This window comes from Colias eurytheme, chromosome 27, assembly GCF_061535395.1.
Source record: "Colias eurytheme isolate Ceu_HAF_F1 chromosome 27, ilColEury1 Martin Lab GWU primary, whole genome shotgun sequence".
Lineage (NCBI taxonomy): Eukaryota > Metazoa > Arthropoda > Insecta > Lepidoptera > Pieridae > Colias > Colias eurytheme.
Window position 1 is genome coordinate 3,299,999 of NC_143006.1, and position 72,089 is coordinate 3,372,087.

Genomic DNA, 72,089 nt, shown 5'->3' on the forward strand with positions numbered 1-72,089 from the left:
TTTAAGATTACTCTATGTATGCTTAGCTCTTAAAAACTACGCAACGGATTTTGATGCGATTTTTTAATAGATAGAGTGATCAAGAGGAAAGTTTATATTATGCATTACCAGATCGAAGCCGGGGCGGGTTACTAGTAATATTCTAAACCTGAAAGTTTGCATGCTTTGTTTACTCTTTCAGATATAATTATTTTACTTATTATTTTTTTTGAAAAAACTGATCTAAAATATGATATTTGGTATATCATTTATAGTCTGTATTAGTACATATAGGCTTTCTTTCTATATCACGCAAGCGAAGCCGGAGCATCAAGCTTGTTTATTCTAAAGAGGTAAACGAATAGATGTTTTATGACGTCACAAACAGTTTCCAGCTAATGATGGTATTTAAATGTTATTAAAAATAAACTTACAAATTATCATTGCATAAAAATTCTTTATTAAATAACAAATAACATTAAATAATAACCACAACGTCATACAATTATTAAATCGTTACCACAAAAGTGCACAATAAATTTAAAATAGTCAAAAGGTAAAATGTCATTCTTTATAATAATTTTAACGAAATAACGTTGAAATATGCTCAAAAATGTTGCAAAATTACTGCGTGTAATGTTCCCTAGGATAATTAATTGCGAAAGATTTTTAACCGCATTTTACCGGAACACTTAACTTAATTTTTATCATAATTAAGTGTTTGATAAATTGAGTTTGGGCTATTTAATTTTAACTTGTATATGTGCTGAAAATATGGAGGAACTTATTAAGATAGTCTTGAGTTTTTTCGGTGGGGTTTTAGTCGGTAGGAATCCGACATAACCCACGGCTCCTTCCCCGGGAGCCGTGGGTATCTTAGGCAAGATTTCCCCACTTGAAAAAAAAAAAAAATCTTTAGTTTGAATGGTGCCTAGAAGTAATTTGAAGATTATCCAAAAAAATCACTCCATGAAAAATTAATTATTATAAGCCCTGAACTAAGGCCCTGAATAGTTTATTCAGATATTATCTCGAAATCATTCGTTACCTTACAATTGCCAAGAAAACACATCAACAAATATTCGCCATAATTATTATAACATATTAAATGTGAGGGTTAACACACATTAAAACGTATAAAACGAATCCTCTCTATGTAATACTGAATGTGTCGAAGAAAAATAAGCTGAAATTTTATAAAATTATATGTATTTCATTTTCTTTAATACTCAATTGTAAACGGGTGAGCAATTCCTGAGTGACATAAGAGTCTCCGTTCATAATTCTTATAACTATACTTACCCGTTAAATCTATACGTCTATAATATTATAAAGCTGAAGAGTTTGTTTGTTTGTTTGAACGAGCTAATCTCAGGAACTACTGGTCCGATTCGAAAAAATATTTCGGTGTTCGATAGCCCATTTATCAAGGAAGTTTATAGGATATATACCTATCATTGCCCTTAGACCAACAGGAGCGGAGCAATGTGGGTGAAACCGCGGGGCACAGCTAATCAATCAATAAAACAGGTACCAAGCAACATTTCTATATATTATCTATGATGTATGTTTCACGAGGGACAGTACTTATTCTAGTATCCTTCATTTTCTATTTTTATTACCATTAACCAAAGCACAGTTCAAACTAATCTTACTTAACTCAAGTCTCAAAGTATACCTTTGCTTACTATAAAACATAAAGTTAATCTTGGTCTAATCTTATCATGTATGTTACTTATAAAATTAGCGCTAGACACGCTAACGGTCTAATAAGCTAAAGGGGGTTATTTTTAGTTGAAAACTGCATTATTTTCTGTTATGTTTGAAAATGTTATATGCAGCGAATCCGAGTACCTAATTCAAAAGAAATCTCGACTGTTTGTTTTTGTTTATATACCTATAACTTGTTTGTAATGTAAATCCTTATAGACTACAGGCCCATGTTGAAAAATTTATGGGTCATTTGAACCACCACCTGGACCTATCTAGAACGATATAAGAGCATAAAATAATAAGATTTAGCACTATGACGTCACTTGTAAGCTTGTAACTGAGTGCAGATGAGAATTCGAAAGTACAGGTAGAGATTTTTTCCCCTTGTCTCCATTATTTTTGTACGGCGTTGCGGAATAATGAATTAAAAGCAGTATTGAAATAGTATGACACAGATGCCGTACAAAAATGGTGGTCCACAAAGTCGGAATTTATTTTTATTTTCCGACAATTGCCGGGGTAAATTTGGTCATTTGATTTTGAAGATTGTTTTGGCAACATAATATCCACGTCATTCCACAACGAAATGGCTGTATTCTTTTTATTCATGGGTGGGACGAATATGTACATAAACTCAACTTAAATAAATATAAATTCTCTCGAATTAGAAATGTTTGTACAGCATAATATCAAAGCAACTTATATTGAATACCGTAGTTTATACTGCAACGAACTGTGCACGGAGTTTCTAATCCACAATTTCATTTCCTACTTAGTGGGCGCCTGTCACACCGTCGCGAGTGATCGACGAGTGCGATAATAGGTGTTTGTTCGTGTTAAATAATATTCTGTGTGAAGTTGGGAATTTTTAAAGGATTCTGTTTTGATTTTTAGTCGTCGTACTTTATCATAAGTAAGAGTTGAGTGAATACAATAACCTAATAATTTATTATGTAACTGTTAATTTATTAAAGCAAAAATCAAACAATACAGCGATAAATGATCGTAAATGAATAATGATAAGCAAACTGTACTGTTTATGGAATAGGTAAAATATTAAATATTCCGTTCAGTATAATTTGTGAGAATAAGAACAAACATCAATTTCCAGCCTTTCTTATAATGGTGGTCATAAGTGTAAAACAAAATCCTCCCTACTCACACGATCTGTCTGTGGTGCGTTTGCGATAACCTCAAAAAAAAATAAGGATTTTCTCTCCGTTTGAAAACCAATGAATAGCATGGTTTTCGAAGAAGATTTTATATAATTTGTTAAGTTTTATACTAGCCGGCGAATCGGCGGGCGGAAAGCTAGTCATTATCATCACTACATAGTATAAAATATCCTTATATCCCTATATGCTTAAATCTTTAAAACTACTCAACGGATTTTGATGCGGTTTTTTTTAATAAATTGAGTAATTTTAGAGGAAGGTTTTAGTATATTATAACTTATTAGGTTTTAGACAAAGCGAGCGAATCGGCGAGTGGAAAGATAAGTATAAATTAGTACCAAAATTCGTCACTGAACTTCGGTGTCAACACATACACTGTCAACTGTATCAGATATCATAGGGGAATGTATAGAGCACTCTCAACCTTTCGAATGAGTGCTAATACTCTGAAACCTGGAAGTGTTTGCTTTGTGAAGGTGTAAATTATATTTATTCCGCTGCTTTTAGTAGTACTTTTCATGCATTTGCTGGTTAAAAATTAATGGTTTAAATAACGTCCTTGATTATGGCCAGTTGATTCTGTGTTTTTCTTATTTATAATGACGTGTGAATAGTAAAAGTGAACTTGTTTATAATGTGTGAATATTAAAACTAGGGATGTAACGATACCGATACCGATACCGATATATCGGCCGATATATCGGCAAGCCGATATATCGGTATCGCCGATAATAAATCAACCGATACCGATATTTTTTTATTAAATTCTTTCTTTTCTTTTATGTTTTTGCATTGTATTCATTCATATTGTTTAAAACTACTTTCTGGCCACAGTGATCTGAAGTGAGTGTATTGAGAATATTTTTCTCTAAACAGTTGCAGTCGCAGTATATATTATCAATACAGGTTGCAGAAGTAGGTGTGATTCGTGTGGGTTCATTAAAAAGTTTATACAGATTAAATGACTGAAACAAATTAACAATTCGTGTTGCCGTTTGTGTTTGTAAAAGTATATCAATATTAAAATCACCACATACTATAACTTTTTTTTTACTCCTACTTAAACGCTTTAATATTTCTTCCATGACTGTCTCAAACATATTATAGTCACTGGAAGGGGGTCTATAAACGCAAACAATAACATAACGCTCCAGCTCCACACAGGACAGTTCAATGGTCCGTTCTACAGAAAGACTAACAATGTCAGTTCGTTCTTTACATTTTACACTATCATGTACAAAAATAACAGAACCTCCGTGAATAGCCTGTGTCCTAAAGTAATATTTCTGTTTATATATTAGTTATTTATATATTCTGTTTCTGTAATAGTGTTAAGGAAGAGCGGAACCTCCTGACACAAGCATTTTATTTGCTTACTAGGAGTGTTCCAATCACAAATTTGTTTATGTAAAGGAAAGAAATAAATAATTTTGAATTTTTTTAATTTTTAACGTGATAACGTTTTTAAAATCGTTTTAGTCGGGTGACATGTTCATAAACTTGTGTCACACCAAAACCTCACGAGCGCGATCGCAGGTATAACGAGAGAGAGACGGACCGATCTCCCGTTTCATCTCGAGCGCTGCCACTGCATTATGTTATCACGTAAACATCTCGATCGTAAACCTACTTTACAAACAACCAATTTTTTTGATATCAAATAATTCAAAAATCCGCGCCCAATGAACGATGCGGGAGGCCGCCCGCGCGTGCGCACTTTGTTTTCTGAAAAAACTCTACCAATATAGTAAACTTTTATTAGGTACTGATTGTATGTGTATTACTTAAAGTTTAACTGACTTCGTAAAATAATAATACTAAAATAAATGGTTTTGTTGTTTTTTGATTTGGCATTTTTATTTGAAAGAATACGATTAACAGTCGTCTCTGTTAAATGTTGGTAACTTTTTATGCATAATTCACTATTTATTTTCTACCAAGCCATCGATATCGGTATCGGTATCGGTATCGCCGATACATTACTACAAATATCGGTATCGGTATCGTATCGGCAAAATCATGTATCGTTACATCCCTAATTAAAACTAATTCGAAACATGTTAAAAATAAAGATTAACGGTCTTACTAATAAAATGTTACCCATTCGCTATGCAATGGATTAGTTATTGCAAGCTGTCTTGTTTTTATGATTGACGTTTCATGTGAGCAGGACACAGCTATGGTAGAAATTAGTAGAAATTTATCCATTGTTTAACTTTTTATTAGTAAGGCTGTATATTTCTATAGAATTGTTTGTTTTTTATACGTTTGTATTAGACAATAAAATAATAATTAAGTTAACTCAAATTATTAATTTAACCAACTTGCTTTAAATTGAATACTTGTATGATAAGTATACATTCATTATTCCTACCAAGAATCGTTTCTTGAATAGTATCTTAAGGTTTAAGAAACATAATTACTTATCGAAAACAGTCTAAATATACAAATAATTAATTTACTTAATTCAGAAGATGTCATAAAACGACATTCCAAACACAATTAACCCTTCAAAGGACAATCAAAACAAATTGAATATTGTTACCCTACTTGATATTTTATAAGCTAAAAGGTCGAATGCATAATTAAAGTACAAAGTAACAGACCAATATTAATTACAACAAAGAAATAAAACAACCATATCCCGGATACACACGCAATAATTAAATATTCATATACACCTAAGTACTTTTAATTGGTCCAAGAGATGCTGACGGAAAAATATATTGTTTGATTGACGTAGCATACAACTCTTACATATTATTTTAAATCCTACATATTATATTATAATTCTGTCAAATAAACATATTTAGACTAGTAGGAGTAGATTATTATTACCACGTCATTAAATAATCTGCTCCGTTTTAAAACGTATCAATTTAATGAGAGCTTTTTCTGAAAGAAACGTTACCACATACCCTTTCTTTAGTAATTATAGATACAGTTAGGCTTGTAAAAGCATGATTGGCATACTAAATGAGAAAAAAGATAAAACGGTTAACGGATAATCTTCATTTTCGCCACGGTAGGGACTCTGGGCCTTTATTACCTTAAGATCACGACTTGAGTTAATCTTATAAACCCTACTTATCCTAATAATAGATATTATTGTAAAATCTCTCTTTTATGGTTTAACCAATCAAAGATTGAATTTGTCAAAATAGATAGGTCACTTTTATCACACTATATTTTAGTAATAATTCGTTGTATTCATTTTAATACGTAAATTAAAACGTTATACATTACTAGTTCGATATCAATTGTACACTTTTTTTTTCTATTTTAATAGACGAATCGGGCTATGAATTGCTTCACCATAGTACAATATTTTCACTATAGGTAATAATAATTATTATGTAAAACTTATTTTAGTTTAAATTATTTATCAGCTCTTACACTATAAAGTTATAAAGCGTAATAAATGTATATGATATTAATCATTTCGGTTTCATTAAACGAATCATTAGCTCATGAACAACGACAAATTGCTTCAGATTAACAGCAATTAAAGTTAAAGGCGTGATCATAACGATCATTATTCAAATACGTTTGGTATCGCCATAATCTTGAGATGTGGTTTTATTCTGTTTATATGAGGAACGAGATTTACAAAAATGATGATTTATGTTGAATCTGTAAAAGTAATGTCTATAGCAAAAAGTTTTACTTTTTCTTGTGTATTATCTGATAGATGTGATTGTTAATGCATGGGGGCCTGGTGACCCGTAACGTAACACAAGTATTTTATACTTATCGCGGGCACCAGTCTCTCACAAATGTTAGTGTTAAGATATTATATAGATTAACAATGTATGTGTTAATTGTGCATTTATGATGAGAAAATAAATTAATTTAATTTAATTTAATTATAACAAAAATCATCTATAATATACGGTGAAGGAATTTTTGAAATTGGTCCAGAAGCTTACAGATGTAGTTACTGAGATTGAGCGTGGTTATATAAACAAATAAGCTCTTCATGTATATATTATTATTATCTATAGAAATACAGATAATAAAAGAACAAAATGTAGCTTTCTAATGGTAAAAGTATTATAATAGGTCAAGTAGTTCATTAATCAAATCGTAATAAACAAAAAAAAAACACATGTTAGATATCTAAGGTAAGACATTTTGTTTCAAACAATTCTGCCTCTTGTTAACATAACAAATCAAATATCTTTATTTGGTCGTATTTGGCTAGGAACAATATTTTTTATCACATCATATACTTACAAAAAGCATACAAAATATATTCAAACTCAACTTATCCATTTAACTAGGAAAATCAAACCTTTGCATACAACAATCAACAACTTTACCTCTGATTTCAGCCCATACAAAAACGTCAATTGTATGAACACGTAATCATACAATTAAGTCGCTGGAAACTCCCTTAAACGGGACAAAAACTCATTAATTACGAACGGCCATACAATTGAAACCAATATAGGTTAAAATACGATATATATGCAAATAAGTGCTATTGGGGAACAGCTCTCAATAATTATATTTCACCACACTCATTAAGCCGCCTATTTACCTAATTTTGTGACTACATTATGCTTAATAGGTTTGATATTCATGTTATTGGTCGATTATTATTTATGGTATATTATTGCATTCGTTTTTGTATGTGAAATTCGGTTTGAATTATGGTATCAGAACGGTCTAGCCAACTTTTGACCGCAGTGGCCAATGAAAGTGGTAAAAAGTGTAAAAATATAAAGAAGTGTGAAGTCCCGTGTCCCCTAGTGGAGTAAGTGGCAGATGCATTATGCATTTATCTGTTTCACTGATCGATTTTCTTTAGAGACAAGTAGTTGATCAACCTTCTGTGTCCTGCAACACCAAGACAGTTTTTAATCATCACACAAAGCAACACTTCGACTTTCCTCGCGCAGGCGTTAAAATAAATTAAACATGACAAACAAAAACGCCCAGAATTAGCATATACAAAGCGAATTCTAAAGGATAACAAGAGGAAACAAAATTAAATCACTGAAAAACTCCCAGCAAGTTGTCATCTCGCTAATGATATAATTAGGAGAAGAATTTTCCCGGGTTAAGGCATTATAAGAATAAATAATGAGGGATCAGAGGTATGGTCTCAATTAAAGGGTTTAATTTATGTGGGGCTCTGTTTATAACTCTGCTGACGATCAATATTTTTAAATGGTACATTATGTTGGAAACACGTTCGACATTCGTTTATTTATTAAATAAGATACATGTGCAGTGCTTTAAATGAGAAAATTTTAAAGAACATAAAAAATGGATCTCGAGACCGGATTCAAAACCACGTCTTTTGCTTTTTTTATTCTTTGAATTTTCTCATATTTTATAAAGCATTGAATGCTTTTGAAATATCACTCGATAAATGGGCTAACACCGAAATTTTTCAAATCGGACCAGTAGTTCCCGTGATTAGCGCGTTCAAACAAATAAAGTATTCTTAAGTCTTTCAGAAAAAGTCTTCTGCATTATAATAATATTTATTAAGAATAGATATCAACTATATGTAAAGTTAAAACAAAAACAACATCCAATTTGTCCGTAAAATCATTCATAACACCTGATGTGATCCATCCATCTTGCTTTTGACATAATATTACATGAATTATTTATTATTTAAGCCTTCTGGATTAACATGTCATTGTTTTTTCAATTTGTAATACTATTTTATAGGCAAATAGGGTGGAATAATGAGTAGACTTATTTTTAGGTTATAATATTTCTAAGAACCTATACTTATACTTATATTATAAAGCTTAAGAGTTTGTTTGTTTGAACGCGCTAATCTCAGGAACTACTGGTGCGATTTGAAAAATTCTTTCGGTTTTAGATAGCCCATTTATCGAGGAAGGCTAAGACCAATAGGAGCTGAGCAATACGAGTAAAACCGCGTGGCACAGCGAGTGGATTATAAAACTATCAAAACTGTTCCTTTAATATAGGTTTTGGCATTTTATTAACATTAATTAATTCATATTCTCTTTTTTGTGTGAGGTATTTGTTTTTAACTAAAAGCCTTGTTTATTTCATTAAATGGTTGTCAATTCAGTTTTTCATGTTTAGAGTTTAGTAAGTACATTATTATTCTCGAAAATAATGTTGATTTAGTGAAATACCTAAATACAAGCAATATTTTCTTCGGCTACCCTTTTCGTGTTTTGTTATAATTTCATATTTCGCCTTAAGCCCAAAATATTCAGACGGAATTCCATAAAAATGTGTCATTTTGCAAAAACACAGCGTCTGTCAGCGCTTGATCCAGTATTATGTTCGGAATAATTCATGATAAGATGTTAATATTTATTACTTTTCACATTTCCGCGTACAGAATATTGAGTTGTTTTGTTTTCAGGTTTCGCACGATGCGTTAAATAATTGATTTATTCATGGAAACGGTATGTAAAAAAGATTACACAATTGGAGCGTGAAACATATACGATTATATATTATTATATTTACTAGTTGCTTTAATAAAAGGAATTTTTCAAGGTAAAGTAGATACACAAACGCATTTGTATAAAAACATAATTTGGAGTACCACAGGGTAACGTGCTCAGACCACAACTCTTTATTATATAAGTACACAAATGCAATCATGAACGTTGCATGATCATTTAAAATGTAGATACATTCAAAATTTGGTGTCATTTCTAATAATCTTACTGGCGCGTTGAACCAGGGGAGATTCATGTGTATTAATGAAATGTATTCTATTTGAAACTGAATATTCCAAACAGAAATCGTAAAATAACTTTGTTTGGGGTTTAAATTGTTCATAAGATGAATGTGAATAAAGTGAACATGAGGCGAATCGTAAACAAAATACACGGACGAAAGGTTAAACGCTTGTTCATACTCAAGGGCCTTATTCTGAAAACCGATTTTAAACGTCTACAATAGATTCTTATATTTTTCAATGAATAGTTTACAAACGAACGTCTGATCCTTCAATAATATCATTTCATTTTGCAAGAATACTTCAATAATATACTATGTACTACAATAATACTTAGAGGTATGCTACAGCATATAAAAAATTAGACATAGGTTTTTAAAATTGTTATCTTTAATCTTTTGTGAAGTTCTAAATTTTAATAACAAAAAACAATTTTCTACGAAATGAGCTGATACAACTCCCAATAGAATATCGTAACTAAAACGATTTTATCCTATCAAACATCTACAATAGTGGGTTAAAATAAATGAAATGGTTCTATTAAATACCTCATCATGAAGTATGTATTAGTTTAGTTACCAACCAGCAGATAAAATTTACCATACCGTTCTACGAACTCATAACGATGACGTAACGTTCTTAGAACTGTTGCAATATCGTACATCAGAATAACCTCGTCAGGTGAATAAGATGTTTGTTCAGTAATCGTGAAAATACTACGATCCGTTGAAAGTTAAATAAATAGGAACCAGAGCTTCAACGTTCGAACTTTGTTGTTTGGAAATTCTGTCTGAATAGAAGTTTAGATTTTGTTCGATGATTCCTTTTTTTGTCTCTAGTTCAGTCTATATTGTCTATATTTAGACGGCAATGAAATAGCTTTATTTAAAAACTAACTTCGATTTTAACAAATACACATACCTACTGCTTATAATATTATGTGCATATGTATTTTCGTCAATGTCGAATTACCAATTTGTTTTGATTTTAATTATGGAAGTTAACAAAATTAAATATTCACTTTATTCATATACTGCATAACTAGTTTAAACTGTATATCAGTCAGTACCAACTTCTTAGATATGTAATTGTTATAATATAATGCTGTTATTGTAAATAAGAAAACTTGTAAGTTTCATCCTACCATAAAATTATTTCTTAACAAGAAATTGTTTCCCTTGTGTTGAAATAGACTTATAGTTTCGTTTTCAAATTGAAGTGCTTACTCTGTCTAGTGGCACACACAACAAACAGTTATCTTCATGCAGTAAACTTGAAGCCATAGATCATGGTTTACTAGATGGAGCAAGTCTGTCAGTTTGTATGAAAACCATGTCACCTATTAGGAAACATTCATCTGATGAAGAAATTTTTATTAATAGGATGGGGAATTCCTTAAGCAGCTAGATTTTGTACTATCGATAGGATCCAAACGCTTGGCTTCATGATACTACTTACCTAGTTAAAAAGGAAAAATGTAAAAAATGTAAAAGGGGAATTACTAGTAGCATGAAAGTTCTGTAAAAATATACAGCCATAATGCTCATCTTTTGTCAGATTGTATTTTGCTTTGTTTAACATCCTTGATAGTACGAATTATAATTGTTTCATATCGAAAAGTGGTAAGTGCATTGCACTCAATCTGTGACACGGTGATCCAATAAAATTACCCCATCCAGTCCAATCTATCATCTACGCTTCCACCGCTGACTAAATACTTTTTAATTTAAACACTAATGCAATGCGGCATACCTAACTCTGAAATAAATGCGTCTTGTTTGTTAGTGCCGTGTTAAATGATCCTTTACATTGTGGGAGGTTCGCTTTTAATGTTTTCAAGTTTACAGTAAAAATACGTTTTAAATAAATTGAGAGAGATATTTAATGAAGTTCTTTGAACGTTTACAAATTATTATAAGCGGAACGCTGGATCTATTGTTGATGTTTTCCTTGAATTGCATTTATGAGTGCTTTTTAATAAGTGTTTTAAATGTATTTTTACATTTTTATTTATCTAGCAGACGCAGATTTAATCTCTTTATATTTTATCTAAACTAAATATATTTTGTTCAGTTATTTTCTTTGATCATTGTCCATTCGAATTTTTGACTAATATTCATATTTAATTTCAGAAATTACTGAACCATGATCAAAATTTTTCCTGTTAATGCTATATTATCTTGATATATATATTTTATTGAATATCGTTTTATAATACATAATATCTGCATGATAATCTTTACATCATTCAAATCGTTCATTTCATTCACTCCCTTTCACAGTCACTATCAAAGACCTTCAAACGAAAAGCATTTTCACCGTTCCAAAAACAGAAAACTATCAGTATCAGGCTGTAAAAAGCTTAACCAATCGATAATGTCACTTTTCAAGCGTCTAAACCATTCTGGCGTTTGGCGTAGTGCCACCGCACACAATGATCTGAATAGCTCACTATAAGTCATTGCTTTCGATTCAATTCGTTCGTTCGGTCTCAAAATGTATTACAGAGACTAATGTTAATGATTCGGGTGCATATGATGTATGATTATTAGGTTATTTTGATTGCATAACTTCCATAAAGAAAAGGTTGAATTTTTAGGAAGATATGATAGCAATAATAAGTCTCTCTCGCTTTTTGGTCTCTAAGTCGGCACTTAAACTCAATCATTTATTTAATCAATTAGAATTCTAGAAGCACTTTTGAATCGTCATAACATAGTTATACCATTTACCAGTGATACGGAAAGCAGTATGTATGGAGAAGAACCAGCAAGAATGTACTGAACTCGATTATAATAATATATTGTAATAATAACAACTTCTGAGTATAAATAAAGATTATAAGCGTAATACATGTTGGTAAAGAAGACAATTTTATCAGTGTTGAGCAGATAACCACAAAGAAAAAGTGAAACAGCTGTATAGTGTGGTTTTTGTGGTAAAGACAAAGCTTGAAAGAGAAAGAAAGGACCCTACGTGTAGGGGTCTGTATGGACACAGTTGTTTTGTGAAGAAGAACACGCAGGCAAAGCCGCGGGCTGTGGAATAGTAAATTAGACTTCTGATGAGTGAGCATTTCTGAAAAAAATATGTTTAACGAATCAATAAGTATCGAAAGGAATCGATTAAAATTTTGTCGTATAATAATGTACCGTAATATTACGAGCATGTAAAAATTCTAAAATCTTAATGAAATTTTATGATATGACTTTAAATTCCAAAAGAATGTAGTTTTAAAAAGTTACGTAGGTAGTTAATTCAGAAAACTATGCATAAAAAATATAATCTGTCATGAATTAATATCACAAAACTTCCAAATCCTTTGATGAATAATGGACTGAAGCTTACGTAATCGCCAGTTTTACAAACCGAAACTATTTCGTCAAAATCCTCAATTTTATACGTCCCGAACTATCGTTTCAGCAAAATTTGGTCACCCTATTAATGACGAGAGCTATTCATTAGCGTTTGATTAAATATCCTTATACCGATTTCTATACGCGATTTTGAACTGTATTTCCTCTGCATAGAGTTGAAAATCGCTGTTGCTATTGAACAGCATCTCAACGTAATCTACACTAATGAATGGTAACGTGCGATAACTTCTAGTTAAAACTAAGCCACCGATTTGGATAGACGGCATTATGTATCAGAAATCGGTGACGCCTATATTGAATGTGGATCTTATTTATAGGCCAATAAAGCTTATATTCAATGGACCAAATCGTGATTTAGTGCTCTTAAATTTATAACTGCAATTGAAGGTTCATAGCTTAATATCTGTATTATGTAAGTGCTATTCGTTCGAACATTCTAAATATAGTTTATTAAGCTTTTAATATACCTAGAGATTAATCTTAAGGACATTGATTATCTTGTTAACACGACATCAAAAATTGAAAATTATGAATTACTAGCGGTCCGCCCCGGCTTCGCCCGTGGTACATGTTGACGTTTTCTCTCCATAAGAACCATCCTCGTACTTCATGAAATATTATAAAAAAAGAATTAACGAAATCGGATCAACCGTTCTCGAGTTATGCGCTTACCAACACATTTTGCGATTCATTTTTATAGTATAGACTAGCGGTCCGCCCCGGCTTCGCCCGTGGTACATATTTACGTTTTCTCTACATAAAAACCATCCTCGTACTTCAAGGAACATAATAAAAAAAGAATTATCGAAATCGGTTCAGCCGTTCTCGAGTTATGCGCTTACCAACACATTTTGCGATTCATTTTTATATACAGAGTGTCCCACTATTGGTATACTAAGCGCGAAGGAACTTGTAGTTTTGCATACACTGATCACGTAAAAAATACTTAAAAAAAAAATTACGTCCAAAATTTTTTGCTAAATTTTTCCTGAAAATCCATGTTTTCTTCTCTAGCTTCGCGTAGCCGGCATATACCTACCGCTTCTCTAATATGAGCATTTTATCTATGAAAACATAATCTTAAACGATAGCTCACGTGCTAGTGGCAAAGTTGGGCGGCTCGCTTGTTATGGGTGTACACATAGAGTTTTAAGAATTCATCTATTTGAAAAAAAATGCGTCTGGAATTTTTTAATTATTTTTTACGTACTCAGCGTATGCAAAACTATAACCTCCTTTGAGCTTAGTATACCAACAGTGGGACACCCTGTATAAAGATAAGATTATAAATTATTATACTTAATTTAAATTCATTACAATTATTTTTTGTCAATTTATGATTTTGAATAATATTTTCTTTTCACACAAAAATTCAATGAAACTTTGATACACAATCATGTGTTTATGAGTTTGTGCGTTTATTAGTCTGTATTATAAACTATCGCATTCAAGGAATTAAATGCTTAAGTATATCAAATTCATACTGAAATTTTAATTCCTGATAATATCACCCGTACCACAGACTAATAATAATATACTACGTATAGGTACAACCCGTACGTAATTATAATCACAATAGCATAAAAACCTTTAACCGTTTTATTATAAAAGGGATGAAGATAATTCTGCGGTCACATATCTAACAATAAAACCTGTTGCCGTTAAATGGAATGACGCAAATTAACTGAAATTTTCATACAAAGCCTTTCGAAGATATCGAGTTAAGGGATTTACGTAGGAATAGGGGAATAATTTTACTATATTTATCGTCGGCTGCCTGGATACGGCCTATTTTTACAAAACCACGTACTGTAAATAACAATATATTTTGTAAATTTATGAAAATGTATTATTTTGTATGGAAAAAATATTATTGAATTAATTTTACGCGTTCAAGCTAAAGTATTTTTTGTGTTTTTTTTTTAGTCTGAAAGTCAGAGGAAATTATCAACACAGACATCTCTCATTTCGGCGATTCTGTTTGTTATCTCAAATAAGACAAAATAAAAACTGCGTTCTGTTTTTTTTTTTTTTTAAATTTCAAAATACCTAATGTCAGTCTTATTATTTAAGAACATACTTATATACATACTTCATCAAAAACAAGGGTACAATAGATCTAAAACTTACCATTATAATTTTCAATACGAAAGAAATATTCATACCTTACATCTACCAGGAAACCATAAACCATAACCGTTCAAGTCTCACTAAATCTAATATAAATTTTAATCCTTTTCAATTGGATGTTCACACCAATTACATAAAAGGTCTGCCAACATTATCTATTAGGATCTTTTTACGGTAGAACCTGGCTTTGCTCCAATTTCAAGCTAGTATGTTACTATATTCAGTCGTTCCTCTAAGAGATTACTAGGTAATTCTTTTAGCTTCCAATTTGGTTAAGTATAGGACATTTTTGCTGGGATGAATTTATTTTTGATTGTTTTGGCTTGAGCATGAGGCTTGAGCTTGAGGCATGAGCATTAGGCTTGAGCATGAGGCTTGAGCATGAGGCATGAGAATGAGGCATGAGCAAAAGGCATGAGCATGAGGCATGATGGTATAATATTCCGAAGTCAGCACTATACGCACGCAAAAACAAAATAAATGAATATCCTACTAATACATATCATAAAGTGTGTGAGGATGTATGGATGGATGGATGTTTGTTATTCTTTCATGTAAAAACTACTGAACCGATTATGTGCAACTAAATTTGGTATGTAGGTCTAGAATAAGACATGGCTACTTTTTATCCCGGAAATCCCACAGGAACGGAAACTATGCGGGTTTTAAAACGCGGGCGAAGCCGCGGTTAGTATTTAATCTGTGGCCGCGGGCGGAAATCTAGTAGTAAATAAATGAAACCAAACGTTTCCCAAAGGCCAAGAACAACAAAAAATAAAAGAAAAAAAATTGGTTGTCTGTAAAGTCGGTTTTCTGAGTACATTCTATCTCGATGGTTTTCTGACGATAGTTGAACGTGACAACGTCCGATTGTGCTTCTTTGTCGCTCGTTCCGCGCTCTCGCTTGCACTTCAAGCCTTACATGGAACGCCTCAGATGAGTCAGAGCGAGGTAACGCCGCATGAGTCATGTTTTTTCGTGCGTGCAGCCGGCTTTATCGAATTATAAGACGTTGTCACGTCAATAAAAGCAAAAATCATTTACGATTTCAGGCATTATTATTATCGAGATCGGAAAAAACAAATTTAATAATTGCTTGAACAATAGCTGTGTTTGCAAACAAAAATTAAATTTGCTGCCAAATTTCATCTTTTAGTTGAATTATGTATCGGGAAACGGGGTTCACAATTAATTTAGACCGTTTTGTTTGTCCTGAAATAAAAATGTCTTTGAAAAGGGTATCCTGATTTATTATTGAAAACAGGTTGAAATTAAAAAACTGTATTATTCGCATTGATTTATAAATTCCGTATCCTTTGTGTTATATTTATGCATATGGAACAAAAACTTTTGTTCTCTATAAAGAAGCCGGTAATAATGTGGCTTCTATTTTTATTCCAATTTATTGTGAAAACGTAATAAACAGACAAACAGTCATTGACATATTATTATTTACAATACTAGCTGTGCCCCGCGGTTTTACCGGCATTGTTCCGCTCCTATTAGTCTTAGCGAGATTATTATATAGCCTTCCTCGATTAATGGACTATCTAACAGTGAAACAATATTTCAAATCGGGCAAGCTGTTCCTGACATTAGCGCGTTAAAACAAACAAACAAACAAACTCTTCAGCTTTATAATATTAGTAAAGATTAATATGGATGTCGAAATAGCTTTTTTGATTTGCTCTAAGGATTTAAAACTGAATAACGTAATTTCACAGGAAAATATTCAAGTTATAGTTACTACTCCCGGCTTCGCATAGTTCCCGTTCCCGTTAGATTTTCGGTTTTATTTTTATCGGATTAACTTTCCTATGTGTTTATCCAATTTATCTTCTATGTGAGTGTCTTTCGTGAAAATCGGTTAAGCAGTTTTCTCATGAAAGAGTAACAAACAAACATACAAACTTTCGCATTAATTATAACATTAGTAGGATTATTCTTAAACACTGTCTTATTTTAAGAGCTTATTTTTCAGAAATAAGTGTACCTACTGTCCAATTCAATACCTAGAATTTATTTTCGTCATATCTCATATTGGATGATATCTGTTCGCGAAGGGCACAATTCGAAAATACCCACATTTTTACAGGTTCAGAAATTCGTGCAAAAACCAGTAAATTGTGCTATGCTCGTATTCATGATCGGAAGCCTATCGACATGACCTACATGGTTGGTAAAATGCTGCTGCGAAGTTTACAATGTTTTCGAGATATCCCTAATATTCCACAGAAGATAATTCTCCTATAGCCTTATGTTGCCTTTTGATTCTATCTAAGATAATTTTCAATTTACAATGGAACAGTATTATTTTTTACCGGTTAGTGCTGATTAAAAGGCCGGTGGTATTGATTAAAAATAAGAAAAACATCCTGAAATGAATCTGTTGTAAATGGACGCGTTTATATTTAATAGAATACCTAAAGAAGTTATTAGTTATGTAGGTAACTTCTTTCGTTTATAATAAACGCAATTAATATTCCTATATACGATAAAAGAAATACATTGGTATCGAAATCAGTTCCAGGAATTTTATTAATATTGCCGTGAGTTAATTTTTTTTCGCCTCTAAATAAATCCATGAGCTTAAATTTATTAACATAACACAATTATTGTTTCAGTATTATCCTTATTTATTCCGAATAAAAAATCCAGCAAAAGCGCCATTTTAGCGCCACCGTTCGTACTACAGTAATAAATGCGCATACATTTGTAAGAGATGTCGTAGGCTTCGCATTGGGATCTATAATAACGTGCGGTAACCGCTAAATATTTTTATAATGTCGTAAACAAACGATTTTATTTAATTCTGTATGTGGTTTGTGTTTTTTCGTGTTTTTACAGCGCTGTGTAAGCGAATTAAAAAAAGCTATTGCATAGCACGCCTTCAAGCCACACCTCCGAGCCGGACGGAGTGGGGAGCGTGAGGTTTTTTCGTTACGGAATTTCTCGATTCGGTCCCCGCGCTCAAGGCCCGCGATAGAAGCTATGCAATAGCTTAATATAATTATTTTAGGTAAGGAACATAATATTCTTAATATTTATTTGTTAGCATTGTATAGTAATCCCTATTAATATAAAGTAACTCTGTCAGTCGGCTACGCTTTTATGTTTAAACCACTGATCTAATTTTGATGAATTTTTAAACAGAGATAGGCTAATCCTTGGATAACTACAAGCACTTTTTGTGAAAACTAAGCTTGATGTAGATAAAATTAGAGATAGTGAAAGTACATTACTGAAATTGTTACAACGTGATTTGTTGATATACCGTTTTTAAGCTAAATAAAACTATTACAAAGAATTAAACTTGCAAAAACCACAGGCGAAGCCGCAGCGCAAGCTAGTGTTAAATAAACTTTAGTCATAAAGCATCGTCAACACACGCCGCTATATTTGTCATGCATATTGCACATGCATTTGTTTAACTCCACTACTTGGGATTACATAAATTCGCATAAACATCGCATAATGTTGATATTGCGAGCGCTGTTATTTAGTTTAGTTTATAGTAAGTATTATCTTTATGATTATATAGACTAGGCACAGTGGTTAACATGTGAGCATAGAAGGGTCTTGGGTTCGATTCCCGGTGGAGAAGAAAAATGTGTCTATCTGACAGGTCACAGAAGGCTGATCACCTACTTGTCCCTAAAGAAAATCTATCAGTGAAAAATATTGACAAAAACACATTTAAACCTTAAACTATGATAACGATAAATAAATAAAAATTTATGTACTTAAATCCTGCACAAAACATTTGACCTCAAGTATATCGATTAACAATTTATTGGTACATAGAACCAACTCGAAATACTAAAAATATTAAAACATCTAATTAATGATACAAAAATAACCAAGTACACCCAACTCCAAAACAATGTCCCGAACAATAAACATTAATTATTTGCTCCAGTGACGTCACACTTCGCATCGTTATCGCAAGTCTGGACCGCTAGCTAGTGTTCTACTTGAAAATTCCATTTCCGCATCTCTTTGTCTGTAGACTGTACTCTTAGCTATCCGATTGAGGGTACGTTTTAAATGTAGTTGTAACTGAAACCCTGAAAGTAAAAAAAATGTGAAAAGAACTTTAATTTGCTTCCTTGTCTGTAACAATATGTTTTAAATAAAATTCAATTGTATTTATCTATTTATTTCTATAAATAGGATTATATTTTCTCAACAAAATTGAAAAGTCATTCTTTTCTAAATTTTCTGTTACAAAAAGTTCACTTTAAATGTTAAAATGGAAATTTCAAACATGCAAAAAGTATAAAAAACACAATCGTCCTGTCTTACAAAAATTAGTAAAAATATAACTGCATTTTTTCACATACAGGATGTATAATTTTTATATACAACAGTTTACAACTTGACCGTACGATCTGCGGCCAGCCAAAGACACTCATGTAAGAGCTATCGCTGCATTACGCTTTCTCATATTGATACAGTGCTACATTTTTCTTAAGTATTTATTTTAGAAATATCTATATAATTTCTTTATAGGGTATATTAAGTGAAAATAGAGGGTGGTTAAAATGTGTGTAATGTATAATTTGTAGGTCTTGTTTTAATCTTATACTGACTAAATAGATTTTGTTAACATGCTTTGTGGACTCGGCTAATAAATAAGCAAAGGACCGTATTCTATTGTCATACTGATAAGAGCTATAATAATTAATCGAAGATTGACAAACATTATAGAATTCGGGCGTTAGCATCGTGTGTAGTATCGGTAGTAAATGTTAAAAATATTCAAAAGTGCTTTTATAAGAAGTCTAATTAAATCAATAAATGTTTGAGTTTGAGTTTAGTATTCACATTAATATATTCTCTTGTAGTATTCAAACACTAGAATAATCCTATTAATATCATAAATGTGAAAGTTTGTATGGATGTATGGATGTATGGATGTTTGGATGTTTGTTACTCTTTCACGTAAAAACTACTGAACCGATTACAATGAAATTTATCACACATATAGAGGGTAACTTGGATTAACACATAGGATAGGTTTTATCCCGGAAATCCCACGGGAACGGGAACTATGCGGGTTTTCCTTTGAAAACGCGGGCGAAGCCGCGGGCGGAAATCTAGTATAACATAGTTGTTGAAAACATTACACAACAGAATCACCCTGTATAGCAACATTAAGCAACAAACAATCTCGAAACTTGTACATCCACAACTTTTTGACAAAGCGCACAACTATTAAACTTTGTACGAATTAGTGGCTATGGAATTATTCGCTAATGGCACACAAATATTCGAATCGTTGTCTATTAAATGTTTAGAAATGTTATGTATGAGTGACGTCATTAGGGGAACAGTCTGGAATTAATAAATCAGAGGAAATAAAAAAGACGTGTGGCACTCGGGGACTGCCGCGGTAAAGCTATTGCATAGCATATGCCTTCAAGCCACACCTCCGCGCCCGTCCCCGTGGGGAGCGTGAGGTTTTTCGTTACACAATTTCTGGATTCGATCCCCGCGCTCAAGGCCCGCGATAGAAGCTATGCAATAGCTTAAAAATAAAAGCAAAATTTGGATTTTTATGATTTTTATATTGTTCAACGATACATTTGTGTAGAAATCAAGTTCTAGTTCTATAATAGAATGGATATCTACATAATATGATGTTTGGCTACCATCGTTATATTTCTACGGAAATTTTGATCCATTGTATAGACAGTTCTTCTACGTGTAGAAGCACTATTTGATATTAAATAATACTTTATTATAATATCAATACCAACATATTAAATAGGGCAAAATTGACTAATATATGCAGAAGATTTAACAAAATTCTAACGTTTCCATATATTATTATAAAATTTATTTATTTAATACACATAAGACACTAACATATTAAAATAAGCTAAAAATGATATCGCCAAAGACTATTTAACTGTGTACTGTAAACTCACGAAGCCACAATAACAGAATAAATATCATCAGAAAACGAATTCTGTACAAATTAAACAATAACATTATTTTCAGGATACACCTCGCTTCAAAATTCCCTATCTTACATAAGTCCACATAACCAATAAAAATATCACTTAAAATGATTCCCACGTCATACCAAAATATTCGAAAGGGCAAAAAATCAAGTTGTTTCCAAAACATTGGCTGCGGATCGTGAATAATAGGGTCCCTGTTGGGTTCTGGATTAAAATTCATGAGGAAAGTATCGGCTAGTTGTGATTTTGCACGTACAATAAAATACTAAACTGTTATAAAGGTTAATTTTTGGAACAATTCAGAAATGTGGAGATATTTAGAAATGTTTAGTTTACCTGCTGGTATCTCTTATATATAAAAAAAAAATCGCAAAATGTGTTGGTAAGCGCATAACTCGAGGACGGCTGAACCGATTTCGATAATTCTTTTTTTATTATATTCCTTGAAGTACGAGGATGGTTTTTATGTAGAGAAAACGTAAATATGTACCACGGGCGAAGCCGGGGCGGACCGCTTGTTATTTTATATATATGTATATTAATTTTATCGCGTTTCAATTTTTTTACTTATTTTGGACTATAACAAAAACTAGATTTATAAAATGTGTGTAACAAATTTTACTCGGAAGTATACGTATACGTAGTACATAATACGGAATTGATATGTTATCGTCTTGAAAAAGTTTTGAAGACTTGCTATTTTTTTCTTTTAAAATACACTTTTATTTTAAACTACCTACTGCTAAATAGCATTTCTATAAGTCTACATACTAAACGACCCTTTAAATGCCCTAACCCATACCATAATTTAACCCCTTCATAGCTACATTTCAACAACATTTTCGTAAAACTCCAAAGTTTTAAACGCCATATTTTAATACCCATTTGCCATTGTCCCCTTGAGCCAGATTACAATGTAAAACTTGTGACGACCCTTGAATTGATAATGAAGGGACATCGCGATAGTCACTTCGAAATAGTTCCGGTTTCCGTGTTCAATCACGTTTGACAAATGGCCCGAAACGGATGGATCATTTCCTTTGTGTTTACGATTGAAAAATGTTTAAATTTTTGAATGGTCGTGGTGGAATTGGATATTACGACTCGACTGCTACCAGTAGGTATAGGTATTCATCTGTACTAATATTTTAAAGCTGAAGCGTTTGTTTGTTTGTTTGGACGCGCTAATCTAAGGAAGTTCTGGTCCGATTTGAAAAATTCTTTCGGTGTTAGAATTTAAGGCGACAAGGAAGCAAAAATAGGGCATCTATAACATAAAGTAGCAGTTACTGTTAGGCCACAGATTAAAAATCTATTCATATTATGTCATGTTTCAGCCAGAGTTGTTAAATTCCTAAACAATCAAAATGCTTGTGTTTTCAACTGAAACAGCAAAACGCGGTTACAATAAAAATCACGATTCGCTTCAACAAACTGACAAATTTCACTGTATTTTTGTTCGTCTAAATGTTTTTGTATAGTATGCAAATGTTTGCGTGATATTAGGTGACACAATAAGCTAGTAAGCGGGACCTTCTATATAACTAGGTCAATACTTGGTGTTAATACGGAATATAATAAGCTACTTCTCGGCCAAGTTTCATTTAAAACGGATCAGTTGTTTTTGTGTGAAAGTGTAGCAAACATCCTCGTCATCTTTTTTTGTAGGTACACAAACTCTTACGTCATATTTTACTAATATTGTAGGTTATAGGTAAGATGTTTCTATATTATTACTATCTATACATATATCTTTCCCAACAAACGTCATGCTGCCACTCTTATCACGGGTATGAAAATAGACGTCGCCCGATTTCTTGTCTTGCATACAAACAAAATTTCACCAGAATCGGTCCAGCCGTTCCGGAGGAGTATGTTAACTAACATTGTGACACGAGAACTGTGTATAATATGTATGGGTATAGAGATTATATTTTTAAGGATCTTATAAAACCATTTACAATGGTAAATCGTTATTTTTCGGTTTATTCACAGTAGTGAATGAGAAGATGTAGGTATGTATGGGTTTGTCTTCAAAATAAGATGTATTTTACTTTATCGTGACCCTTAAGCATACAAAATAAATAAAATAAAAAAGTAGAGAGATTTGAAAAGCAATATAAAAATACCCATTAACTAGTAGATCAATCTTAATATATATAAATCACGTGTCACAATGTTTGTCCTCAATGGACTCCTAAACCACTAAACCGATTATAATAAAATTCGCACACCATGAGTAGTTCGATCCAACTTGAGAGATAGGATAGTTTAAAGTTTAAACATGTAGGTACCACGAGCGAAGCCGGCGCGGACCACTAGTAATATTATAAAAATAAAATCTATAAAGAAAAAAATATCACGACGTAGTTTAACAAAAGTCTCTTCAATAATCGTTAAATTGCAAAAAGGTCTGCAAGGAACACAGAAATTGGTTTCATAATCGGATAGCATATGGCAGATGGGTAATTCAATTACTCGATACAATCGATATTTATGTATCGAATACACAGGAAATTACATTGAGCAAATATCGAACAAAAAAGCCCAGTATTCGATGTTTGTTTAACATTAAATAATGTGTAAAGTGCAGCGATATTTTTTGTTTAATCGATATAATTTTAAATCGGTTCGTATTTTTGAATGTTATCAGATGTTGCGAATAGGTGCAATGCAGTTGCGAATCTGAAAATAAGTTTAAATATTTTTACGTGTTTATTCAAAATATTTGCTTATCTGTGCTGTTATATAGAGGAATGGCTTCTGTATTGTATTTATTTATTACATACAACTTATTATGTAATGAAATATAGTGTTTTGATATCTGTTTCACTTCTAAATTGACATTTTATCATTAATTGTAAATATGCTATTAGCTCAAAAACTATATTAGATCTTACTGCCACGGCTTTGCTCGCAAATTCAAAGTCTGATTCCTATGGATAAGACCTACCATACGTTTACTCAAATCTCAAACTATATTTGTACCATATTTAGTGGTTTAGAGGTGAAGAAGAGACTGACACACGGACAGACAGGAATATTTTCGCATTTATAATATAAGTAGGGATAGGATACCTATTAATATATAATATTATACCTATCTATAATATAAAAATGAATCCCAAAATGTGTTGGTAAGCGCATAACTTGAGAACGGCTGAACCGATTTCGATAAATCTTTTTTTATTATATTCCTTGAAGTACGAGGATGGTTCTTATGTAGAGAAAACGTAAATATGTACCACGGGCGAAGCCGGGGCGGACCGCTAGTTATATTATATATACATATAATTTACGTTTTTTGAATGCTCAATAATTATTGTTTCTCTGAAAGTTGTATACGGTAAGCGTGATAATTCATAAAAAAGAAACATACATAATATTTATACTTTGATACATTGTAAAACATAAACTGGCGAACCTTATTACTATACACAAAATATATGTATTTAGTTGTCATAAAAAATATAATAATTTAGCGCAAAGTCAGAATTAATGAGTCAAATTTATGTCTGTCAAATTAATGAGACAGGTGAGCAGTTATTAACGTTCTGAAATGAAATATCAAATAATTACCCCATATTCTTTTGAAACACAATTTCGTTTGTCAAATATATTTTGCGTGTAATAATTGATAATAATAAGTACAATACACTTTGTGTATAAATTGTTAACACATTATTAATAAATGGAACGATTAGGTGTCAATTAATTCTATATTAATATAATAATATTATGGACAAAATGTTACATTTTTTTAAATGGATTTTATATAAACTAATATAGGAAATTATATTTATTAAAGGATTATAGTTATTCTTCACCTGCAGTGTTTCAAAGCTGAAGAATTTGTTTGTTTGAACTACTGCCCCCCTAGTCAAGTGGCTTTCTGTTAGCGTAGCGTTCAATAGAATAGACTACGAATGTATGAGATTTGAAAAATTCTTTCAGTGTTAGATAGCCCATTTATCAAGGAAGGTTTTAGGATATATAATATCATCACGTTAAGAACAACAGGAGCGGAGCAACGCAGTTGAAACCGCGGGGCGCAGCTAGTAATTTATAATGTAGGTATCATATTAATATTTTATAGAAATTGTCTATTATTTCAGAGTTTAATTACATTATAAGTTTCTGTGGATTTATACAATAATTACCATAAAGAAAAGACGTGTGGCACTCGGGGACTGCCGCGGTAAAGCTATTGCATGCTATGCCTTCAAGCCACACCTCCGTGCCCGTCGGAGTGGGGAGCGTGAGGTTTTTTCGTTACGGAATTTCTGGATTCGGTCCCCGCGCTCAAGGCCCGCGATAGAAGCTATGCAATAGCTTAAAAACTTTATGGAATCACGCTTTTGCGTATTAGTTATAATACGTTCTAAAACGTCAGAGTATAATTAAATTTTCCTGGTATTCTAACTCGGTACAGGAATTCTGCGAAATGAAACCTAAATGCGAAAATATGATCCCAGGTATAATGTTATTTTAGGTAAATTAATAATTTATCACTTGGTATTTGAACTTGATAATAATATGTACAAAAACTAAACGCTATAATATTATTATGTATAGATTATTATCGCTATATGTATATTTTATCATAGGTTTTTTAGAATGTGCTTGATGACGATGGTAATATTAAAAATACTCACTGTTCTACTCATAGGTACCTTTTTTTTGTTGGTATTATTATTGTAATATACACAAAAAATATACGTATAGTTTTTTCTTTGAATTAAAATATATCATTTAATTTGGTATACTGCTCAGTTTTACAACTTTCTGAATAGAAGTTTCATTCAAATAGCAAATCAATCGAAGGTAAGTTAACTAATGTCGTTAACTGAACAGTATATTCTTATCTTCTTAAAATATCTTACTTTAATAGTGATCTTAACTGTGAGATATTGATGTTCATTTGAATATTATGTATTTAATTTATTGTCATCACGACATAGTACAAAACAAGTCGCTTTTCGTTGTATGTCTATACCTATGTATAAAACTTCGCTACAGATTGTGATGTGGTTTTTTAATATTAAGAATGGTTCTCGAGGAACGTCTTAGTTTATTTGTTAGTTATATTATTTGTTAAGTTTTAGACAAAATGGGCGAAGTCACGGGAAGAAAGCTAGTTTTCATATAATACAGAGTTTCCAGTAAATACTATAGAAATTACTAGCTGAAGAAAGAAGATGGGATCGATGATCGACAATATCTTGGTATTTTTGATAATTTGTTTACAATTATTTATTCTTTCCGCAGTGACATAGGCTCTCTTTATAACCTCGAAACACCATCCAAATACCAAATATCACACCATAACGTAGCTCCATTACTACATGAAAGAAAGACAATGTTACAAATACAGTTTCGCATTTATAATATGTATTTAAAAATACAAGTATAGATGTAAGGATGTACATTTCAATGTGTAGCTTTAATACATAATTATCCTCGTCGTAGAAGGCTATATTATTAATTTGATACGAAGTAGCAAATCGCGTAGAATACAACATTCATGCGCTACGCCGTAACCCTTGCGTAGCATATTTGCAACTCTGTTTTTAATTTTTTATGAAACATTAACGAGGGTATACTTAGTTGAGATTTTTTAAAGAATCCTTTTCTTGGTATAAACTATAAAGATTAGCGATGTTAGGAGATAATATTGCCTTTAGGTGATTTGTAGCAAAATGATTAACTTAATTCCTGGAAGTACAGATTATAAATTTTCTAACTTTTAAAATAAATATGTATTTTAATAAAAGTTATTGCTACTAAGAACTATAATTCAACGGGAATATCATGTATCTCATATAGGTATTTGGGACAAACTTGGATGTTCCACATTTACAACAAAAAAGCAACTATGAGGGTTTTATCTATGTATATCTAGATTGAAATATTGTTAGTGTTCTTTTATGACTATTTCATAGTTCAATCACAGTTCAATACGGGTCTATATATATAAGTCCAAATTAAATGATAAATCCCCCAAAAGAAAAATAATCAAATCTTATGTTTTCTTTTCTCCGCAACCTAACGAGTTTATTCCAAGAAATAACAAAGAATATGTAAGTGATTATTTAGTGAGCAGATTCAGGGTAATGGTGTTAAAATAAAATTGTCTTTGTTACCGTTGCGAGAGCCGTACACAAAAGACAAAGTGCGATCACTTGAGGCCACTTCGTGGATAAAAGATACTCGTGTGAGGGTGACCATGGGTTGGTAATAACGCGGATTTTATAAACATTTATAAAGAACGAAAGAATTATTTGAAGTGAAAATGTCATGGCAATACCGTCACGTCATGGAGTAAATCAACGATTTTGGTATCTTTGAATCTTTCCAAAGAAGTTTCACTTCTGACACGTGTGCTCGGCATACACGCTATTGTTTATTATGATTATATTATAGATGGGTCTCTACAGAGCGAGCAGCCCGGGAAGTAATTGCTGCACGAAGCTCGGTTTAAGAATACGTGCCTCAGCTGAGGAAAATGACAGCGTACATCATTTTCCGCTGTACAACATCCAATAATTAGTAAAAATAACAATCTATATATTATATACAAAAGATAGTATATAGTGTTTTTTACACCACTTATAACTAAAGAACGACTGAATGGATTGAAATAATTATTTGTACGATTTGTCTCCACTTGGATTGAGATACCTAATAACCTTTAAAAAAAATTGAATGTACAAAAAAGGTCAACTTGGGTGAAGCCAGGTTGAGAAGCTATACATAGCAAACTACGACGATGCTGTATTTTAGTTTGAATAGGCTTCACGCAGTTGCATTTGTATTAGAGTTACATCTGCGTAGTGGTTGTGTATAATACGAAATTTGACAGTTATTTGTATGTAATTTTAGAGAGTATTTGGTATGTATTTCGTATAGAACTAATCGCCATCCTCATGTTCAAACGACCTCATATGAAAGGCGAAACCTCGTTCAAATCAACCAGATGACATACTGAATTTTCGTTAGAATAGGCTTCATACATTGAAATGCGCATGTATACAATTAGTGTCTATTTAATACACGTAATAAGCTATGTATTAGTACAGTTGACAACAGCAGGACCAATTTCAAAAAGAGTCGGAAGAGAGACTTAAGAAGGAGGCAGAACTTCATTACATCACTCTTGAATATATTTTCTTTGAAGTGAAACTTATTTAGACGCGTTGAGAGTTAAATTTCAAGGTCGCGTCATAGCAATACCTAAACGTCATGGAGTAAGGCGACGATTTTGGTATCTTTGAATCTTGTCAAAGAAGTTTCACTTCTGATATGTGTGCTCGGATCACACGCTCTTTTTTTCTAAACTAACGAGTGTCTCACAAATATTTGACGACATCAACATATTTCTAAGCTTTCTTTAATTACTTCGAGAACTTTTTGTGTAAAATTTTTAAGTTAAAATGTCCCACAAAATTAAGAAGCTTTGTTCCCCTACCCGGTATACTTAGAGAATCTCTATCCACCATATTTACGGTATATTGTTCGGATACCGCACTCCAAGTAAATGTGTGAATAGAAACCTTACTTTACGTTGAAATAATTACTTTAATGCAAGTACTGTTGTAAAATGTAACTTTACAGGCGCTTTTAAAGGCAGTGATATTCTTATCTATGGTATATTTTAAACGGCTTTTGTTTCTGCTTAACTCGACCTATATTTGCAAAAGAAAAGTACTAAAGCACAAAGAAAATGGGACGTTCAAAACTGTTACTATTTATTGAATAGACGCGAACGTTTTTATATTTGTATGCTGTGTTCTACTTATAACTGAAATTCTAATATTAAAATAAAACAATATAATATGGTGTTCTGTTGTAAAAGTTACTGTTATTTTTCTTTTAAAGCAGAGGCAAAGATTGCAGTGGTGGCTCAGTGGATATTTCCTTTGTTCTTTTTTTTAATTTGGGGGGATTCGAAACATGGTGAATGTGTTATCTACATATTATCTTTACTATTATTATAAAGCTAAAGAGTTTGTTTGTTTGTTTTTTTGAACGCACTAATCTCATAATAATTACTGGTCCGATTTGAAAAATTCTTTCGGTATTGGATAGCCCATTTATCGAGGAAGGCTATAAGCTATAATATATCATCACGCTAAGACGAGAATCGGAGCAACGCGGCCGAAACTGCGGAGCGCAGCTAGCTATCCATATAGTAACTATATTTATTGTATAGTTTCCTAATAAACATAACATTATGATCGTTGATAAAATAATAATTAACAAAACTTAATTCATATTATAATAAGTCATAACTCTCACGTCATCATTTCTGAAAATCTATTCCCGCGTTGTCGTTACATTATTGCCTTACATCTAAAATGGCGTCGCATTTTATTTGTACGTCTTTTACAAAATAAATCTCCGAACAAACTGAGGAAATGTAAAGTAAAAAATTCTACAAAGTGTTTTCGCGACGTTTTCAATTCGTTTCTGTCGAATCAATTCACCAACTATTACTTTTCCAAAGGATGCTGTTCTAAACATTTAAAATTGTTGTTTTATTTATTTAGTTGCAAGCCTGGCTAGGAACAAAATGTATTTAAAATAACAAATTATCTTAAAAAAATTATGCACTCAAAAAATATGTTCTGTCGATTTTCGATCCATACAAACTATTAATATAAATTTATTTTGAGATTAGCGGGATTTCTTTTAAGTACAAAATTATATGAACTATCATGATAAAACAAGATACGTATAACATTACTTGTAAGCATTCAACAAATGAAACATGAACACTATAGAAAAAGTAACTCAGAACTGTATTTATTATTTAATTTACAAATTAATATCATAAGCGATTTTGCACCCATAATTTATTTTCAAACAAAAGACAAAAATTGTACTTACTAATTCTCTTTTCCAATAATTTAAACAACTGCAACTACAGGTCACGTATACTTCAATATCAATATTATATACAATATCAATATATTATACGAAGGTGACTTTGAAATAAACATTTATTATTGTTCAACTACCCACATCTTGCAGAAAGTGAAAGTTGCGGTCGTGAACGCGGGCACGCATGTCCACACGCATGTCAGTCTGCGATTGTCCGTCATTGGGAAAGATTGTCGCTGGTTTATTTTAACTACACGCGTAGTATTGTAATGTTTATAGTTGCAACGAATACATAATTTCATATAGTAGCACTCCTCGTCCCCTGCAGTTTTGTAGAACCATGGAATCTCACTCAAATTACGTAAGTACATGCCATACATACTCTTTATAATAATTAATATACGTACTATGCTTGAACCAAGCAGATAAATAAATAAATAAATATTTCAGGACAATTTTCACACACGGCACAATCTGATCCCATACTAAGCTTTCGCTTGTGTTATGGAAACCAGATGGCTGATAAACATACATACACTCACCGGCACGGAATCTTGGCCACTTACAAATTTGCCGATAAAAAAAGTTTGAAGTATTTTTCACGATTTTTTTGTATGCAGATATGTTAACATATCATTTGTTTAATTTTATGGTAAGAAATCATTAAGTTTGAGAATAATCTTTTACCACTTTTTAAGAGTTACTCGAAATTTGTAATTTGTGCGGTTAAGCCGAAGTTACGAATTGTTCGTTTTAAACTTTTTTCGATATCGTTTATGCCGTTTTAAGATATTGTTATTGTTGTACTGTAGTCAATGATCATAACAAACAATAAAAAATGCCGTTCACATCTGAACAACCTGCTCAGATTAGACCAATGACTGCCGCAACATAAAGTACCTAATGTACAGTACGTACCACGTCCAGCGATGCAGTATGCATAGAAAAGATACCAGGAGACTGGCAGCTACACGTGCAGACCAGGAAATGAAGGCGTGAGGTGCACATCAGCTCGATAAGAACCGTTTATTGTTCAAGAGATACTCAGAAATGGCTTTCTGACAGTTTTTGAGATACGCCACCGGCTCTAAAACACCAGGATAATCAATGTGAGTGAGCAATCGGTGAGAAGACTAATGAAGGAAGTTAATTTGAAGGTTTGCAGACCAGCACGCCGTCCAGAACTCTTCAGACAATACAGAGAAGCACGTCTTCGTTTTGCACGAGAACATGAGAACTGGACCCACAGCCAGTGCGCTCGTGAGGTGTTCACAGATGACTGCTAAGGCACTTTACGAGCTTCTGATAGCCAAGAGTCAGTATAGAGGAGACGAGAAGAGAAGTTTTCACCCATCACCACGCTCAAACTGCGATTTTTCATGGAGGGTCAATAATGATATGGGGATGTATAAGTTCCGATGCTCGCACGGAGTTAGTTATCGTAGATAATGGCTTAAATTTGATCAGGTACATTGAGGAAATTCTCCAGAAACATGTTCAGCCCTATTACAGGTTTATCAGTGAAGAAAATTTGCTACTAATACACTATAACGCATGTCCGCGTGACGTACGATGCGTATAAGAGTACCTTCAAGAGGTTATTATTGAAAAATTGGAGTGGCCAGCTCGTAGCCCGGATCTTAATTCAATAGAACACATCTGGGACATGCTTAAAAGAAACATAAAGTTCGATTCCAACCCAGCACCAATGTTAGATGAGCTTAGAAATACAGCTGGGGCCGTTTGGTACACTATAGCTCAAGTGGACATCAAAAATGTCTTCTAGAGTATGCCAGACTGGATGCAAACAGTATTTAAGGCAAGAGAAGGAAACACCCTATATTAAAAGGTTCAATTTTTTTTTATGGAAACGTTCTTTCTAATTTTTGTGCATTTTTTAAGAAATCATTTAAATTTCACAGGAAAAGCGTAAATTCTTGTTTAATTCATATCTACGCGGTAGTACTTCTTATAAACTTCCGATTATTACTAAAAGTTAGTAAAAACATTAAAGTAACTAGTTTTGATTAAATTTTAATTGAATTTTGTAGTAGAAAAGAAATAGTGTTATTTTACGCAAAAATTTGCAGTGGCCAAGATTCCGTGCCGGTGAGTGTATATAATTATGCAGTATTTTGTTTTTATTAATTCTTCACGCACACAGATGCACGTGTACCCGTGTATGCAAGTTATATTTGTATAATGTTTGTGTAAAAAAAAAATGTGTGCGTGTACTAGAGTACACACGTAAGAAGTGAAACTTCTTTATGACCTTATTTTTCAAAAAATAATTTACTATCTACACTAATATTATAAAGAGGAAAACTTTGTTTGTTTGTTTGTTTGATTGATTGTAATGAATAGGCTCATAAACTACTGGACCGATTTTAAAAATTCTTTCACCATTCGAAAGCTACATTATCCACGAGTAATATAGGCTATATATTATCACGCTAAGACCACAGATTAGAGAATAGTTACTTCGTAACTAAGACCAACAGGAGAATAGCCACGCGGGTGAAACCGCGCGGCACAGCTTGTATACAATATTACAGAAATACGTTAGTCTAACACGCTCGTCGCTTCGCTCCTCGCTACCTATTTAAATACAGTCAAAACCGTTTATGGCGACATCGTTTATAACAACATACCGGTTAAATTGACCAAAATGAAAGGTCCTTGCTGAATGTTATATGACCGCCTTATCGAAAACATTGGTTTTTACGGCATTGTTTACTACGACATACCGCATTAAGCGACCACATTTGGTTAATATTTTTCGAGAATTATATCTGTAGAACGACCGGCTCAGCTGTATTGTAAACAATTTGAATAGGTAACTGTATCCACATCTGGCACAGTATAATAGTCAATGGCTATTATCGTAAAAGTAATCAAAGTTTAGGGTCTTTTGTAATTCTTAGAAACAAAGCACATGCATATTTTGATTGGACATAAAGAGTTTGAGGTTTATTCTTATAAATATTGAATTCACAAAATCATATATGAACACCAATCAAGCAAACACGTGTTAACGTGAGTCATAGATTTATTAATGTTTTAAAAAATTCAATCAAAAACTGAGGTTAACTTTAAATACAATTTTAGAAAAATAAATACCACAATTAAATTATAAATTATATATTATATTATAATTATATAAATAATTTATAAATATATATATAATATATAAATAATATAATTATATATATTATATTATATAAATTATTAAATTAAATAGATACCATAATTCCACCCACGTGTTAGTGTATTGAAAAATACAATCAAAAAGTGAGGTTAATCATAAATAACTTAGAAAAATAAATACCATTATTACACCTAAGTATTAGAAAAATAGATGTAATTACTTATTTAATTTTTATAAATTCACTGGAATTAGAATTAAAACAAACCCTTTGATTTTGCTGATCACTTTAATATAACATGTATATAGTCAAATTACTTATTTACTTTTTTATAAATTCACTGGAATTAGAATTAAAACAAACCCTTTGATTTTGCTGATCACTTTAATATAACATGTATATAGTCACGAGTACGGCGTAACGCAAAAATGTCACGCGCGCGGCGTAACGTAACGCAAAAATGTTACACAAAATTTTTGTCCACCCCCGATAAAGAAGTTTCACTTCAAAAATTTAACAGCTATTTGAATATTTTATATGAGATAAAGTATATTTTGAGCGTGACGTCATTGATTTCGTTTTTCCACGCCCTGCAACTTACTTTCAGTACGTACCTAACCTAACTTTCGAAGTACAGTCCAACATTAGTTATAAGAGTTTTTTTTTTATTAAAATCAGAAAATCAGTTCAATCATTAAGAAGATAGATTGGAAAAACAAACATACTTAAACCCAAAAATTTCCTTAATTTTTCGCGATAAAAGTGATGAATTAACATTTTCATCTAACAATTAAAGAACGATTATAAAATTAAAAAAATGGCAACTCAACGTATTTTAACGATTATCTAAAAATTAAAAGCCCTTAAGGCGCTTTCAATTTAGCGTTTCGTGTCGGACAGCTGCTAGGCCGGGAGATATTGACACAAAATTTCGAGTCATTTGTAACAGGATGGCGGTTCTACAGGGGTCTTAGTACGCAATGACAAAAAGAAAAATGATGGTGTGAACGCTGGTACCGGTGGCTTAGTCGCGTGGGCGTTAGTCGAACTCGTCGGAAAAATAGCGAAAGTCAAACGAAAATTTTAGAATTTACCGATAGCCCATAAAAAAGAAGTAGGCGGTAGTGTCATGCCATACTTTTCCGGTGTGACTTACAGCCCGCCATACCGACGCGAATGTGTTGATTAAAAAAAAACAATTCAACCATTTGTACCAGGCTACCTTTTGCACAGGTAACCATCGTCGTGCAGCCATTTACGAAAATCGCCATGCCATACTTTTCGGACGATTCCAAATGGTCGCCATACCGCAAATCTGCAATTTTTTTTTTTCTAGTTGTACTATTATACATATATTCTGTGGTACGGCGCACGGACGATCCTCTTTTTTCATACAAAACGTTCGGTGAACGCCGCGAGCGTTCGCGGTGCCGGTACTGTTGAAAGCGTCCAAACGCAAAAGGCTTATTCACGTCTTCTAATTGGGATTTTTCTAAACTGTCATCCCTTCTCCGTCCCTTTAACTTTTACAATACTTTACAAATTGTTGATAAAAGTGTCACAATTAAAGATTTCTTCGCAAATTATCGTTAACTTTGTTCAATTGTTTTATCAAATAGAATTTTAACTTTAAATAAAGCTATTTTGAAGGTTCTGTGGTGTTATTATCTTTTGTTAATACAGTTAACAATTCTGTTTTTCGTTATTCGTAACAACCTAAAGCCTTTTCTACAAATAAGCTCTCTAACACTGAAAAAACGTTCAAATCTGATTTATAAATCACGTTATTAAAATTATTGTATCTACTAATTTAATACGATTTCGTTTGAACAAACACTAAACTTTGAACAAGTCTCAACTATGAAAAATTTAAGCTATAAATAACTCGGTTATCAATTAATTTGATAATAAAAAGTCAAAGGCTATGAAATATTGTTGTATGAACTTTCTTTACGTAATTTAATCCATCTCAAACGGTGACACCTCAATAATGAGATATATCAAGGTAAAGGCTGTAGCGATTAGGTATGTATTAAAATTATGATTATTAGTATAAAAGAGTTTTGTAAAATTGTGTATGCTTTCTTAGTTATATTTGTAAATATGTATTTAGTAATCTGTAGTTATATATTATGTGATTTAAATTATGTATGTAGTTTGGTTTGCTTTAGACTTTTGTATATAGTTTACCAATTGATCAATTACAACGGGTCACCATGAAATTTGACTTTGATTGCAAAGCATTAAATTTGGTAGTTTAGGTCGTAATTAGACGGAAAAAAAATATATGGCATGAAAAACTTTGCTTTTGTGCTTAGAAGACTGATTGAACGAAATTTTTAAAAATCTCGGATTTTAATTTTTGATTGAAGATAAAACTATTGAAATAAAAATGTTTATTATTTTTATTAAGTTTTACTATCAAATTAGCTTACAGAAAAGTGGGAAATAACTTAAAAGTGCACACTTTTAATTTTTCTTTTATGTTCATAGCTACTTTCTCTCAATAAACCCCAAATATAGTCGCCCATCATGTTTTCATTGAATTGGCCTTGATAGCGTTGTTCAAAATTTATGATGTCCTGATGGAAACGTTCTCCTTGCTCTTCGGAATAGGCTCCCATATTGTTTTTAAATTTATCCAAATGAGCATGCAGCATATGTACTTTTAATGACATCCTGCAGCCCATGGCCTTAAAATTTGTAATTTGCCTTACCTTCCAAACACCTTTTACAATAACTACAAGCAACATGTGGAGCCCATGGCTTATGTTGATTCCGTACAGGACAGTCAAAATATGCTTCATAGGCTTCACAGAGAACATGAGATGTCTTTAGTTCATATTTCACGTCTCGAACTTTAATAAATTGACCACATATAAAACAAAATGCATCAGCATCGTATTTGCACTTTCGTGACGACATTTTAAGTTATTCTGGGCTTGTAAATAACACCTGATGGTTGTTTATCACTCGGGTGCCATCTAGCGGCACATTGTAAACGTTAACACCCCACTCTCACCGCGTGGTCTTTTTAAAAATATTAAAATCAATTAAAATTTATGAAAAAATTGAAAAATGAGTATTATTATTATAACTATCACAAAAGCAAACTTTATACCGAAAAAAGGTATTTTCTTTTCGTTTTTGTGCATAACTAACTGGAAAATAATAGTATAAACTTTAGGACAAAGAACGAAAATTTTTTTGTCGAGTCGTGTTATCTATCCTATTATTTTATTATTTAATTTTAAGCTATTGCATAGCTTCTATCGCGGGCCTTGAGCGCGGGGACCGAATCCAGAAATTCCGTAACGAAAAAACCTCACGCTCCCCACTCCAACGGGCGCGGAGGTGTGGCTTGAAGGCATGCTATGCAATAGCTTTACCGCGGCAGTCCCCGAGTGCCACACGTCTTTTTTTGTTACATAATTTGAGTCCCTAAGTCGTGACAAAATAAAGACAATATTTATTATGTTTACAGTTAATGCTAGAATCGAAACACTTGGATTCATTTCAGTCTTTGCAAGATAATATATTATATTATATGAAATAGAATATATTACTGTAGCTCATGTGTTATTCTGATGTATGTACATAGGTACATACATGACTGTAAAGTTTCATACAGTAAGAGATACTTAGCATAAGATCAGGCGAGATTGTGGTCAAGCGCTTCCCTATTGACAGTCAGAAAAGATACGCAGTTAAAAAGTAAGATTGTTTTAATGTTTACACTGTTAAAAATGTTCTATAGCAGACTAATCCATATGTCTTTTGCACATTATCTGGTTCCTATTAGTCGCTTTAATTATCAAAAATCAGCCCCTAAAAGGTTGAATTAAGAGATGAAATTGCTTAGACCACGAATGAAACCGCGGCACAAGCAGTAGGTAAATAAAACGTTTATTTGCACAACAAAATTAACAGTAGCCATAAATACAATCAAATGAATATTCCCATTTTTTAATTTCATAAATTTGAATAGCTCTATTAAATAAAGAACGTAAAACAGTTAGGTATAAAATTACCAGGTAACAGCAAGCAAGCATTTTTATATTCGCGTTTTATGATTCTTACGAAATTATTAATTATTTGTGAACATTAATTTTAAATCCATATTTATTGGAAGACGATTACCTTATAAGAAAAGTTTTAATTTTTTTCATAATTATAGCGGATTCATATTTTAAGATCATTTGTGATCTAGTTAATACTAATATCAACTTCATAACAAATTATTGTTTTGCAGTGGTAGATATCATTAATACTGAAAGTTTGTAATATTATGTAAATGTAACATTAGATTATGATTTTAAAATATCTACTCATTTTAAGTGTAGGAAGTGAATTATAATTAAATAAATAATATTTATTTATTTCCTCAAAAAACTTACAACTACAGTTACACAATATTTCATAGTATAAATTGGAGAGGACTGGTGTCTGCGATAGGCAAAAGCCTGTACTGTAGATCGCCACGCTCTCACCCAGTCGAACCGCTTAATATTTGCTAAGTAGTTACTAATATTATGATTATAAATTTTGTTTGCTTGTTTATTTCTTCCTGTCACAAGAGAGCGACTTAACGACATTATTTTCGTATCTAAGGACACAAAAATAATATACACAATACAAAAAAGGCTAGAAAGTACCTACACGGCTAGAGAGTGGCATAGGCTACGTTTTCCATGGCTGTAACACCACATTCCCATAGGATTTTTTTCATAATCCCGTGGGCGAAAAGCTAGTTTCACTATAAATTTATTGTACAAAGATATTGCTTATAATTTACACCACAGTATAAAATAGTAGGCGGGATATCAATCATCGCGCAGGTGACATAGCAGCCACGGAGACGCCTATTGCGGATGCCGGTGTCAATTGTTATATACTATGTAATAACTTGCTTTTAGGTTATCGTGTGTTGGGGGTTTTATTGTATGAATAATACTGAAAATAGAATATAAAGGTTTACGACGAAGAAACGAGTGAGTAATTTTGTAATGTAAATTCATTTTTGGTTTTATTTTGTCAAAATAAAGAAAAAATTGCTAAATTTAAACTAGTAGATCAACGCGCGGCATCGCCTGCTTTAGAAAACTTAATAAATTATATACTGAAACATGTATGATGAAGAAACATACAAATTTTAAACAAATAAATATTGGCACATTTTAATTATACTTTGTCAAAATAACACAAATAGATAACATTGTAGTTTTACTTTTTTAGTGTTTTACTACATAGTGGTGGCTGTAGCTCGCGTTTATCACAAATTATGACAGATGTCAAATGATTTACGTTATTCTTTTTCCCAGAAATAAAAATGTTCTGCCTGATTGTTACAAAGTTTATAATTTTGAGCTAAAAGCCAAATTCTTTTTTAATCCTAAACAAAAATATGACATACCACCTTTAATTCTGTAAGTTGTTAATAAACGTTTCATTCATAAATATAATGAATCTATACTAATATTATAAACAGGAAAGGTTTGTAATTATGTATGTATGGTTTTCACGCATACACTACTGGACCGATTTCAAAAATTCTTTCACCATTAGAAAGCTGCGTCTTCACTGAGCAACATAGGCTATATTGCATTTTCAAAAAAATTAGAGATCCTTACCAAAAATGCAATAATGTAACCCAAGGTGTAAAAAATTCCTAAATAAAAATTCTGTCATCGCGTGCGTTGCGGAATCTATTCCTTGAAATACGAGGATGGTTCTTATGAAAAAAAACGTAAACATGTAGGTACCACGGGCGAAGCCGGGGCGGACCGCTAGTATTGAATAATCATGTTTTTAAACATATAACAAGCTAGTTATATTACGGAAGTAATCAAAAGATTTACCCACAGTTTACCAATATATCCAATAATTACAGTTTGCCGCGCTTTCTGACACCTCCCCTGAAATTTCTAAAAACATAGCTTTGCACTTAAACAACAAAGATTTTCAAGCGCAAAACTTGTACGAAAGTCTGCAATTTCAAACGTTTCGTAGTAATTTGACGGGATTTAAAACTAATTATCAACTTTACCGAAAGTTACTGAGTAAATTAGGTCGTCAAAACGAAAACTTCTATCTGTGCCGGGGTCGGCGTTTTACTGCAATCATTGTTTGTTTAGGTGTACCGACTTTAATAAAATAAATAATGATATGGTGATTGTAGTAGGAACTATGAACAGTTTATTTTAATGTGATTTTATTTTATTGTGCCCCGCGGTTTCACCCGCATTGCTCCACTCCTGTTGGTCGTAGCGTGATGATATAATATATAGCCTTCCTCGATAAATGGGCTATCTAACACTGAAAGAATTTTTCAAATCGAACCAGTAGTTCCTGAGATTAGCGCGTTCAAACAAACAATCTCTTCATATTTATAATATTAGTAGATACAACCGCCTTTCTATCTATGACATTTTGCCATCAAAACTCTTCTATAAAGAATATAAAGAAAACAAACTGACATCTTATGTCACACGTAATGTGATCTCCAAATCAAAAACGTAAAATAAAAACATTTAAACAATGCCATGATTTCGATATTATACTAACATTGAATTTATTTCAATGTTAATTTTATATATTATATCTTAATTTAATAAATTTCAAATGGGTTTGCTAAATAGTAAAGAGATTATGACAAAGAGAAAAATCGATGAAGCTACGAGTAACACCAGGTGAGGAGCCTATTTAAAATTCCTTTCCTAATAATAATTATATTACACTAGTACTACTACGATTAATTTACTACTAGTACATGTGCTTTGCCTACGTTGTCTAAAACTTAGTACTTAGTAAAAACAGAAATACGCTATTTTTGAGTATATCGCGAACAGACAGACTGACGCTGCGGTAATATAGGTATAGATAATATTATGTAGAGATGGTTATAAACTTATAAGGTTGGAAACTTAGTATTAGTAAAAGAAAATAAAATAAACTACCTTATCCCGAGTCCGGTATTTATTTGCAGTTCATAAAAATCATTAGGTAAATTAAAATGGCCTGATTATTGTTTTTGAGTTACTAGTAGTGTAAACACTTCCTTCATTGTATTCGTAGTCGTTTATAATATTTTTTTTTATTTTATTACTACAACAAGTATTATTCCCGCGGTATCGCCCGCTTAGTCAAAAACCTGCGTCTCGAATAACTCTATTAAAAAAACCGAATCAAAATCCATTGCGTAGTTTTAAAGATTTAAGCATACAAAGGGACATAGGGACAGAGAAAGCGACTTTGTTTTATACTACATAATATTATGTAGTGATGATTAATTTATAATGAAATTTGCTGTACTCCAGTTAGTAACATTATAAGAAATTTATTAGTATAATGTTGTGTGTAGCTTCTTCCCGGAATATATACTTAGAAAATGAAATCTTCAAAGTTCAACGACCCACTTTTCGGCGTAAATTACACGCAATCTTTAAGAAAGTTGGATGACAGAATTGGCTTTTAATGATAAGGCTCCCTCTTAAATGCTTTTGTCTATATCAAAACTCAAGCTATAAATAATATTACTTTTTTATTTTCTTGCAATTGTACATTTAAGGCTCTTTATCTATATTAAATTTTGTTTGTTTGCTTGAACTCAGATATGCGAGTTCAGTTCAGTTCAGTTCAGTCAGGAACCACGGTTCAGTCGATTTGAAAAATTGTGTGTTCCGCTGAAACATTATAATATTAAAGAGGTTTTTTCGAATAGACAAAATATTTTCTATGCCTTAATTTTTAACTTAACACAATCTCAAGGGCATAGGCTTGAGACAACTTCGTCTTATCTTTGACTTGTGAGATTTATAACTAGAAAAACGAAACGAACTAAAAAGAAAAACTTTTTAGTTTTTAACCTCTAGACCGAAACTTAATCTGAAGACATCTAAACCACATAGGAATATAGTTTTTTCTTGTGTTTTATCCTCTAGTACATAAAAGATTCTTACGAATCTTTAATCTACTAGCTGTGCTCCGCGGTTTCACCCGCATTGCTCCGCTCCTGTTGGTCTTAGCGTGATGATGTAATATTATAGCCTATAGCCTCCCTCGATAAACGGGCTATCTAACACCGAAGGAGATTAGCGCGTTCAAACAAACAAACTTTTCAGCTTTATAATATTAGTATAGATGTGTTATTATCTCAATGTACAAAGCATCAACGTGAGTAGGTACAGATAATTTTAAATTATCTAAAAATTAAGAAAAACCTGTTACAGAATTTTAGGTTTCTCTAAAAATGCATTCTAAATTGCTTGTAACCTTTTAAATTGTGGAAGCGTTTATAATGCTTATAATTTTTTGTTTGTTTTTCAGTTTATCAAACCTTCGTTACGTCATCGCGACCAATAAATCAAAATGGAAATTGTTCCGAAAGAGGGAGTAAGTATTATTTTATAATATTTTATACATATTAAAGTCAAAATCACACATAAGCATACAATGAAAATATTGTTAATTATCGTAGGTATTAAATAAGGTTTTAATATTGTATGATGTTTGTTTGTATAACTCCTTCACGCAAAAACTGCTGAACCGATTTTCATGAAATTTGGTAGGTACATACATAGATGATAACTTGGATAGTTTTTATACGGCACATAAGTTAAACAAATATTTACGAATAAAATCACAGCAAAATCTGCATATTTAAAATATTATATTACGTTCTAAGTCTCACCTTGTTAAATTTAAATAAAAATACACAGAATAGCGCCAATACCGGCGTACACGGCGGCGTCAGTGAGACCTGTGAAGGGATGTCCCTGCGGTAACAACGGGCCGTGTAAGCAGAAAATAACTCCGAAAGGCGTCACCATACATTATCCGCAAAAGTACGTTGATACTATACTTATAGCTTTGTCAGATAGAACGCGTTAAAAACGCGCGTCAAAGCGCTAACTCTTTTTTTTAAGTGGGGAAATCTTGCATAGATACCTACGGCCTCCGGGGAAAGGGCCGTGGGTTATGTCGGATTCCTACCGACCAAAACCCCACTGTATTCCGTCAAGCCGCATCAACGACGGGGCCACGGGTATAGGTAGAATTCGTCCGTGACCCCATCAGCAGCTGCCCGTCTCCAAACCAACACAAACTATTTATGAGCCCGCCAACTCTGACCTCATGGGGCGGCGTGAGCAGAACACGTCTCACGCCGCCTCATCTCACCGGACGATGGACTAAATCCCCGGTCAAAGCGCTAACCTAACGCCGCTTTGTGACGTCGAGTTGTCTTGTTCTCTGCTGTAGCATGCCGTCATGGATCCACTTCACAATGGGCAGCGTTGGGCGAGTAGAGGCAATCACAATTGTGTAGAAGGCCTAAATGTCTATGATTGGCCGTCATTGTAGATGATAATTCATAGACGTGGTAATAGCAACAAACATAAACGATCATTTGTTGGGCCAACGTTACCCATTGTGATGAGGGCCTATCATGCTAACATGATGAGACGCTTTGATGCGCTCTAAGAACGCGTTGTATGTGACGGGGCATTAGATTTGTGTCAAATATAATTGAAATGTATCTTTATATAGAACGCGACTATATAGAGCGCGCACTTTTAGTATAGAAGCGCGAACACGAAAACTATCGTCAAAGTAGTATTGCCATGGAGATTATTTGTATAGGAATTTGAAAAAAGTTAAGTAAATGTGCATGCAGTTCTAACAAAACGAAATAACATATTATTCTATGGCGTCGTTACTATACCCGGCGCGGCCTAAGATGATCCCTATGACACTGACAGTTATTGTCAAGAGACAAACTTGTAATGGCGTCACCATTAAATTAGAAACGTATTGGAGGCGTCCAAAAATGGCATTTATTAATTTTTACGTAGCTTTATGCCATTACAATGATATTCCGTTGGAATTATAACAATTCTTAACATTTACGAGAAATTATATCAATCTGACTTTACGTTTACGTCCTTCAAAACTTACATCATTGGCATTTATCGACTAGTGCGGAAAGTATCGATAAACAAATTTCGATAATGGAAACGAGTTCACATTTTTTCCATGCTTAAGCTATAGTTTATTCTCTATTGAATGGAACAGAAGATCGCAGCATAATTAATTAATTAATTACCGTTCGCGTTAATTTACTTACCTATGATAATATAAGTTTTTTAGAAAAATTAAATGGGGGATTCCATTTTCATGATAAAATAATATACACTGTGTTAAACGGGTTAAAGATTACGAGAAAATGATAAGGTGCATTTTTATGTTTTGGAAAACTTTCGTTTTACTTACCGTTTCGTTTACATAATAGACGTTAAAAATTCATTTTATAATATTTGTAAAAACATGTTTACCGACGTGGCTGTCACGTGGCTAAAATAGTAAAGTATCGACACGATCCATCATACGAGCAATCACTAAGACGAACTGTCATAGGGATCATCTTAGGCCGCGCCGGGTATAGGTTACGTTGCTGAATTTTGTTGAACTGTCAAATGTTGCCTATTAAAAAGGCTCTACTAGAGCGTTTGAAGGGATACTATGTAATTTAATCACATACGTCATCATTAAGAGTGAATTTCCTTCGACGTTCATAATGTAACCTTACAACAGAATCCCACGTTATCTATACTAATATTATAAAGCTAAAGAGATTTTTGTTTGAACGCGCTAATCTCAGGAACTACTGGTCCGATTTAAAAAAAATCTTTCGGTGATAGATAGCCCATTATCGAGGAAGGCTATAGGAGTATATGTATATCACGCTAAGACCAATAGGAGCGAAGCATTGGGAGTGAAATCGCGGAGCACAGCTAGTAATTGTCCGTATTTATGCAAAATGGAACCACTCGACAAATTTCGTTTTTTGCTTTTATTGAAGAATACTCATCCAAAAGTGGTCTAAATTCTTATACAAACAAGAACCACCTGATTTTTACGTTGGAAACAAGGTATACTAAAAGCAGAAAGGAACCACCAGCAACAACGAATAATACCATATTAAGCAAAACCGAACCACAGCACCACGGGACTGCTTTGTTCAAACAAATAAACGATATTACTATCATGTCATTTTATACAAAACAGATCCACACCTACTTGGTACCATTATACATTACACATATTTCTATTTATAACAATTATTTTTAATACACAAAATGGAACCAAGTTTCTGTGGTATGGTTATGCGTAAAATAAATACATAATTTAACTGTAATTTTTTATTGCAAAATAAAACCACAAGCATTCGGTTCTATTATGCATAAATAAATATTGTAAAACATTCTGAAAACCATCATCGCTATATGGAACCAAATGCCTTGACTTGTTACAATGCTTCTCATCTTTAAACAACGTATTTCATTACTTAAGTGCAAAACTCCGATATTTTAAGTAAAACGTCGAACATCTGTCAATATAGGTGACATTCAGCGAAGTAGTTCGAATACGCGACGGTGTTTTTTTCCTCCGCGAAGTCAGTTCTATTGTTTTTGTTAATTACCTTTAAAATTAAAATGTTTAGTAATAAATAAATAAGCAAGCAATGGGTAAGAAAAGCATTGGAGACGAACACCGAAGATAATAATGAAGATACAACGGGTAAGTAGTTTTATTTAATGCATTTAAGTACTTATTGAATCTGAGATGCAGGTACGCTTATCCACTTTTGATTCATTCCCGATTGTGGTGTGATTTTAAGAAGATAGTTCATTAAGTAAGAACAAGAGGAATCCTCTGTGGATTTACGTATTTTAACGACAATGTCGTTGTTCACGAAGGCGAGTCGAATTAAGAGTCATTTTGTTACGATTCATCTGTCATTGTGAGATGAAACTACTAAAGTCTAAACCCTGTTTTAAAAATAACTGTCGATGATCTAGGTACCTACCTACTATTTTGGTAAAATACGTTTAGATGTATTTCTGATGCCGCTGTAACAACAAATACTAAAAAACAGAATAAAAAAAGACGTGTGGCACTCGGGGACTGCCGCGGTAAAGTTATTGCATAGCATGCCTTCAAGCCACACCTCCGAGCCCGTCGGAGTGAGGTTTTTTCGTAACGGAATTTCTCGATTCGGTCCCCGCGCTCAAGGCCCGCGATAGAAGCTATGCAATAGCTTAATAAATATTTAAGAAGCTCCCATACAATAAGCCGTGATTTTTTTGGCGTTTTTATAGATAATGGTACGGAACTCTTCGTTGCGCGAGTCCGACTCGCACTTAGCCAGTTTTTTGTACATGGCGCATGTACATACAACATACTTAGTCGTCTAGTAGGGACACGGCTTTATAAGAACTAATAATATTTTGCTGTCGCCATATACCTACCTACGTATAAAAGCCACGCGGCTTTATTTAAAGCTTTTTTCTTTTTATTACAGAAGATAACGAAGAACCTTATACGTCGCTGCCTCTGGAGAAGCTTTCTTCACCTTCTAGCGATATTCAGTCCATATTACATCTCATTCCACAAGATGCACAGTTTTTATAACGGTCTCATTAGTGATGATGCAATAGAAGACCACATAGATGGACTAGACACGGTGGATTTTGAAATCCAATTTGATGATAACGTCGAATAAACGTCCTATATAAGTATTATTTTATGTATTTTATTAATTAAAGCTTTAATTACGATATTATAAATACATAGTTTCATTTATATCATGAAATCCCTGGGATGTGGTTCCTTTTTGTATAAGAGAAAACCTATCAATTGATAAATGTTAAAAGGAACCACATGCACATTTTCTTAATTATCTAGAAAGTTTAAGAATATTCAGAGCAAATTTATATACACATACTTAAATAAGTAATTTATCAATGAATTTAAATAAAATAAATTTTAATTTTACTTCATCTAACAGAGCTGCAAATGTTTTTGTAAATCCTTTGATATCTCAGAAGTGCGTTTTTGCTGGGTGGTTCCTTTTTGCTTAAATACGGACAATTTATAATGCACATAGGGCCGATTTTTCAATCCCTGGTTAAAACTTAACCGTCCAATAAAGTATTACACGATAATATTAAAATGTCATCTGTAAACTGTCAATTGCGGGCAATAAGAATACATTTTGAAATGGTAGTTTTATACGTTATTCGACGAATAAGTTTTAACCAAGGATTGAAAAATTAGCCCTAAATATAATATTACACTATTCCATACAAAGTTATATCTCATGTTCACTGTTACCGGGTGCATTGTAGCGACTGAGGGACTTTAAAACTTGTCAAACTTAAGTGTAGCTTATGATTTTCAAGTATTCCCTGCCTTACCGTGTTTCACGACGTTCAACTTCTACTACGGATTTATATGGACGTAAAAAGTACATCTGGAATGTGTTTCGATGTATTTTGTTATCACCTGATATTAAGGTTCGTTATATTTTTGGATTGTAATGTGAAATAAAATTTATGTACTTACATAGATTTGTAATATATAAAAAGTTAATATATTTTTTGCATGAAGATCTCTCCCTCTCCCTCTCCCTCTCCCCCTCCCTCTCCCTCTCCCTCTCCCTCTCCCTCTCCCTCTCCCTCTCCCTCTCCCTCTCCCTCTCCCTCTCCCTCTCCCTCTCCCTCTCCCTCTCCCTCTCCCTCTCCCTCTCCCTCTCCCTCTCCCTCTCCCTCTCCCTCTCCCTCTCCCTCTCCCTCTCCCTCTCCCTCTCCCTCTCCCTCTCCCTCTCCCTCTCCCTCTCCCTCTCCCTCTCCCTCGCCCTCTCCCTCTCCCTCTCCCTCTCCCTCTCCCTCTCCCTCTCCTTCTCTCTCTCACTCTCCTTCCAACTCTCCTTCTCACTCTCACTCTCCCTCTCCCTCTCCCTCTCCATCCCCCCTCCCTCTCACTCTCACTCTCACTCTCCCTCTCACTCTCACTCTCCCTCTCCATCCACTCTCGCTCGCCCTCTCTCTCCCTCTCCCTCTCACTCCCACTCTCCCTCTCCCTCTCCCTCCCCGCTCCCTCTCACTCTCCCTCTCACTCTCCCTCTCACTCTCCCTCTCACTCTCACTCTCCCACTCCCTCTCCCTCTCCCTCTTCCTCTCCCTCTCCCTCTCCCTCTCACTCTCGCTCTCCCTCTCACTCTCACTCTCACTCTCCTTCTCCCTCTCCCTCTCCCTCTCCCTCTCCCTCTCCCACTCCCTCTCCCTCTCACTCTCACTCTCCTTCTCACTCTCCTACTCACTCTCCCTCTCACTCCCTCTCCCTCTCCCTCTCCCTTATCATCATCGTCATCCTCATCCTCATCCTCATCATCATCTTCATGGAAGAGAAGAATAATATTTTACTACTAATATTAATTACACTATGGATAAATTATAATAGCGCAAACATACAGATTCTCTCACAGGCGAAACATTTTCTTCCACCACCTATTCAATAAATATTGTATGAAAACATGACATAGTAACGCAAAATAATATACATCTATGCGACGATGTTTCAGAACTAACGTTTTCGCATAAAATTATATTAAATGTATCTATGTAAAAATTTCAGGAAGAAAAAGCTTTTTGGTGCCAATAAAGGATACGTACCGCCGCAAAATACCAAGAGCTATTATAATAGCAATAAGTAAGTGTTTTTTTACAATTATTATTTCTTTTATTAAGCTATTGCATAGCTTTTATCTCAGACTATGAGCGCGGCGACCGAATGTAAAAATTTCGTAAAGAAAAAACCTAACACCCCCCACTCCAACCGGCACAGCGATGCAATAGCTTTACCGCGGCAGTCCTCGAGTGCCACGCGTATTTTTTTTATAAACCAAAACGTCATGAGAAAAATGATTAAATATTTATATAGACTCGTTTTATCCCGCGGTTTTACTCGTTGTTAAGTATGAGAGACCAGCTGCAGCAGTTGTTATACCTATAACAGTATGTCATTCCTATTTCTGTAATTGAGGCATTAATTGTACAAAATATTGTTTTATATTCGACTTAATTCCTAAGATAAAGCTATTTCACACGTATCTATAATATTATAATAATAATATATTCTCACTTAAAACGTAAAGCTATGAAATTATAATTAAGTGCCAAAATAAACGCACGAACTCGACACCCCTTTCTTTATGTTGAAATGAATTATTTTTCTTTGCAAAAGATTTAACCCAAAGGTGAAAAAGGCCAAAACTGCCAGGGGTCGAATTAAGAAGAGAGTTAGTAGAAATATTTCCTTCCCTTTCCCGTTCTGTTTTGAATGAGGTAAGTTTTTATTTCATGGTAAAGTTAAGATGATGAATTAAGTGTACACGTAGGAATCTAGAAGTCTGGGAAATTTCATCCGAATCCGTTTAGCGGGTTACATGTGATGACATATAAATAAACAAACTATCAAATTAGGCTGTATAGAATTCAACATAAAATATAAATTTTATATTTCGTGCAGTTGTATTAATCATTCGTTTTACTGGACGAAGCAAAGCAAAAATTGGCTTCTCTTCTATTTTATTCATCTAAAAGGAAAATGATTTAAAAGCAAAATAAAACATAATATAATATAATATCTGAATGTAAAATGGCATCCAAATTACTTTAAAATCACTACATAGTATAAAACAAAGTCGCTTTCTCTGTCCCTATGTCCCTTTGTATGCTTAAATCTTTAAAACTACGCAACGGATTTTGATGCGGTTTTTTATAATAAATAGAGTGATTCAAGAGGAAGGTTTTAGTATATAATTTATTAGGTTTTAGACAAAGCGGGCGAAGCCGGGGGCGGTAAGCTAGTATAATATAATACATCTCATACGTGTTGCTTGTTTTGTATTATCAGTATGAGCTGTTACTGTTACAAAGTAAATTCTACGTTATAATATATCTACGAGAACATCGAGCTTATTCCCAAAAGAGTCATCAAAAGTGCTAGTGAGAACTTCGTTAGTCATTTATTCCACATTAATAGTGATTAAATTAATACGAAAAAGTTTTAACAAAATATTCTTGGCTTGATAAGTATGCTTTTTGAAGCTAATGTAAAATAACAGTAACTATAGCTGGAACTTGAAACGTTAAAAAGTTCTTTAAAATTAAATAACCGGCCAAGTGCGAGTCGGGCTCGCGCACAAAGGGTTCCGTAGCAGCAAATATAATAAATTACAGTTAAATCAACCTATCTCAAAAACTATAAGAGATACTTTGATCAAACCAAAAATCGTTGAAAGAGTTAATTAGCATGCATCACCTCTATTTTTTTTAGAATTTTATACCCCGTAGTTATAAAAATAGAGGGGGGGGGACATACTTTTTACGACTTTGAGAGCTGATATCTCAAAAACCGTTCACTTTAAGAAAAATGTTTTTTAGAAAACTTTATATCATTTTAAAAGACCTTTCCATTGATACCCCACACGGGTATGTACATCGAAAAAAAAAATTTCATCCCTCAGTTACATGTATGGGGGGCCCCACCCCCAATTCTTTTTTTTACTATTTAGTGTCATATTTTTGTAGCGGTTCATACAACACATATTCCCATCAAATTTCATCACTGTAGTACTTATAGTTTCCGAGTAAATCGGCTGTGACAGACGGACAGACGGACAGACGGACAGACGGACATGACGAAACTATAAGGGTTCCGTTTTTGCCATTTTGGCTACGGAACCCTAAAAATCATGTTATTATCTTTCTTTCTTTCATAGTACTAATATTACTCAAAAATTTATACAGATTTTATCTGTGTAAAACAAAATCTCTCTCGTCAATAATTTTAGTAACATATTGCTGTACATATTATACACAGTCAAAAAAAAATCATTGGGAAATTTAAAAAAAAGCCTCTGAATACGACAATGCAATACTTATCAACATATTCAACACTTTGATATAATTTTGTTTTTAAAGCATTTCATATTCAATACTTTTCTACCCTCCAAAGTTAACTCAATTAAAATAATAACATTAATTAAGTTAATCTTGTTTCAGCCCGCGTCCCAAAGTTAAGATAGTGCGCGAAAGGAAGTTCCCCACCTGGAGATTAGACAAGATAATTTACTACAGGCAAGTGTACTTTGAGCGAGGTTTATGGTCCTTCGAGTAGGTATATCTTATGGTGAATTTGCTGGCAACCTCTTGGCCTTGGAGTAGAGAACATTAAAACTTTTGTTACTTAAGAAACATAGGACAGTTCTTTCGTAGGCATCATTATTAACACGATGAAAAACTAAAATACTAAATTGACGTAAGCGACGATTTTTAAATAGCATCTACCTACAGTGATTTTGCAGACGCTGATCTACCTACAGTGATAGAGGTCAAGTTCAATAAACAAATAATAATTATAATTGTTATTATTTCGTTGCTTATCAAATACAAGACAGTTCTTTGCCATAATTAAACCCATTTATTTATTCACCTAGACTTAATCTCGAAGCATTTTTGAATCGTAAAGTTAATGATCCTTCGAGTGTGTATGGTGGATTTTTTGGATTGCATCTTATAGATTTTTTCTGACACGTTTTAATGATTTTAAGCTATTGCATAGCTTCTATCGCGGGCCTTGAGCGTGGGGACCGAATCGAGAAATTCCGTAACGAAAAAACCTCACGCTCCCCACTCCGACGGGCTCGGAGGTGTGGCGTCAAGGCATGCTATGCAATAGCTTTACCGCGGAGGTCCCCGAGTGTCACACGTCTTTTTTTATGCTGCTGAATCAATTTAGGAGTTCATATATTGTTGTACTGTTATTTAATGATAGAGTAATAATTTCACACAGCTTAGATTATTTTTTGGAAGGCACAATATACTTTCATATGAATAAGTTGTAGCTACAATAATTCATAGGAAATTAGTTTAAAGTACTTACACCTTTTTTCCCTTGTCTAGAGAAGCAATTTAAGCCTTGGATATTAACGCGACTGTGTTTGTAAAAAAATGGTTCAGATATTGTAATATCACAGTAAAAAAATACAAAAGGTTTTTTAAATACAAATATTTACATTAAATGTTTGTTCAGTTTAAAATTTAACGATGATTATACAAGTCAATAACTGCGTTAAAAACAACCGACTTCAAACTTGCACTTGCAACATTTACAAATACAGACAAAAATGCTCAGAAAATAAAAACTACTGGGCCTATCCGAATAAAATTTTTATGGGACCAATTCGACACCATTCCGCATCGAACAAAAAAAGAATCACGTAAATCGGTTCAGAAACCACGGAGAAATCGGTGTACATACATTAAAAAAAAAAAAAAAAAAAAAACATACCGGCCGAATTGATAACCTCCTCCTTTTTTTTGAAGTCGGTTAAAAATATTATATTCTAAGATACAATTTCCTTTTTTTCAGGCCAATATTGCGAAGAACACTCATGTGAAGTTCTAAGAAATATAACTACGTTTTTGAAAACATGTTTTGTTCAAGAAATACAATTTGTATAAGATCCACGTTATCTTTTATTTAAGTAAATACCGTTTTAAATGCCTTTACAATTTGCCTGAATGTAAATTGATGGTTTACTGGATTGTAATTGGCCTAACCCCCTTTTTTTAGACGTCTCGGTTTCTATTGTTTAATACTCACCTAAAATAAAACACATAAAACCCTCCATAAAAACAATTTATCAAAACGTACGCAAAGAAAATCAAGAAAATATTTGCAAAACGTATTATAACAATTACTTACATAAATTGATTTCAAGCAAACAGTCCCTAATACACTCTAATACGTCATGTCTCCGACCGACTTCAAACCTAAGACACGAGCAGTATATAAATCATCTCTATTGAATGCCATAAGTCCGGAACACGGATTTACCTGTACTAGATGGAACAAGCCAAACGTGTATGTGAAGTGGCGTTTTGCTCCTAGTTGCCTGTTGCCACACCTCTGCAATTGAAGATAGACAACAGAAATGGAGGTAGGCTTTTAGAAACATTGAAGGATAATGTGTAGATTATGTTGTCATAGCTTGTATCTACAAAATATTAAGTACAATCCCAGGAATATTGTACTTATTATTGGCTAAATTACCGGGTAATTCACCAGTAAGATAAGTAGACGATTGTAAGAAATAATAAAACTATCTGATATCAAACATAATTATTATACTTATTTGTAAAAGTTCCAGTTTCCTGCACAGAAAAGAACATCCTTCCGAAAATCCTCAAATACATAGAATTCTTCACTAGCTAAAGCCACGATCTTCCCCATAAAATGCGGCATCCAGTACCACATCTCTAATTCGGTTTTCAAGACCCTTGTCACGCGTCTCTGACTTTTATCCTTTGTTCTACCTCATGCTGAGGATTGCAGATTCGGGATAAATCAGCTTTTTATTACCCGTCAATTCGCACCAGATGGCGCCACGTGGACACTCCGTTTGAAAGAAATTTAATACCATTTTAATATATACGATTTTCTCACCTTCTAGTGTTATGGAATATGTGCGAAAAATGGTATGGTAAATAATTTTTGGTTGTTTAAGGACGGATTTCATGGATAAGTTGTTACAGGTAAGATTCAAATATTTTAAACCCTTGGGCAGTTATTTAAGCATTAATTTATGAAACCATTTCATTTAGTTACTTTTTTATAGAGTACTTACTAATTTAAATATACAGCAAAGTGACATAACAGTTAAAAAACATGCTAACTTAAAATAAAGAAATACGTCTAACTTTACGTCTACTTTTTATTTTGTTAATTTTAAGCAGTTTTTGGAAGCTGATAAGTCGTCTCTCTTCTAGTATACACAAGTCAATCTATATGAATCTACAGAACATTGACAATATTGTTAAGTATTTATTCGTCGCAAAGAAATATAAATCCGATACAATTTCTTTGTTTCAAAGTAATTAAAAGTTGGTCATTACACAAGGAATGTTCCAACCTGCTTGCTTTCAATCACTCTGCAAGTCGCCTAACTTAGATTAGTTTAAAATTGTTTTTGTTACATTTAAATAAAATAACATTGTATTGTTAATAATCTAATATATATTATAAAGGCGAAAGTTTGTAAGGATGTATGGATGTATGGATGTTTGTTACTCTTTCACTACTGAACCGATTACAATGAAATTTAGCACACATATAGAGGGTAACTTGGATTAACACATAAGATTTTATCCCGGAAATCCTACGGGAACGGGAACTATGCGGGTTTTCCTTTGAAAATGCGGGCGAAGCCGCGGGCGGAAATCTAGTATATTATAAAGGCGAAAGTTTGTAAGGATGTATGGATGTTTGTTACTCTTTCACGTAAAAACTACTGAACCGATTACAATGAAATTTAGCACACATATAGAGGGTAACTTGGATTAACACATAGGATAGTTTTTATCCCGGAAATCCTACGGGAACGGGAACTATGCGGGTTTTCCTTTGCAAACGCGGGCGAAACCACGGGCGGAAATCTAGTGATGGGATAAAGTTAAATGTTCTGGGAATTGCGTAGGATACTAATTAAGGCGTTCTCAGTAGCTTATTGTTGAAGGTAATAATAGACCGGGAGATACTGACACAAAATTTCGAGTCATTTGTAACAGGATGGCGGTTCTACAGGGGTCTTAGTACGCAATGACAAAAAGAAAAACGATGGTGTGAACACTGGTACCGGCGGCTTAGTCGCGTGGGCGTTAGTCGAACTCGTCGTAAAAATAGCGAAAGTCAAACGATTTGTAACACAAAAATTTTAGAATTTACCGATAGCCCATAAAAAAGAAGTAGGTGGTAGTGTCATGCCATACTTTTCCGGTGTGACTTACAGCCCGCCATACCGACGCAAATGTGTTGATTTAAAAAAAAACAATTCAACCATTTGTACCAGGCTAACTTTTGCACAGGTAACCATCGTCGTGTAGCCATTTACGAAAATCACCATACCATACTTTTCGGACGATTCCAAATGGTCGCCATACCGACGAAAATCTGCAAAAATTTTTTTTTCGCCAAACTTTTTGTACCAGTATTGCATTTGGATTTTTGGAGAGTATTTGATAAAATGTGACCATTATTATATTTGCCATACTTCTAGTAGGGGGAAAAAGTGCTGCCATACTTCATATTAGAATTTATTATTAATTTATAGAAGTGAAGATTTCTACCACCTAGATCTTTGAAATTTTGTATTTATATTTGTTGAACCTCAAACTTATAGGAAAGATTAATGCCATACTGTTACAAATCGTTCAAAATACGAATAAAATCATACAATAAAAAAAAAATCTTATACACATTCGCCACCTCCCACAGGTATGGCATTATCACACTTCTATTTATAATCATTCAAGAGTTGTTGAAAAAAAAAATTAGGGTGTTATAAATGGTTCGGCGAAAAAAAAAATTTGCAGATTTTCAGCGGTATGGCGACCATTTGGAATCGTCCGAAAAGTATGGCATGGCGATTTTCGTAAATGGCTGCACGACGATGGTTACCTGTGCAAAAGTTAGCCTGGTACAAATGGTTGAATTGTTTTTTTTAAATCAACACATTCGCGTCGGTATGGCGGGCTGTAAGTCACACCGGAAAAGTATGGCATGACACTACCGCCTACTTCTTTTTTATGGGCTATCGGTAAATTCTAAAATTTTTGTGTTACAAATCGTTTGACTTCACTATTTTTCCGACGAGTTCGACTAACGCCCACGCGACTAAGCCGCCGGTACCAGCATTCACACCATCGTTTTTCTTTTTGTCATTGCGTACTAAGACCCCTGTAGAACCGCCATCCTGTTACAAATGACTTGAAATTTTGTGTCAGTATCTCCCGGTCTATAATGGAAGTTATCGTAACTGAATATTTTTCGTAGAATAATATTATGAATAGAAATAGATCTTACTAGATTTCCGCCCGCGGCTTCGCCCGCGTTTTCAAAGGAAAACCCGCATAGTTCCCGTTCCCGTGGGATTTCCGGGATAAAACCTATCCTATGTGTTAATCCAAGTTACCCTCTATATGTGTGCTAAATTTCATTGTAATCGGTTCAGTAGTTTTTGCGTGAAAGAGTAACAAACATCCATACAAACTTTCACCTTTATAATAGTATTGAGATAAGCAAACTAGATTATTAGGACATTTCATGCACACTATGTGTATTGTGTACTATAAAATTTAATAATATCTCACTCTGATCTTAAATGATCTTCTTCAAAAGAAGAAGAAGAACAAATACTTAACATGTTAATTTTCGTTTTATCATCGTATTTTTATGTTTGAAATAACACATTTTTTAAATATTATGTATAATAATTATGTCAAATATTTAATATTAGTTTAAAGGTCACAAATACGAAAATCAACCCCTCAGACCCGTCTTATCAACTTAATGACGTTTAAAATAAAAAGAGCCCGAATGAAACGACAAACAAGTCTCATTAAAAAGAAGTCATTACTGGAACGTCAGAGCGTGGTTTTCAACGGTTTTTATACGGATTGTCGCGAGCAATAATTACTGTGTAGAATTAATTGTAGTTTTTGTTACAGGTGAACTCTAATTACTATTATCTATAAGTTTTTATTGTGGTTCTGCTAAAATGTTCTTGCTTGCGTTTAAAATTGTTTTGCTAGAGCTTTTTCTTTCAGGAGATAATAAATGGTATTTGTGGTAAGTTTTTTTTTAGTAATGTTGATAAGTATTACCTTTTTGATATCTGTAAGATATTTTGACTACTATTTTAAATGTTATTCATATTTTATTGACTTCTTTTTTACTAATCGACGCTTTGGAGCTTTGTAATTTGTATAGTCAAATTCTATGGCATCCATTATCTATCTTTCTTATATATAAAAATGAATCGCAAAATGTGTAAGCGCATAACTCGAGAACGGCTGAACCGATTTCGATAATTCTTTTTTTATTATATTCCTTGAAATACGAGGATGGTTTTTACGTAGAGAAAACGTAAATATGTACCACGGGCGAAGCCGGAGCGGACCGCTAGTCTTATATATAAAAATGAATCGCAAAATGTGTTGGTAAGCGCATAACTCGAGAACGGCTGAACCGATTTCGATAATTCTTTTTTTATTATATTCCTTGAAATACGAGGATGGTTTTTACGTAGAGAAAACGTAAATATGTACCACGGGCGAAGCCGGGGCGGACCGCTAGTCTTCTATAATATAAAAATGAATCGCAAAATGTGTTGGTAAGCGCATAACTCGAGAAAGGGTGGACCGATTTCGATAATTCTTTTTTTATTATATTCCTTGAAGTACCAGGATGGTTCTTATGGAGAGAAAACGTAAATATGTACCACGGGCGAAGCCGGGGCGGACCGCTAGTTTTAATAATATATGCGTACAATTTAATATGTCCTAGATATAGTACAATAAATCATGCTATATAATTTGTACAAATGCTTGATCTTTCAGGCAAAAGCTCCTCGCCGAGTTTAATATATATGTATATGAGAAATATTAATTTATATGTATAACATACCTATTAAATTCTACGTTTGACAGAATTTGATAAAAAAGTGAAAAAGTATTATGTTATAGTATAGTTAATTGTAGTATTCACGCAGTATTATATTATATAAGTGTATAGTTACGTAGAAATAAAAGAAAAAACTCCATAACATTCCCTCAGTAATTTCTTCCATTATTCAGCAAAATCTTGTAAAACACATCGACTGTAATTGCTCAGAATAACCCCATTGTTACAGAGCCAGTAGTGTATAATTAAAGTCGACATTGACACGGCATAAGGAAATAATTATTCGTTATTACGGATTTATTTGACCTTTTACTTGCATTTGTGTGGAAACATACGGGAGTTATTTGCGTTACGAAACGTTTAGGAGAGATTATATTTGTTAAAACCTACATAAGATGCTTTTTCATCTGTTTACGTATTATTTTTTACGTACTATCGTTTACGTATTACAGCCGAAGTTGAGGCCAACGCTAAAACACAATATAAAAATATAGTGTAATTGTGAAAATTTCAATGCTTATGGCTTTATTTAGTCTGAATATTTTAATTAAAGTAATACCTATCATGTATTAACATTTACAATTCAATTCTAGTCCTTATAGTTAAAATTACCTATAATCATTAGTACGTCAATGCCCATAGGTAAATTGTAATGCAGCTACATGAAGCATGTTATTCTCATATACGATCTATTGATACAGTTGATACATGCTATTCGCTAAAAAAATAATTCATATATTTCTATGTCAACTATAGCGTTTTTATACACATTATTCGTTCGTATAATTCCTTCTACCCTCATTCTGAAAGGCCACAATAAATCGATCTATCACAGTGTCACGGCCGTCAGAGAGATTTTCATTATTTCACGATTCTAGGGTCTAGGGTCTTTGACTCCTGTAGTACTTGAAGGATTTATATTTAGACATTTAATGCATAAATAATATAAATCTATACTAATATTATAAAGCTGAAGAGTTTGTTTGTTTGAACGCGCTAATCTCAGGAACTACTGGTCCGATTTGAAAAATTATTTCGGTTTTAGATAGCCCATTTATCGAAGAAGGCTATATGGCTATATATCATCACGCTAAGACCAACAGGCGTTGAGCAAGGCGGGTGAAACCGCGGGGTACAGCTAGTACAAAATAACAGGGAAAAATTCGAAAAGTTCGATACAAAATTAATGTTAGTGTGGATGTGATTTTGAAAGTATTGCTGAAAACTTGATATATTGAATTGAATGAAAATTGTAGTATTCACTATAGTTTCTTATTTAATTATTGTATCTAATGATAGTTTTTATGAGTGTATAATTTTAGCCAAATTCATAGAAGTTATTTGAAAAAAACCACAAAAACTGTCAAAGATCATTTTATAAGAAACTAAGCTGAAAAATAGGAAATCTTGTAAAGAAATAATAGCAACATTTCCTTTCAGATATTTCTGAACAAAGCAATTTATTAGAACATAGTAACAATATTAATACAGTACAGTAATAATATTCATAACGCATTTGAATGCTTTAAAACAAAATATCAAGAACAGTTCTAAAACACAAGATCCAATTTACAATATTAATGATATGGCCCATTATTTCAGAACGTTTGAAAAACCTAATTAATATGAATAAATAAGAAACTCATCCCGCAAATCCTCGGTAAGCCTAAGGAAAATAATAATTAATGAATATTGTTATTTGTTTGTATTTTCTTGCTATTACTGGCTAATTAGGAAAGATTAACTTATTAAAATATAAATAAATGGAATAGACTTAATAGACCGGGAGATACTGACACAAAATTTCGAGTCATTTGTATCAGGATGGCGGTTCTACAGGGTTCTTAGTACGCAATGACAAAAAGAAAAATGATGGTGTGAACGCTGGTACCGGCGGACTAGTCGCGTGGGCGTTAGTCGAACTCGTCGGAAAAATAGCGAAAGTCAAACGATTTGTAACACAAAAATTTTAGAATTTACCGATAGCCCATAAAAAAGAAGTAGGCGGTAGTGTCATGCCATACTTTTCCGGTGTGACTTACAGCCCGCCATACCGACGCGAATGTGTTGATTTAAATAAAACAATTATTCAACCATTTGTATCAGGCTAACTTTTGCACAGGTAACCATCGTCGTGCAGCCATTTACGAAAATCGCCATGCCATACTTTTCGGACGATTCCAAATGGTCGCCATACCGCCGAAAATCTGCAAAAAATTTTTATTTCGCCAAACTTTTTGTACCAGTATTGCATTTGGATTTTTGGAGAGTATTTGATAAAATGTGACCATTATTATATTTGCCATACTTCTAGTAGGGGGAAAAAGTGCTGTCATACTTGAAAAATTAATTTAGTATTAATTTATATAAGTGAAGATTTCCAACACCTAGATCTTTGAAATTTTGTATTTATATTCGTTGATCCTCAAACTTACAGGAAAAATAAGTGCCATACTGTTACAAATCGTTTGACTTTCGCTATTTTCCGACGAGTTCGACTAACGCCCACGCGACTAAGCCGCCGGTACCAGCGTTCACAACATCATTTTTCTTATTGTCATTGCGTACTAAGAACCCTGTAGAACCGCCATCCTGTTACAAATGACTCGAAATTTTGTGTCAGTATCTCCCGGTCTATAACAAAGCTTTTGAAGAATATTACTTGAGGGTATTAAGAAATTAACTTTGAATATCTAGACTTCACAAATATCTTTTGGAAGTAAATTGCTAAATTACTATGGCAATTCTTTATAAGAGGACATATTTTACGAAGGTAAGTATCATGGGGGTGTATGTACACTGTACATGTATGTACGACGTTCATGTACCATACATTTTTGAGTAAGTTTCTGATGTTAAAGTTTTTCGGTGTCGTTATTGAATAGGTTAGCTTTCACTGATTTTCATGACGGAATTTAAGAAATCAACAATTTTTTTTAAGCTATTGCATAGCTTCTATCGCGGGCCTTGAGCGCGGGGACCGAATCCAGAAATTTAGTAACGAAAAACCTCACGCTACCCACTCCGACGGGCGCGGAGGTGTGGCTTGAAGGCATAGCATGCAATAGCTTTACCGCGGCAGTCCACACGTCTTTTTTTTTTTCATTTATAGTTATTTTTATATCATTTGAAGCAATTTAAGAAAATCTTTACACTTTAAAAAAAATATCGTGAAACAGGATTTAAACCCGGCTTCGTTTTACCGATTCCTAATACCTTATACCTCAATCTCCCTATAATTGACGCCATTAAAAGCGAAAGCTCCCAGAAGTCTTGTGAATTTAATACTATTGTAGATGTTGAAATATTACACGTCATTACTTTAGCGCCGGCCGTGTAGCAGTCACATCTTTGACAAATACCAATACGTTTGTCGTCAGATGTCAATAAATTGCGTGTCGGCGTGCGTGGTTCTTGTATGGGATTTGTATTTGATGCTTTTGTAATATTTATCATTACTAATATGTATATAAGTTTATTTGTTAAAATATTTATGCTCTGTATTTAACATAGATGATGAAAAAATCATAAATACAATTGGTATATCGTATAATAGTTCAGTTAATTAATCTTTTAACGAAATCATAATCATTAGCAAATTATTATTTATCTGCATTCCATCTATGCTTAAAGTGTGAACATGCATTCTATTTATCATTATGGCTACTTCATTGACCTGTGCATAACCTAACAATACGTAAATGTTTTCCTAGTAATAAAACAAGATTAGGCACTAATTGTTCTCATACAAAAAGTCTCTACATTACTATTATTCTGTGTATCAAATACGATTCCCTAAACACGAATATGACACATAACTTGATGCCCAAGGGTACTCTCAATATTATCATTGTTTCACTACCAGAGAGAATCCGCCATTTTCTTAAGTCACGGGGCTAAAGATATTTGAGATAGGTCCTCTTATATTTTGATAGTGTCCTGGGGAATTTGATATCGTATGTTTATGTTCTATGTGATATATAGGGGCGGAAAATTGATAGAATCTTATGTTCTGTAGAGGTTTACGAAATGGCTGGAAATTTTTGGAAGCGAATGTTTTGGGAAGTTAGTTTTGTAGATTTTTAGGCATCTTGAAGAATGTATACAGATAAATAAGAGATGAAATAAGTCCTCGAAATATGCATGCCATGTGAATTCTAGTTTTGAAGAAGCTGTATATTTAAAATTACTCTTATCCATAAACTTTATTCATATTTATCATGTTCAGATTGTAAGTATAATAGGCGTTTCTTATCAATTATTATTTATGATAATATCGTATAAAATATCATAATCGTATAAAATTATTAACATAAAACAGTTTATTTAACCTTTAGTCGTAAAAAATGAAATCTATTGAAAATATTCACAAACCTTTGTATGCTAATTATGATTACAAAAACATAATTCAGTTTTACATAAATAGATTTTACTTTACCAAATTCAATCACTCTCTTTCATCATTTTACATACTACACTCTAAAATGTTTGAACTCTCGTTCAAGACACTGTTATGAGCACAAGGTTAAACTCTTCGGATACACTTGGCAAGAGTTGTCCTGTTTCTAAAGCGCGTCACACACGGTGAAGATACTATAATATTTTATCTTAAGATACTGTTATATTTTATATTACTTAAGGTAACCGGTAACAGCGTTCTGACCATCATTTTTCTTTTTGTCATTGCGTACTAAGACCCCTGTAGAACCGCCATCCTGTTACAAATGATAAAATATTATAGTATCTTCACCGTGTGACTTGTTTTCAAACATATTGCAAATAGTGTGATCGTCAGTTTTGATATTGTTAAATTGTATACTTTTTATCGGATGGTGGTTCAGGATCAATATATAAAAATGACTTGGTTTCCGCCCGCGGCTTCGCCCGCGCAGTCAAAGAAAAACCCGTATAGTTCCCGGGATAAAAAGTAGCCTATGTCCTTTATCGGGTATCAAAATATCTCTATACCAAATTTCATGCAAATTGGTTCAGTAGTTTAGGCGTGATTGAGTAACAGACAGACAGACAGAGTTACTTTCGCATTTATAATATTACTATGGATGATTAAAATATACCGGCCGAATTGGCTACCTCCTCTTTTTTTAAGGTCGTAAAAAATATCTATGTTTTATTTTGTTTTATGTTACAAACGTTATTACTTAACTTATTAGATTAGTAATCGGTTTGAATTGTTTATGTTTTGTCAACTTTTAGACAAAGCGAGCGAATCCGCACGCCAAAAGCTAGTATTATATAACACTAAACTACAAGAGTACATATTATTCATATTTTATAGCAATCTTTAAATATTAACCGGCGATATTAAAACGATATACCTACGTTACATCATAACATGGTACGGAGGAATGCCTTTTTGTACGGACGGCTAATATTAAATCTGTAGGGTTGTCTTAGCTTAACGTAATACATAGTTTCGATTATTGGTTCTTCACTTCTTACAAATGATCGGACATAGTTATTGGATAGTGGGGAATGTTTTAGGATCTTATTATTAAGGAAGAATTTTGGTATCATGAGGTTTGAATTATTGTTTCTATGGCTATTAAAAATGCAGTTACAAAAGACTTATCACACAAAATTATTTACTTTATAGTCTTTGTATATAGGGTCATAAACCATTAAAAGCTAGAGCTATCACACGCCTACAAAACTAATTTTACAAGTTCCAAATCTAAGATTTCGGATATTATAAATTATTATACCAGAAAATATATTTTATTCAAGGCTAGCTGTGCTCCGCGGTTTCACCCGCATTGCTCCGCTCCTGTTGGTCTTAGCGTGATGATATATAGCATTCAGCTTCCTCGATGAATGGTCTATCTAACACCGCAAGAATTTTTCTAATGGGACCAGTAGTTCCTGAGATTAGCGCGTTCAAACAAACTCTTCAGCTTTATAATATTAGTATAGATGATTAATTTCGAAAAACCAACAGTTTACAACTTGTTTACAATAATCGTAACATTTATCTTTAATAAAACTTGTTATTCAATCATACAATTCATAACAACTATCCCCCTGTATTTTTATTTCATCATAAAAAAGAAATATGATTTTAGTTATAACAATAAATCGATGATAAAAGCAAAGTTATATAGAGTCAACGCAACGTTCAGAAAGTTTCAAAGTGGCCACTTTATAAAGTAAACACGGCAAGAACTTTCAGCGATTTTATCTGCAGTTTAAAAGGAAATTTTGCTTTTTTATTAAAGAGTTGAGATAAAAAACATTCTTATATTTTAGCGTGAGATATTCCGATTTATAGTATGTGCAATCATTTGGAAGTATTTTTTTTAATATATAATTAGCGTGATATATTCCGATTTATAGTATGTGCAATCATTTGGAAGTATTTATTTTTAATATTTTTTTTGAAATATATAATTTAATATATTTATAAGATCTACTAGAACCAATCAAGCCGTAGAAAAACGGGTGTAAATACCTTATGTGATTATGAACTGATGAGAAAGACATGATAAATTATTGTAACCTACGCAAAATTGTATGAATTTTGCGTACCTAGGTTACAATAATTTAAAGAAAATATACTCAAACGAACAAAATATTTATACTAAGTAGGTATGTTATATTCTGTTTCTAAGAGCATACATAATATAAGAAAGTAAAGTTATTACATAAATACACACACATAAACCAAGTTACAAAAATCGCTACAACCTATAACATAAACCAATCAAGAAATGGGTCAAGTTGCCTGAAAAGGTCTGAGCGTAGAGGAGCGTAGATTTAGACCCCGCGATGGCATTCGAGTGTTTGAAGGTACGTTTTTAGTTCTCACAAACACGAAGCGATAACGAATTCGGATTTAAATGTGAGATTTTAAATTTTACATTTATAATCTGGCATCAAAAGTGTTCTATATGATTGTGTGTTTGTTTGCTTGCAGCTAGTGTAATAATTAGTGTGCCTGTAGTTACTTTGGATTGCGTATTTCATAATAAAAATCGTCTTGTTTACCGAAATGGTTGTTAGCTATGCTTGGTACAAATATAAATAGTCGTATATATGATTACTTATCAGCGTATTGGCCCAAACAATTTAGTATCTTAATGGTGGGTTCGGACGCTTGCGTTCAAAGTGACATTCAACGAGCACAAGCACGGGCACAAGCATGTAAACATGTTGTTTGTGCATGCGCCCATGTTTGTTTGTTTCTACAGTATGCGCACGGACTGCTTGCCACGCGTCTGAACGTACCATAATAAATGTTCAATAGATCTATTTGCCATAAAAATAAAAAAATTAAAAAAGCAGTGTATAACTTATAAATACAGCAACTAAAATCCTACGAATTTAGATATGTTAGAAAGTCAAATTGTTAAAGATAACAATGGTAACACTTTAGTAACAAAATTGATACTTTAATATTATAAATTATGCCATAATATTGTCATATACAAAACAGGGAACAATGGGGTTGAAAGATAAACAAGGAGTTTAGAAAGTTTGTTAATATAATCCAGTAGGAAGTGAAAACAATTTATTAAATTCGATTGTTGTTGTTTGTTTTTGAATATTTAGATGAAGAAATAATAATATAAAAGTTATACTGTAAAGAGTTTGTTTGTACGCTCTTATCTTGGGAACCAATAGTTCGAATTGTATCATTATTTTAAACACTAGCTTTCCATCCGCGGCTACGCCCGCACTTTCAAGGAAATGAAAATGAAAATGAAAAATATATTTATTTCATACACACAATTTTCAAATACAGAAAGTGGATGAGTCCTCCTAGTAAGCCTAGGAAAAACCCGCATAGTTCCCGTTTCCGTGGGATTTCCGGGATAAAATCTATCCTATGTATTAATCCAACTTATCCTCTATATGTGTGCTAAATTTCATTATAATCGCTTTAGTAGTATTTGCGTGAAAGATTAAAAAACATACACACACACATCCATCCTCACAAACTTTCGCATTTATAATATTAGTGGGATTTTTTATTGGTACTCAGCTGATCATCGTAGCGTGATTTAGAGCCTAAAGCTTAAATAAATGGACGATTCAAGACAAAATTTTTCAGTTCGTACCAGTAGTTCCTGAGATTTGTGCGTTAAACCAAACAAATTCTTCTTTATTACAGATGCAAAAGTATTTGTTACCATTTCAGGCAAAAACATATTCTGATAACATATTCTATATTAATTAATTTTCTACTATACCTACTTATATTCGGATCGAGTATGTAGATAAATCTTTTCGCCTGACGTGACAAGAAACTAATTAGCATGCGTAGTCGTGTCACAAAGCTAGTCTTATCTCTGAAATTATCCGATATACTATCTATTCGATCGCTTATCATGTCTAAGTAATTGTTTTGAAATCGATACTTAATAGCTTTTGTTTTTGTCGATTCAAGTTACAATGAATTAGTTTGAAATCAATACACGCTATTGGTGGTAATTAATTTTGTATGGGATCTAGATAATTGTTGTTATTGTATGTAAAATCCATACTAATATTATAAATGCGAAAGTAACTCTGTCTGTCTGTCTGTTACTCAATCACGCCTAAACTACTGAACCAATTTGCATGAAATTTGGTATGGAGATATTTTGATCCCCGAGAAAGGACATACGCTACCTTTTATTGCGAAATATGTACCACGGGCGAAGCCGGGGCGGACCTCTAGTAAGAAATATAATGAAAATTGGTGTTGCTGTAGGAAGAGCAATTAAAATGAAATATTTGTGGAATAAATATTCGTATTTGAGATTGTGTAAACTAGTGTATTATTGAAACAATATTACACAATAATAAATTCGTATGTTAAGTAATTTATGTACTAAATTATTGCATAAATAAAAAAGTCGATTATTATAAGTAAGTATCCGAAGAAAAACTAAAACATTATGAAAAACTAAAACATTATAATGTTTGAGATTTTCTTAAACAAATAATCTAGAACATATAATTTATAAGTACTCAAACCGTAACTTCTAATTCTTAAAAAAAACACCGTACTCTAAAAAATTCAAACTCCAATTCAAAAATACGCGGCCATCTAATCGATATACAGGGTGTCCCATAAAAATTCAGATCAATCGGAAACCGCTTACCATTCGTCACAGGGATGGAAATACTCAAAAACAAATTGAATGTATCGACTATCGATAGCCGTACATCACTGGGCTAATGCGTGCGTTTAAGCTAAACCCGATATATAGCCGTTATCGATAATTTGACTTTTTACGGTGTATACTGTACATAATAAATATGGATAGTGTTGTACCAGTTTTATGGGTTACCTAGATAGAATTCTAATTTACCTCATTTATATAATGTAACATTTCTTTTTAAAGTGTAACTTTTATTACATCGTCTCAAACTTTTTGGTCTGTGTAGCGCATGTCGCGTGACGGTCGAACCGTACGATATCTATCGTACAAATACGATAATTTTGTGCCTAAGTTTCACTTTTACCGTGGTTTCATAAAACCACACCACATTTTTTAAACTGTAGATCATATGTTCTATTTACTAATGGTTTTTAATTAAATTTGAAATAAACACCTCAAATAAATCTCAAGCATAAGGAAGCTGCTAGTTATTATTCTGTGGCATTAGGTACATAGATTTTGATAAAAATTTACATTAAACATTAAAAACATAATTGAAACATAATATAAATATCGCTGTAAGCAATACAAGTATTATAAAATTTAATAAATAATTTCAATCACCACATAAATTTTAATAAAGATATCCTCCGATAAGATAAACATACTAGTCAATCATTTAAATTGGGAAATCCGAACAATTACAAAACAACGGCATTTTATCAGCAGTACAAATTATTTCTATGTGGCATATAAATTTATCTTGTAACAATCTTTTTATTTCCTCTTTGTATCAATAAACAAACGTCATTGTTGCGTCCGCGACGCTGATTGGCTGTTCTAAGCAGGTGCCAGCTCGGTACAAATCTAATAAATCCATGTGTGATGTACAGGGTGCTACAAAATGTTTTAGCATTTTTTTAAACGATTAATATTTTATATATGTGTAATATTTTCGGGAATTGCAATAAAACGAACTGTTCGGTTCGTTTAATTTCAAAAGGAAGGAGACAACAAAGGCGCGCCATACAGATAACAAATATTTATCTACAGTCTATGCAAGTTACAAATACAGATTATACAGATTATGTATACCTCATAATATGTATTATGTATATATGGAGGGTTATGTCGTAAGTAATTAATATGCTACTTATAAATGACACTTAAAATGTTCCAGATACTGAGTTTGTAAATATAAACAAACACCACGGCTTAAAAATTGTTCAATACTTTGTAAAATATATTTTCTATTGGTATGGAAATGTGATTCTACGCAATAGAGTAAGTACCGCTTATTCGTTCTTAGCTGAAATCTAAAAATTATATATGTTAGAATGTAATAAATTACATTTTTCTCTTTCAAAAAAGAGCGTATGTCGAGCACACGTGTCAGAAGTGAAAATGCTTTGGCAAGATTCATAGATACCAAATCTTACTCTATGACGTGACGGTAGTTCCATGACCTTAAAATTTTACTTTCAACGCACCTAAAGAAGTTTACTCATTAAAAAAAATCCGAAACAAATGAGCATCCTGTATAACCTATCTTCAAAGAAAGCACATTGGAGCCGTAATCACGTCTGCTCTAATCCGTAGCGGCTCTGGATCCAACTTGTAATGTTGATTTATATACCTTTATCGCGATAATATTAACGTACTATATTTTGGTTTAGTACGAAATAACAGGCGTGTGTCGATCGTGTCAGTTTTTGAGGGAAAAGTAAGCGAAAAGCTCTTAATTTTTTGTGCACTTTTAAAAAAGTTTAAGCAGTTTTTTATTACCATTATTTCTATAACATTAACGTACTATATTTTGGTTTAGTACGAAATGACAGGCGTGTGTCGATCGTGTCAGTTTTTAGAGGAAAGTACGCAATGCTCTTAATTATCTTACACATTTTTTTTCTCTATAGGTATTGTAGATTTTTTAGAAAATATTATTGGAAAAATAAGTAGGGCATTGTAATATTATGATAAATTCTTAGCTATATAATATTTGTATATAAGTATATAAGTAATGTACTGTAAAATTCGGTGTAGCTATATTTTAACACATTAGGTAACAGAACAGACAGATTGATAAAATAAGTACCTACATAAAACCTTATTTTTCTTTAGCTACCATATACACCGTATCTGCATTTAATAACAAGCTTTTTGACATTATATACCCAATTTTATTTATTTAAACCTACGCAAAGAAAATATAATTCAAGAAAATGAAATGGAAATCCTTGTTTATACATACTTGGAAATATTTTTATAAGGCTTATCACTCGCAAATTACTTTCACAAACGCTATGATTTTCAAAGCTCCAATTCAAATATAATCAAGAATGTAATATAAAGTCTAGACACTAGACTAATCTTACGAAAAAGCTAATGTTTCACACACATTTCGAATGAAATCCTTATTTGTACTAAATTAAGTTCACGTTTTATGTTTATTATAATATCCTACGGGCGCGAAAACATTTTGACGTGACAACGTCTTATAATTCGATAGAGCCGGCTGCACGCACGAAAAAACATGACTCATGCGGCGTTACCTTGCTCTGAGGCGTTCCATGTAAGGCTTGAAGTGCAAGCGAGAGCGCGTCACGTTCAACTATCGTCAGTAAACCGACTTTACAGACAACCATTTTTTTTTATTTGTAGATAAGTTTTTGAAGTGAAACTTCTTTATTGGGGTTGGAAAAAAATTTAGTGTAACATTTTTTCGTTATGCGTGACTTTTTTCCGTTACGCGCTATCTTTTTCTTATCCCTACCACGCGTGATTCGACGTATTTCTGTAAAGTTGCAGATAGTAAATTATTTTTTGAAAAATAAGGTCATAAAGAAGTTTCACTTCTTACGTGGGTAGGTACGAGGTACACGCACACATTTTTTTTAGGTTATTTTATAAGTGCATGGACATCATTTCATATATTTGTGTATGTTATAGTACGTATTATCTTTACCAATAATAAAAATTGCTACCTCTATGGATATACACTGCACTGCAGTGAACATAATTATGCCAAAACAGTATTTTTTTTTAAATTTTTATCTGTCTGTTTGTATAAAATATTGTAGGTGTAGCCTAATCCAGTTATGTAGTTTTTAAAATCGTTTTTCTTTGTAATTGTAAATGTACATAAAGTTGCTTTTGTAATAATTTTAGAATTAAGTCGAATTTAAACTATAAGAAGATCATTTCATTATTAAATCTTATTAATGGATGAACCAGTTATGTTCCCATATATATAATAATCACAATTGACATGACGTCTGTCTGATATAAAACAAACACAGGGAGTTAATTGAATCATTATCTTTTAAAAGCTTTCAATGCGCTTCAGAAGTGAATTAATTTGCATATATTATTATTTTAGATGTCTATTTTAAATCGTAATGTATTGTAAATTGGGTAATGCGATAATATTTAAAAGCAGTTTAAGAATAAATTTGTAAGAATACATAAAAGAGAAATATGCAAAAATGGGAAGCCATTTAATCCTGTTAAAAGGGATTTATCGTATTAAAAATTAGTAAGGAGTGACCCAAATGTGTTAAAAACTACCTTTTAGTCACAATAAACGAATGAACATAGAAAATATGTGATAAAAGTTAATCCATCAGTTTTAGTAGTAATGTACATTTTCAGTTAATAAACCATTATGGCATATCCTATCCTACTATCATATTAATATTATAATGCGAACGTTTGTAAGGATGTGTGTGTGTGTGTTTGTTACTCTTTCACGCAAATACTACTGAACCGATTACAATGAAATTAACCACACATATAGAGGGTTACTTGGATTAACACAGGATAGGTTTTATCCCGGAAATCCCACAGGAACGGGAACTATACGGTTTTTCTTTGAAAACGCGGGTGAAGCCGCGGGCGGAAACCTAGTCCAATATAAAGCAATTTCTTACTTAAGATAAAATATACCACATAGATGAATATGGTTGACTTTTTGTTGAGAGACCACGTTTTGAAGTTTGTTATTTTCCACTTGTATGTGAACATTTAGTTCCATTTAAAGGTGCTATTCCACCAATAATGTGCGAGGATGTGTAGCGAGGAATGTGTTTGTAAGTAACCAATAGTATCGCTTCTAACGCTAAATGCTTCAAGTTCAAACCAAATGAAGCGATATGATTGGTTCTTTACAAACACACTCCTCGCTACAAATCCTCGCACATTATTGGTGAGGAATTAATCAATTTTAAAGATATTATACTTATCTTTTTGGACTTACATAAAACATATTATGTTATTAAAATTGAACACATGATAGAAATAATGAACGAAATAACGTAAATAAAAAGAAAAACCACAGCCAGAAAGCTAGCTAGGCTGGCTAGCTACACATAAATATCAACGCTTTTGGTCAGAGAATAAAGTTTCTAATATAATTTATTGAAACTGCGTAAACTTTTCGTATTTTGTCGGATAAAGTGGTTCAGATGACATGGATTTATAAGCTATTATTGTAGAAGGCTTTTCGATACAAAAGTTGCTAAGGGACAGGTGTCTTAAAGCGAATAATAACAGTTGTTATGAAAAATATTTTATTATTATATTTTGTATGAATAGAAGTAATCGCCTTATTGTTAGTGTTATACTTGTATTTATTTGTTACTAGCTTTCCACCCGCAGCTTCGCCCGCGCAGTCAAAGAAAAACCCGCATAGTTCCCGTTCCCGTGGGATTTCCGGGATAAAAAGTAGCCTATGTCCTTTCTCGGATATCAAAATATCTCTATACCAAATTTCATGCAAATTGGTTCAGTAGTTAAGGCGTGATTGAGTAACAGACAGACAGACAGACAGAGTTACTTTCGCAATTATAATATTAGTATGGATTGTATTAATATACTTCAGTTATTCTATACATATAATACTTTATATACTTACAGATAAGCTATGGGCTACGGATCAACCTGTATAAGGAATATATTTTTCCGCTTTTGCAATATAATCATTGCTGTTCCGCTTTTTTTCTCGATAAATGGACCGTCTAACACCAAAATTTTCCAATTTTAAGTACGTAGTACCTGTAGTCCAAAGATTAATGTGTTCAATCAAACGAACATACTCTTCAGCTTTAAAAAATAACTGACAAAAATTATAAATACAATATTTCATAATTATCTAACATAAAGTGCGATGACTCCCAGAGAGACACCATTCATAAAGAATATCATATTAAAAAACCAAATTAGCAAGCTCACCTTAAATCTTAATCACACAACCATCTGGTCCGAAACGCAATAAGCAGTTTCCCGCGCAATCATCAAAACATAACCTCAAAAATGAAATCTCATGAAACGCAGGCGGAGTCCATTCTCGCTTTTACGAAAAGACTCATTGCGTTAAAAGTCCTCCGGGTGTTATAACAAAAAGCCGTCACTCGAAAAAATTAAAAAAGAAAAAAGAAACGTTATTCAGTCCCCTTCCCGCCTAATTACGTCCGTTGTCCGTACACAGACGTTTGAAGCAATTATTCCACAGACTATAAATGGACAAGGTTGAATACAGGACTCGGGGATTTTGGTCTTTCTGGGATTTATTGAAATTGTTATAAATGTATAGGGTGACAGCATTCGTTTTTTTTAGTGCTCGTAGGCCGTTAAATACCAATCTATTGATAGATAAAGAAATAGTAATTTAAGTAATTTAGTAGATAATATTAAGATAAAAAAATTGGCTGTCTGTAAAGTCGGTTTACTGACGATAGTTGAACGTGACAACGTCCGATTGTGCTTCTTTGTCGCTCGATCCGCGCTCTCGCTTGCACTTCAAACCTTACATGGAACGCCTCAGAGCGAGGTAACGCCGCATGAGTCATGTTTTTTCGTGCGTGCAGCCGGCTCTATCGAATTATAAGACGTTGTCACGTCAAAAATAGGAAATAGTCTTGTCTCAGTATGTTAATTTTTAAATAAAAACTCTTTTTTATTTAAAATACTAGCGGTCCGCCCCGGCTTCGCCCGTGGTACATATTTACGTTTTCTCTACATAAGAACCATCCTCGTACTTCAAGGAATACAATAAAAAAAGAATTATCGAAATCGGTTCAGCCGTTCTCGAGTTATGCGCTTACCAACACATTTTGCGATTCATTTTTATATATATTATCCCACCAAAAACATTTTCATGTAAAATGTTGCCAAGACGAATCCATATATGACTCGCACTGTCAAAAAGTTATCAGATCTCATGTAGAGCCAAGCTTCTAACACTACACGCCCTAACTCTACAAGGCCTAAGTAACTTCACAAACTCTACACCTTAGTCAAAATATGTGGCTTGGCCATTTCGCTACATTCACATCGGCGTAAGGTGAAAAATTAATTCACTGTTCATTACTTTTGTGTTATACAATAGTTCTTGTAGTAACGAACGGCCAAGCCACATATTTTGACTAAGGTGTAGAGTTTGTGAAGTTACTTAGGCCTTGTAGAGTTAGGGCGTGTAGTGTTAGAAGCTTGGCTCTACATGAGATCTGATAACTTTTTGACAGTGCGAGTCATATATGGATTCGTCTTGGCAACATT

At 32.9% G+C, this 72,089-nt stretch overlaps 1 protein-coding gene and 1 long non-coding RNA gene across 2 annotated transcripts; both read left to right on the forward strand.

The window, feature by feature from the left end:
* Positions 1-39,684: 39,684 nt before the first annotated feature.
* Positions 39,685-48,247, forward strand: LOC149896820 (uncharacterized). The gene is made up of 5 exons (XM_090117283.1): positions 39,685-39,752; positions 41,389-41,454; positions 41,781-41,906; positions 47,539-47,613; positions 48,142-48,247. Exons 1-5 carry the CDS (start codon positions 39,685-39,687, stop codon positions 48,245-48,247), a joined length of 441 nt encoding a protein of 146 aa, XP_089973409.1.
* LOC149896821 (uncharacterized) lies at positions 44,558-45,992 on the forward strand. The gene is made up of 2 exons (XR_016458283.1): positions 44,558-44,640; positions 45,425-45,992. It is a non-coding gene; the product is annotated as an uncharacterized LOC149896821 (long non-coding RNA).
* Positions 48,248-72,089: the final 23,842 nt, after the last annotated feature.

Coding starts and splice junctions, on each gene's coding strand:
- LOC149896820 (XM_090117283.1), top strand. CDS start 39,685: ATGGGTTTGCTAAATAGTAAAGAGATTATGACAAAGAGAAAAATCGAT. Junction 41,455..41,780: donor AAATTGTTCCGAAAGAGGGA/GTAAGTATTATT, acceptor AAAAATACACAG/AATAGCGCCAATACCGGCGT. Junction 47,614..48,141: donor AGCTATTATAATAGCAATAA/GTAAGTGTTTTT, acceptor TATTTTTCTTTG/CAAAAGATTTAACCCAAAGG.